Below are 72,089 nucleotides of genomic sequence, written 5' to 3' on the forward strand. Positions count from 1 at the left end.
TCAGCATTTTCAAACTTATCTTTTGTGAATTTTCACCCAGTCTTTCGCGTATTTTCACACTATTCTTTAGTGAATTTTTATGTTACTCTTTTTGAAAATTTGCACTCTATTTTTTCAAAGAAATTTTCCTAGAGTTCTTCTTGTTTTGATTAAATGATTCATTCTTTTTTCTAAGTTAGTGAAGAAACAACCAATATGGACGTTATCCGCAAAGCAAAATGTCCCCCGCAAAATTTTTTTGTGAATTTTCACTCTACTTTTCTGAAAGAATTTTTACATTAACCTTCTCATTTTCAATTGAGGACTAATTTTTATTCATAAGACGTGATGTCACAAGTAAAATATTTTTTTTTATACTTTGCATTTAAGGTTAGTTATAACCTACCCTGCATAAAATAAATATTGTTAGGATATATATGTTGAGCATAAAATTAAAAATAATGTTTCATTAAAAGAGAAATTTTTTGAATGTTGCTTATTTAACGAATGCATTTTCAAAATTATACCTTTTGTGATTATTGAATGTAGAGCCATTTTAAATTAAATAAATTCTTAATTATTCTTTTAATTAAAAATAATTCATGTATAAAGATTTAATGATTAAAAACAGTATCTGTTTATTAATTTGGTTGCTAGTATGGCTATTTTTTTAGACGATGGATAAAAAAAAAATATTTGTGTGCAATCGATCTTAAAAATAAAGCATTTTCAGTATTCAGATAACGATTAATTCAGTATTCAGAACGATTCTTAGCTCAGCAGAGAGAGATTCTTTAGCTATTTAAAATATTTTAATTATCTTAATAAAAATAAACAAAGTTCATTAAGTACATAAATTCTTTCTAGAAAAATAATTTTGCTTGAAATTAGTGTTCTTCGTTTAAAACATTGATCATAATTAAATTTTATTTATTGCTTTTGCTTTGTACGGAAAGCTAAGAATCGTTCTCGAATTTTAGGATAGTTGTTAGATAAAATACGAAATACAAATTAACTTTTTTTGACTTAGAAATGATTTTATAGCAATATTTTGCATTTTTTACGAAATGTGAAAGCTATACTCTGTTGCAAGTTAAGAAAAAACCATTCTCCCTATGTAAAGAGCCTGTATGTAGCCTGCACGCCAAATGGATGTCAAGCTCCCAGTGCGAAAGATAATAATAACAGTTATTAACAGTAATAATCTATTAACAAGTAATATCAATTAATAAAAATAATAGCTGAAAACTGCAACAAATATACGACTTTCTATTTTGCAACTGAAGAAACTGATGCACGAATAATAAATATTGTTTTTCGATAATGAATACTGTCTTAACTTCTACAGTTGAACAAAAGTAAATATTCTTCATGTCGTATTTGATTTTAAAGCATCTCAGCATAAGACGCGCAATCTTTAGTGGTCCAATCAAATCCAATTCTCTTGCAACGTCATATAGTTGTTTCTTTTTCATAAATGAATGTTTTCCTTATTTATCGAAATATGTCGCCAAGTCTAGGATTACAGTAAATCTACGAAACTACAACCTTTTTTTAAATAATTCTATGATATCTATCGTAAAAAGATAGCATGAATAAAATTTTTGTCTGACGAGTTTAACTTTTAAAAGCTCTTATATTGTTTTTAAAGCATATTTGCATAATTTGTAAACGTAATAAGCGGATGACTACTTAAACCTTTTACCGCGATGGTCTTTTTTTAACTTTCAACGGAGTATAATTATATGCTTACTTTGGAAAATGCGGAGTTTTCTTCTACATTAACATAGAGATGAAACGGTGACAGTACATTGTAAAAAAATTTGGTTCATAGTTGCCTTCATTTTTGGCGTTGATGTAAACTAAATGCATTTTCAAGTATAGAACTGTAGTTATCGTACAAAAAAAAAAGAAAAAAAAACACACACACACACAAAATTGACAAGATAACAATTGTTTGAAGGAATTAGTGCAAAGATATTGCTGGAAATATACTTGCTTTTTTTTTTTTTTTTAATGAAATGTTATTTGCAATGAAGCCATAAATTGATTCTAACGTGCAGGAAAATCTGCGTAGTCAGCAAGAAAATAAACAATAAATAAATAAATAAATAAATAAATAAATAAATAAATAAATAAATAAATAAATAAATAAATAAATAAATAAATAAATAAATAAATAAATAAATAAATAAATAAAACTGTAACAGTGAAAATGTAAATAAGAAATATCACTACATGCACTGTAAAAAATATCAGTTAACCTCAGCACTAAAAATAGTGGTACCTACACTGAGAAAAATTCTGGTAAAATTACCTTATTGCATGAAAATGACATTTGTAGTATAAAAAAGCTTATAATTCTGGTAATAGAAACCAAAATATATGGTATTGAAACTATTCATTCGCTAATTTTTCCTTTCACGTGGTAACAGCTTAGCGGAATTTCTGGTTTTCAAAACTATAGTTCTTATTACCAGATACTTAGTAAGAAATGCAAAACTGAAAAGTAAATTTAACCCAACAAATGGTTTTCATGCAATGCTCTAAGGAATGACGATAAAAATATCAAATTTTACCACATTTACCAAATTTTATCATATAATACAAAACCATATTTTATGGTGAATTTTACCAAAATCATTACCGAAGGGTTTCGGTAAAAATTACCCAGCTTTTTGGTGTCAGAAACACGGTGAATTTTACCATATTTTGATAGTTTTGATCATCCTTTTTTCTCAGTCCACGCACCTAAATATTTAACTGTATAACGAAAAGTTTAAAGTTTACTTTTTATTATTACTATTTAAAGTAAACACTATTATAAATTGTAATACTTTTCAAAATTTTCAAACACATAAAAATGACAAAAATAGAGATTTCCCATCATTTCTACATCACGTTCTGGTCAATATGCTAATTTAATCACGAAAAATGCGAAACGGTATTAAACTACTGCAAAATTCTCATAAACTTTTCACCGCACAGAACGCGATGATTTTTGCAACAGCAAAAAACTCAGCGAAACACGCTTTTTTCTAATTGAGATTCTTACAATTTGTTATTTCCCTCCACTCTTCCCCTCACAGCCCATTCCTCTCGCTCTAATTGCCTCTCCCGAAATCGTGTCCGAGATTCACTGGGAAGATAACTTCGAAGGATGAGCTCCGATCTCGAATTCTGGAGTCCCCTTTTATACGAAATGAGAGGTTTTTATTCGAGAAAACACAATAAAATTTGGACATCTATAGCTACTCTTTCTCTCGAATAGAACTCTTTTTTAGAATGGCGGAAGGCGTATTTCTCGTTTGCTCTTTTATTTAACCGTTTCGGTTATAGTGACGGAAAATGGAGTTCAAAGTGCGCTTAACTTTGGAATTAGGTGTTGTAAATACTTTGTCTCGTAAAAACGTTTTGTTATTATGGAGATTTAGTTATTCTTTTATAGCTTTTTATTTGAATTTTTTCGTTTTTTGAGAAAGAAATGTTTTGCTTTGATATTTATCTTTGTACCGTCTTGATTCGTGAGTGAAGTGTGTTTTTTTTTATTTCGTCTGAAAATAGTAATTTTTGACAATACGTTTATTTTAGCTTATTTGACCTTTTTTTTTGTTTATGGCGCTTATAAAATGAGTTTGAATGATACTGTACAAGAGATTGTTGTTTGGAATTAGTATGGATGTGAAAGCTTCTCAAGTGAAAATGTGAAGTTTTTAATTATTTTGTTGCTTTTGCCATTTTTAAATTGAATTTAAATGTACAAGTTTCTGAAGTGCGTGTGTTTTTAATGATTTTTTTTTCCTTCAAAAAAATTTTAATCAAATTTATCTTTACTAATTAATAATTCTAAATTTTTTTTCTAGATTTTCACTAATAAAATAAAAAAAAAGTATATTGTAATTTTTTTTTTGCAGAAGATATTGTTTTAAATATTCCACAAAATGTTTAAAGCGGGAGAAAGAAGGAGGTAGAGAAGGGAGGAGGGAGTGAAATAATAAAAAAGAAAGGAAGAGATGAACACCGAATCAGAAATGACTGAAGCTATTTTCAACCCGTTACAGAATTTTTAGTAACAACAATAATTTTGATATATATATATATATAATCAGAATGTCTCCAAATAGTTTTACTATGACTGAAGCTGTTTACTCACAATCCTAGCTTTTATACTCAGATTATTGACAAACGTACCACGTACTTATGAGTAAAACCACGATAATGGGTTTCTATTACTCCTTTCGTTTGAATGTAAATATCTATATAGATATATATACTTTTATTATAGTTTGAAATTTTTAAGACATTCCCAAGTTGATATTCTTTATTAAGGAATGATTAAATAATTTTTAAATCAAAATTGAAGCAATTTCTTATTTTTCTACAATAGTGTGCAGTTTTTTTTAACAGGTACAAATTATTTAATTATTTTTCTTTATCTACTATAGGCGATAAAAGGAGGAAGAATGTGTATATTCTATTTTTAATTGAAATACAGAAATCTAACCAATAATTTTTAATATGTTAAAATTATAAATTATTCAATCTCCAAAAAGAGGTCTAGTATTATTAGGATTTATTCAAGAAAAACAATTTAAATCTATAACGACTCAATACGTTTTTTAAAAGGGATTTGTGATACGAAAACATTTGCTTATAATAATGTTTTGTTTATTCACTTCAAGAACTAGTTCCCAATGAAAATAATTCTTGCTTTGGATCAAACACATTAAGTCCATTTTTAAATTGTAATTATTTTCTCTTTACCAAATTGATTGTCTAATTTAGGTTTTTTATATAACTGCAATGATTATCCTATTTAGGTTTTTATTTAGATTTTTCCTTTTGGTTTCTATTTTCTCCGTAATTTCTTCCGATTTTTTTTTAAAAATAATAATCGTACTCTTGTCCAATTTTTTTTCGTTTGTTCCGTAATGATTGTGTTTATTTATACCGAGTTGATCGAGTAATTTGGAAAAGTCTTATAAATTATAATGCTTCTTTCTTTTTTAAATCTCAAACAAAATAATCCCTTTTTATATTAACAATACCCTTTCTCTTCATAGTAATATGCAGGGGTGTAATAGATAAATTGGATTACTATTAGTTATTATAAATTTTAAGCATTAATCGATAACTAAAACATTATTTAAAAATATAGTCGCAAAGTTTGTTGTATTTTATTTCTGCATTTAATACTCTTGGCTTAACCTACCTCGACAGATAAATACCAAGGGGGAAGAACGGTATGTATTTATTTTTCACAAAAAGGAAGATTGGATTTTCCATTTTTTTTCATTTCAGGATTGCTATAATTTGACAAAACAATAACATGAAAATTTGGTTCTCCCTGAGAGTTATTACACAGTAAAGAGGGGTCGTGCTGTGAAAAAGACGGTGCCTGTCCCCACGTAGGTAAGGAAAACAAGGAACCGTATAATGAAGAAGTTGATTGGAAATTTAGTGTGGAAGTTTTGATTGGGAACGAATTTGGAGAAAAAATGGTTCTTGTTTAACCCGATTCTCAAATTTTATTTTTGACAGCATTTGCAAATTTTGCGCTAAAATTTTAAGGGAAGGTAAACAATTATTTGTGGCATTTATGTATCCTTTTATTTTCATGATTTTAATCGAACACTTGCTCCTGAAAATTCTCAAACCTTAAAATTTGTTTTTTTCTTCTTCAAAATCAGCTTTTACGGACAAACAAGATACCCCCCGCTGGATTTCCGATGAAATGTTTAATTATGAGAGCTTATTTAGTTACTGTTTAAATGAGAAGTTCAGCACCAATGGATAATCTTTAGCATAAATTGGCATATTGGCGCCTTATAACTGTTTGCTAGAATGCGAAAAGGCGAAATCACAAATATAATCCATACATCGGCTTTAAGATTGTGATTATTCTTTCGGAATTTCTTCTCATTAATTTACATGTAATTTAATTCTAAGCAAAATTTTATTTCTGCAAGGAAAAAAACTTCTGTTAAAATTACCGTATTACATGGTATTGACATTTTTGGTAAAAGGAACCATAATTCTAGTTAAAGAAAAAAAGCAAAATAAACGGTATTTAAACTATTAATTTGATAATTTTTCTGCTCATATGGTAAAGATTTAAATTCTGATTTTCAAAATTATAATTCTTATTGCAACACATTTAATAGAAACTTACCAAACTTTATAGCATAATATAAAATTATAATTTCTTGTTAATCTTACCAAAATCATTACCAAACCTCTTTGGTAAAAATGTATAATCTTTTTGGTGCTCCCAGAAAACCAGAAGCACGGTAAATTTTACCATATTCCGATATTTTTGACCATTTTTTTCGGTGTATTACTTAAAAACGAGTTTAAAATTGAACAATTATTATAGTGCACGGAAAGTAATTTTGTACTAGAAATTTCATGCGATTATCTGGATTTTTTCCCACTGGCCTTGTTTTCGAAGTTTTAAGAAAAATAATTAAGTATTTTGAAAAGGACAATATGTAATTTTTCGTAAATTATTATTATTTTTTAAAATAGTAAGCTTTTGTTTCTATGAGCTTTGTTTTCTACAATTATATTTGAAATTTGATTTTTATATTGCTTATTTTTGGTTGCTAGAAAAAATTATATAATTCCTCTGGGAATTTTTTGGTTAATTTTTGCTCTTTCGTCAATAAGTCACAAAAACGTGAAAATTTTCCTCTGACGGAAAATTATTCTGCAGGTTGTAAAAATGGAAGCAAAATGGTGTTAGAATGCAATGGTGTCAGATTGCAATAATAGAAAAACGGTTTCTGTTTAACGAAAATTTTCGATGTTTAAAAAATTGTAAAAGGCTTTCTGAAATAGCAATTTCATGGATTTTTTTAAAAGGTTGGCATGTTGTGGAAGGTTTTCAAACACGGATAATTCTATTCTTGACTGCCACTTGAATTTGGCAAAGCAATAACACTAATCAAAATTCACGTTTTTAAAACCTTTTTCTTTAGAGAAAGTGCGAACATAATTTCTTTTTCTGTTTTATTATAAGAGGCAAACAACCTTAAGAAATAAAGTCATACTCTTGATCAACAATCAAAAACATCACTTTGTGATTGAGGTCTAAGATAATTCCACTCCAAATAAATATCTAGCTTCAAAAAGCATTTTAATTGTTTATTGTAGTCAGAAGAAAAAAAAACCAACTCTCATACACTACATTGAAAGTGTTAATAATCAAATCAACAGAACTACTTTTTTAAAAATCGTGGCCAAAACATAATGAAGTTGCAATTGCTTCCATCAACAACTGACAATACTATTGATGTAAACAGCAGGTTTTGCAAAATGGATACAACGGAGGAACTCACGCTCATGTCAACCTTTTTACTCCAACTAGGCAATGAAACCATATTCAAGCCCTAAGTACAGCCCTTTCGCGGTGACACCCATTGTTGTTAAAATGCCACGGGATTCGTGTATGAAGTGGACATCGTAATTGAGGGGGATAGCCGTAAATGTAGCCTTTCAGTTCGGAATTAATGAGAGATAGAAACACAAATTTCCGTGATTTTCAACCTATCTTATCGTCGATCCCCATCGGTTAAGAGTCATCCTTTTCGGCTCGTTTTTTTCCCTTCTCTCAACCGAAGATGAATGAACGCGGAGAAGGAAATCGGTAAGTATGAATTCTCTGGAATGAGAAAGGGTATATCCGTGATTTTTCTTGGGAATATTGTAAGCAATAAAGGTTGTTGGCAAGGGAAGGTTTAGCAAAAGGGTTTTTAACCTGTGGGTCGCAACCTTAGCTTTGGTTGCATGAGCTACCAAAATATGTCTTCAAAAGCATAAATTCTTATTGTCAAATGGGGTGACTTTGCTCCAAGTGGGGGTGTCTTTGTGCCATTAAAGCTTTTAAGAATTAAATGGCAAGTAGCTATTCCTAAAATAAAGATAATGGCAACTAAGGTTACCTAGATTAACTGTTCTCAAAAGGTGTTCCGTAGACTAGGCTCCGTGGAAGGGCTACAGATGTTCCGAGAATTAATTAGTCAATAAGCTATGATTTTTGAAATCTTCAATTGTATCTAATCAATAATCCGTAATATATTCAACACTTTTCCCATTTTCAATAAACTATTAATGCCAGTGAAAACAAAGCAAAAGTTAAAAATATTCGTATTAATTCTAATAACAACACATTATGAAAAACATACCACCCATTTAATAAGAAATAATAAGAAATTGCGTTAATATTTTCAATCGAACTTCTCAAAGAACTATTTAAGAAATAATTAGTTAAATCAAAATAGTTTGTGCATAGAACGTTTGGTAAATGCATTCACTATTGTAAAATGAAATTTATATTTGAAATTGGAGCTTCGTAAAAGGAAGGATGAACAATTAGGATTCTATAGCCGAAAAATAGGGTACCCCTGACTTAGATGACAGTTTGAGAATGTTTTAAGTCTCAGGAGCAGCACTTGGTTAGGAAATGGTTGTCAATTATGATTACTGATTCGTGTTGATCTACAAAAATATAATTTTCTTATTTATCTTTTCCCATCTGCACTGAACTCAAATCACATACGGGGAACAAACTTACAATATTGTGAAGTATAAAGTAAACTGATATCCAGATTCTTAATATAATGCACGCAACATATTTACAAATAGAAATCTCTATATCATTCGGTCTACTTTGTATCCCATGATAATGAAGACTATTCCATGTTGAATGGAGATCTTTCGTAAAATTTCTGTTACGTGTTAATCAATGATGACAGCAATAATCATGACTGTGAAATAAACTTATGTTGATTACCTTTGTAACGAAGTTTCATTACCAGTGAAAAAGGTTAAAAGAAATGAGATGGCTGAGCCGGGGATGAAACATCAGGAACTAGCAATGTGTACTGTGTTGTACTTAATGCGTATTATGCTGTTGTCCAGTATTTCCGCAAACTGTACCTCAGGAGGGGATGTTTAATTAGCACAGGGGCTTTTAAAATTGCGTGTCGTAACACTAACGTTTGGTTCCGGGGGCTTCCAAAATGAGCTGCGAAATACAATTGAAAAATAAATATTAAAGCATTCATTTTTACTGTTCTGGCGAGTGCAGATGGTGCAATCTGCAAAAAATGTCATAAAATCAGGTACAGAAATGTTATTTTTAAAAAATAGTGAGTATAAGGGCTTAAAATAAAAGTAAAAAAAAAAATTGTTTCAAAATAGTAAAAAAGTTAAAAATTTCGAAAGTGTGTTGTTTTAATAAGTTATGAGTAACAATTTCAATAACTTAAGGGTAAAATGATGATTAAAAAACTAAAAGTAATTATCGGAGAAAGTGAAGAAGGAAAAACAAACACACAGAAAAAGTGAAAAAAAAGCAAAAAACATATTTAAAAAAGTACACTTAACAGAAAATTGAAAATGTTCATTAAAATTTTAAAAAATAAAATAAAATTTTTTTTAAATTTATGGGATTATTTTAATTCGTTTATGGGATTATGGGATTGTAAGAAATTTTCTTTTTGATAAAACTTACATTACATAAAAAGAAAAGAAAAATCTTTGAGGACAAAAAAATAATAATATTTCGAAATAAGTAATGGTTATTTTTATGAAGTAATAACTATCAAATTAATGAAGGACAAGAAAAAGTACTAATTTTAAGCCTGAACCTTTTTTTTTTGTCACCATTGCATTGTAAAAGAAATCTGCTACATTTACGAAAAAAGTCTGTCAGCTGGTGTGCCAGCATAAAATCGTTTATTTCACAGAAAAATATTGTCATTTAAAAACATGAGACCGTTTTTTTTTCCTTCTTTTTTTTAGCAGATAAGTACTTTTATCCTACAAACGAACTCCATTATTTTATAACCATCTTTGAACTGCCAACCCAATTTTGATGGCTACACATGGTCAACTCCGTAGCCTTGTAATTTTGAACCAAATCCAAAAGACAAGGGAACTCCTGGATCAAGTATTGGGAGAAATTCGCCTTCGTGCTGGACTTTTTGACGGAACTGACCTCCCCTTTGCTTTACATGGATAGGAAAACCACGAAAATGTCCTGCAGATAGTCTGACGGCAAGTGGATTCTAATCCATGATCCCTTTACTACTAAGGATATTTTTTACGTTATCAGTACTGGGGTTTGTGTGACTGGGTTCTGGAATTCGTATCGACTAGCTATCACTAAGGATCGATCCAGGGTCAATTCATTGGGAGACGAGTGCTTTATCCACTGAGTCATCACGACTCAAACTCAATTATTAAAAAAGAAAAAAACTCTGTTATTTTAAAAATTTATATAAAATAACATTGTAGTCGGTGGGAACCGAGAGCAGAATTTTTACTGCCAGTTGATGCTGGGATTCGAACCTTGGTTATTTCATTCGAACGCTGCGTTTTTTCTGAGTTACTGCAGCTCTATTGTCTCCGTAAGAAAAAATCTTAAATTGTTTTTATTTTAAAAGTTTTACTTATAAGAATAATATTTAAGTGTTAAAACGTTTAAAACTATAGTTACCCACCCATACAAAGATGTTTGGTAACTTAATTTACCTTACCTACCTACTTAATTTAAATTAAATTAATATTTAAGAAACATAATAATCAGAGCATCAATTCGAAAAAAAACTCAATCTCAGTTTTGTTTATACGATGTTCAAAACCATGAAAAATTACTTAAAAACAGGCTCCTACAGGTCAGGGAAAACTTGGAATTCTCAGGGAATATTTTTTTAACTTAAAAAAAAAATAGGGAATAGTAAAGGAAAGTTGCTATTTCTGACAAAAACCTGGAAAATTCTTATAACATACTTGGAAAATAACCACTCTTAAAATTGTCAGTATGAGTAATCAGTTACTGAGATTCGAGTTAAGTAATTACAACATCTATTAGAATGTATTTAACAAAATTCCACTTTTCAGAATTTTTTTTCCATGTTTCCATTCTCATTCTATTATATGCTTTTGTTCACCAAATCTAATATTTGACATTACAAATATAGCCGACCGGACTGTATAGGGGTCAGGGAACTGACCTTGCATCAGAAAGGTTCTGGGTTCTTATTTAGTCTCTTACTTTAAAACTCTCTAAATATTTTTTTCTAAATACTATTTTCTTCAGATTAATGCTACTTCAGAGTTTCAAAAGTTATTTTGTTTATATTATTTAAATTACATTCGTCGATTCAACACAATTTGACCCATACTTTATTATCAAAGTAAATATAACTTATTAAAACGTAAATATAATTTACTTACCGTTTATTAATTGTGAAATAGTGACTTAATTTCTTAATCCTAAAAATGTGACATAATAAGGTAATATCACGCGACTACTTCATAATATAATAAAAGAACAAGATGTTTATTTTTGTGCTTATAATTTTGAATTAAAATTTAAAAAAAACATTTTAGCAACTGTGAATAATATTAAGAAGGGATGACAAATAAGGATTATTGGTAAATGAATTTCAATTAGTGATAAATAAAAAATTTACAAGAAAATGCTATCATAACATTTATTAATCTTATGATGATGACAGCCAAAGATATTTTAATCTTCCTTGTTCATTTTCCTATTCAATGTGATTTAATCATAAGATTCATCAATTAAAGTGTTGTAATTTTTCTTTTAAGTACGAAAAGAAAAAACAAGAGTTATTTTTTATGATAAATAATAAAAATCATTCTTTTTTTAAATCTCAAAACAATCTCATAAAAATTGCTTAATTGATTATCTAATAGTAATATGACAAATCGTGATATGCCTCTTCATATAAAAATGAAAGTTTCTTTTAAATTAATAATTATGAAACCTATCAGAAGAAAAATCAAGTTTTAGAATTATTCTGTGTGATGAAAGATCTAATTTTACGTCTTTTAATTCATTGTATCTCAATATAATAAGAAATCACAATCATTATTTCTTCATAGTTATGGAGATTTTCATCAATTCGATTTTTTGTACGTAAAAATTAATGACTATAAACATTGTTAAGTATTTTTTGCGAGGCAATTTTTGGTAAACTAAAGATGATTTTTATATATGATCCGTGTTATAAAATAATTTAACGATATTAATAGTTTATCATTGAATAGTTTGATGATATATAATTAAAATAGTCTAAGAATATATTAATAAATAAAAACTTATGATTTGAATTCTTCAATAATTTTAATTATAATTGTCTAAACATAGAAATAAAAATGTATTTTAAAATTTTGTAACAAAATTCATTTAAATTGTGACAATTATTATAAATTATCTATATTATAAAGCATGAATTCTTACATTTTCATTGAGAATATTTGTATCGTAGACAATTTATTCAGAAATGTTAAATTTCGACATCTTAATTTTTTTTACCACGAAAATATTTGCATTATAGTTAATATTTGCAACATAGTCAGTAGAATTATTTTTTTCTCATTGTTTGATTATTGATTTATGCTTGTGACTCTTAAATAAAAATTAAATTTATTTTCAATTTGACCATTCAAGATATACATACCACAGATAATGTAAATTTATTGCACAATCTGTGATAATATTTAAATAATGCAATTCATTGCATTAATACAATGAGCAAATTCACATATTAGTTCATTTTGTAAAGATATGCAAAACCTAGTCTTTTTTGAAAAAAATAATTCTTTGACATGAAATGACATCCTTTAATTTTTCAAAATCAAGTTTTATTTTAAGTTTTAGGACATACCTGCTAATTAAATTTTTTAGTGCAAGAGAATACACATGAATAAAAAATAATTAAATTTATCATTATCTTACAATTCTGATACTATAGAATCTCTCTATGGCATTTCTACTAATAAAACTTCCTAATGGTAATGGCATTCCTGGTAAAAAAACACCCACAATTCTGGTTATTGAAACCAAAATATAAACAGAATTACCATAATGAATGGTATTTTAGCCATTCATTTGGTAATTTTACCGTTCATATGATAAAGGCACACTGGAAATTCTGGTTATCAAAATTATAGTTCTCATTACCACACATTTAGTATTGAATGCAGAACTGAAAAGTAAATTTAACCTAAAAATGATTTTCATGCCAGGCTCTAAAGTATCATGATAAAATTACCAAATTTTACCACATATACCGAATTTTATCGAATATTTTAAAACTATATTTTATTATTAATTTTATCAAAGTAATAACCAAAGCGAATTAGTAAAACCAAGCGTGCTTTTTAGTGCTCTTTTAGCACCAGAAGAACGATAAATTTTACCATATTCTGGTAGTTTCGACCAAACTTTTTTTCTCCTCATGCAAAAGTTTCAAAGGATATAATTATAATAGGGGAAATACTGATTTATCGTGAATCAATGAAATTAACTTCGAAATAAAAAAAAATATTTAACTCGAAAATCATAAATAAAACATTGAAATTGGTTATTTTCGTCAATTTTTTAGTTGTCACCTACCCTCCCCCTACTTCATCACCTATTCTTACCCCCGGGACTTAAACATTAACTTAAAAGGATATCAGTATTTCCCCTATTCATTTCATCTATCTTCAAANAAAAAAAAAAAAAAAAAAAAAAAAAAAAAAAAAAAAAAAAAAAAAAAATCATCCCCACAACAGCTCGTTGTGAGCCAGGGTGTGATAGAGCTTGAGGCTCTACAATTTCGTCACCATTGCCATGATTCTGGCAATATAGTAAACAGTGTGCACACGCTGCGTTTGCTTACCAAGCAAGCTGGTATCTATTGCTCTGAAGCTGAAAGAGCCCAAGCCGCCACTGGGAATCGAACCCAAGTTCTTCACAATAATAATTTAGTATCTAAACCACAAAGCAACTACGGCTCAACAACCTCTGTAACTATGAATCTTTTAAAAAAAATCGAAAGTAATTTATTACATAACTTCAAGAAGCTTTTAATATTTTTTTCAATATATCATGAAACTTTAAATTCTGTGCTAATTTATTAAATAAATTTGTGCTAATTTATCAAATTTTATACAACATGTAATTTTGAAAAAAGTAATAAGTATTGTCTGCATGAATTTGCTAAATTTATAAAATCCCTTATCCTTCACAAACTAATCTAAAGTAGATATAAACACATTTCTTTTATTTATTTTATACTTACATATTAAAAATAAATAAATAAACAAATGCAACTGTTTGTTAAAAAAATTTCGTCTGTTACTAGGTTCTAGAATTTAAGACAATATTGAAGTACTAAAGGTAACTGAACTGTGCTGCTATTTATACAAATAAAATATTAAAATAATTCATATAGTAGGATATAAGTTATAAATTAATCGATACAAAAACTAAAAAAAAGCACCAACAAAAAAGCGAAATCAAAAAAGAACTTCCACATTTCCATTTCTTATGTCCGAAGAAAAATAAAAGGGATTGAAAAAAAAAAACAAAGAAAAAAAAGGACCATAAAAAAGTATCATAAATTGCAAAGTCGTTTTCCTCTTACACGTCGTTTTGTTACAGGTTGTATAAGAAGGTGTCATAACACTGTAAGAAGCTGTAATACAAAAAAGAAGAAAGAAAAAAAAAAGAAAAGAAAAAACTGTTCAGGCTTCATTGAGCAGACAGGAGGAGCAAACGATTGCTCACGAACTCGACGAGCATTGGAAGGGGGGCTGTCATGAGGTTTCGAACAAGAAACAAGAGCGTACCTACCAGTCTAGAACAAGATTTCATTCTCCGTTGATTCCACAGCATTTGGCACAAAACTATTTTTGCGAGAGCGATCGAATGTCGCCAATAAGCTCGATAATCATTGCAACCTAGAGTCAGGTCTAAGATAAGTGAAGGAGGCGGGGATTTAAAGGAACTAAAGAGCATCTTCAGTATCATATTTGAGTATGTTCTGAATATCCCCAGGTGTTAAAAAAAGTGCTCTTGGAGTTCCTCTTTTTCTCTGGTCATCTTACAAGTGGTCATTGGGTATAATTGTTAGGTAAGTATTATTTTTTCGACTGCTGACGGCTTTTTAAATTGCTTTTTTTTAAAAATTATTTTGTGTAATTTTTTGAAATTTAATTAATTTTTTTGTAGGGAGCCAATTTCAAGTTCTCTTTAATATTCTCGCAAAATAAATGTTGACTTGAATTGATGAATTAGCTTAAGACTTAAATCAATTAAATTTCATTTTATAAAACCCTACTTTGAATTATTTATAGACTTTCTTTTGAAATACATAATTGATCGTCGTTTCAAGCATTTAATTGATTTTAAAAATCAATCAGTTTGCAAAAACTATTTAAAAATATCTTTTCGTAAATCTAAAGAAAATATTAAAATAAATATAAAGAGATTATTTTGAAACTACATTTTGACGATTTTCAAATAAGCATTGTAATCCTCTTAAATTGTTATGAAACCGTTAGATTGCCATTTAAATTTATATTGTATTGAAAATTAAATAATTAAAGAAGTTGTTCTTAATATATTATTAGAGCTATAGTTTTTTTAACTTAAATTAATTTTACTAAAATAATTTTTTAAATCATTATAATTACAGTTCTTGTGAAATTTTTGTGCAATTTAATGGATAAGAAAGTTATTTCCTATTTATATTATTTTTGTGGTAACATAAGACATGTTGATGCTTTTTCTTTTCAAATTTTTTACTTGTAAATTATACATAGCTTTAAAATATTATTTAATGTAACTTTTGTTTTCCTCTGATTATTTTTTTTGAATTGCAGGAAATATTAACATGGTAAAATTATTTTTAATATGCAATTAAGAAATATTTGTTAAAATAAAATAAATAATTCCCACAAAATTCCAGTTGATTAAAAAAAGGATTTTCCTAGAAGAATAGCCACTTTTATGAAACAAAGAAAACTAGTGACTTCATTTCTGGCCAAAAAAATTTATTTTTAAATTTTCTACTTGCACTTCGTCTTTTTAATTATACCGTAAAAAAGTTTCAATACTTATTTAAGACTTTATTTAGTTTTACTACATTTATTTTAAAATCGATTTATAAAATTGTATTGTTTAAAGATTAATTTTCTGCAAAATAATCGTAATTAATCAAATTAATAAAAAATTAAGGAAAAAGAATCCATAAATTCAATAAGTTAAAAAGATTAAAAAAAGAATCTATAAATTCAATGAAATTCAAAATTATCATGCGAATAAAATTAAAAATTAAAAATGCTATAATTATAATACATTCATTTAATTGCTTTTTTGTTGCTGAATATTTTAACTCTACTTTATTCAACCTATAATATTAGATAAAAACTTTTAAAATTCATAACTTTAAGAGATAATTTTTAAATAAAACTTTAAATATCTTTACAAAAGAAATACTGTAAGCTAATTAATGTAAAAAAAGTAGTGTAATCGAAATTGTAAGCAGTATTGTGAGCTACCGTGAATGTACTTAGCGTAAGAATTCCAAAAAAATTTGAAGAAATTAAATTGAAAAATTCAAAAAAGCTAAGACTGCTGAGTTTATAACAAACCTTGACCACTGAATCAACTAGTGAAACTATAGTCAGAAATTTTTACAGAAACAAAATACAGTTTAAGAAAAACATAGTAAAAAGTATATGCTTATTCATTTAGCCTTATATTAAAGTAAGACTTTCCTAATGTAGCTACAAACTTTACAACACAGAATTACCAACAGAAAACTGTACATTAAACATCCCCCGAAAATTCTCTCTTCCTCTAATGCCCCTGTAAAAACAGTTTAACTGTAAACATTCTCTTTTCTATCTACTAACCATGCCGTGAAGCACCGTATCTAGGAAACTCCTCAGCCGATTCGTCGACAGAGGTCTACGGCATTCGATTTCTCCCGTCTGTTACGAAGATGTTTTGGCGACCTCTCGTCAGTATCTCGCAACCCTTAAAACTGACAAACGAGTTCTTTTAGGTGTCCCGTAGGAAGCGACAGGAACGTTTAGCATTTACTTTTTTACTACGTGTTTTTTTTATTATTATATTCATTTTTTTGTTCCTTTCTGCATAAATTTCTAACGAGTTTCACTAATTGATTCAGTAGTCAGAGCTTGTTATCGACTTTGCGGTCGTAGCTTTCTCATTTTTCGCTTCAAGTTAGTTTTACTCAAGATTTTATTGGAATTCTTTAAATAAATATATTCGTTTTAGCTTATGGGACTGTACCGATCGAACATAAAAGTTAAATAATAAAAAAAAGTTATTAAATTTGTGACGAGTTTCTTTAATTGATGCAGTAGTCGAAGCTTGTTATAGACTTTGTGGTCGGAGTTCTCTAATTCTTCTTTTCAAGTTAATTTTACTCAAGGTTTTGTTGGATTCTTTAAATAAATATATTTATATTAACTTATGGGGCTGTAAGGATCGAATATAAAATATAAATTATGAAAAAAGCTCTTAAATTTATGACCAGTTTCTTTAATTGATTAGCGGTGAAAATGAGAAGGCTTTAACTTAGCGGTCGTAACTTTCTAATTTTTCGTTTCAAGTTTATTTTCCTCAAGATCTTATAAGAATTTTTCTAATCAGTATATTTGAATTAACTTACGTAACGGTAAGTATCGAACCTAAAGCTTAAATAGTAAAAAAAGGTTTTTAAATTTCTGTCGAGTAACAATTGATACAGTAGTCGGAGCTTGTTATCAACTTAGTGGTCGTAGCTATCGAATTCTTGTTAAATAAATTTATTCGTGTTAACTTATCAGACTGTAAGAATCTAAAATAAATATTATATAATAAATAAAAGTTATCAAAATTCTGACGAGTTTCTTTACTTGTTGCAGTAGTTGGATTTTGTTATCAAATTAGTGGTCGTAGTTTTCTAATTTTTAATACCAAGTTTGTTTTATATAACATTTTATCAGAATTCTTCAAATAAGTATACTTTTGCCAACTTTTTGTACAGAATGTATGAAAAATAAAAGTTAGATAATAAAAAGTTATTACTAAATTAATTGCGCGTTACATTGCTTGATATGATAGTCGAAGCTTGTCATCAACTTTGCTTTCAAAGATATTTCTTTGCCAGTTTGTTTTGCTTGAAATTTATTGGAATTCTTATGGATTAGAATTCTTTTTTTTTTTAAAGTATTGTAGCAATATATAACATTTACAAACCCATAAATTTTGAAAATTTTAGAAAATATGTCCAAACGACTAACATACTAATAAATATTATTCATTCCGGAATCCACGGAATAAAGTTTATTTCAATATTTATAAAAATTTTTAATTATTCCCTTATCTTCTTTAAACAACATTCTATTATAATGGAAATAATATTCAGTTTTTATTACTGCACTTAGTTGAAAACTCTTTTTAATTTCCCTTATTGCTTAGTAAATTAACTTTAATAAACTCAGTCAGAAATTTTGAAAATAGGAGCATTCTAGAACACGAACACATGAAATCCATCTTCATTAGATAATTATTCTTTGTTTTTGGATTTATTATTCTTAGTTTTTAGATTTATTATTTAACTTTAATTTTTTATCCGCAAGATACGAAACGGTTGCACTTATAAATTTAAAAGAATTTCAATAAAATCTTGAATTTGAAATGAAAAATTAGAAAATGAACTAAAAGGTAGAAATTTCAAACTTGAAACCAAAAATTAGAAGCTATGATTACAAAGTAGATTTCAGGCTCTGACTATTAAATCAATTAGTAAAAATTATAAATTTATTTGTTTGTTTCTTATGATTTTTGTAATTTTACTTTAACTTTAATCGTTACCATGTAATAAATTTATAAGAATATGCGTTTAAATTTTGTATTTAGTCATTTAAAATTTTCTTTAAAATGATGTAAAAATTTGTATACTGCACAATTTAAAATTTCTTCAACTATTATAAATTAAAATAGTAAATAATTGCAAAAAATTACTTTTTGGGGGAAATTATCTTTAAACAATTTTTATAGTGGGTAAAATTTTTTCAATTCGCTTAAAAAGTTACAGAGTTAAGGTGAAATACGCAAAAAGTAAAATGTGAAAAAATGCGCAAAACTTTCCGCCGCTTATTTGCATAAATTTTGAAAACGAATTTTTTTAAATTTAAACTATTTGGACCATATATATCCCCCTCCACATTTGAATGTCAAGAATTCAAATTTTTCGAATCGTCTTCCGTAGAAAAGGTATGTTTGTTCATATTGTTAGAAATTTCTCAGAAAAAATGGATAAATCACAATTTATTTAATTGTTATTTTATAAAATTTAAATAAAACAGTCAAATAACTATAAATAAGATGGTAATCAAACTGTTAACTATAAATAAGATGGTAATCAAACTGTTAACTGTAAGAAAAACCGTTTATTAACTACTTTTACCTAATATGGTAAAACAATTAGTTTCTTGCAACTCTATATATATTAGAGCCGAAAGGACTAATCTATCGGTCTTATGACTGGGCTTCGAGTCTCCGCGTTAACGCCGCAATATTTCCTCCATTCCCCTCAACGCATGAAGAGTTTCCAGTGTCCAGCACACCTCATTTTGTTTTCTGCACTCACCAATCAATGCCCATTACCTGGCGAAAAGCCTAGATCTAATGTCCAGTTAAATTTCTTTTTTACGGTTTTGAAACCATGCTAGTTGTTAATGGTTAAAAAAAACCGTATAGTTTCGTATTCACGGCTTTATAACCATACTAGTTGTAAACGGTTTTAAAATCATAAAAGCAACAAAAAAAAAATTATTTACCGTTAACTTTACGGTTAATTGGATGGACAGACTGCTGAAAGTTATTTTACCATAATCTTGAAATGAAAATTCTATCAGTGCAGAGAAAGTACGCTTTTTTTTCGTAACTTAAAATATAGTCTACTTTAATTATTTAGCATATTTAATGTTAGGTGCTTAAACCATAAAGATAAAGATCTAGTACGTAAAAGTTTGACCATTAGATTTAAAGTTTCTGCTTTTTTGTTCTCTGTACTGCTTTACACTTCAACTGGTTGATTTTAAGTATTTTAGTACAGATAAACTTTAGATTAGCGATAAAAAAGAAAATTTTTTATAATCAGATTTCCCAACTTGCATCCTATAAACAAGTCAAATTTAATAACTTTTATCTCAATGTGTCGTAAAATAATCATCATAATCAAATAATCAATTAAATAATCAAATCAAATAATCATAATCGTTGTTATATAACACAACGGCAAAAGTTTTAAATTGAAATTTTACAATTCCAAAAACATACTATTTATAAAATCATTTATCCGAGTTTTTCTATTTTATTTTATTTTATTATATCTTCATTTTAAATGCTATTTTTCAAACACAAATAGTATCAACATTTTTTAAATACAATTTTTTTTTACATAAATTGTTTGCTAGACAAATTAAATTGAAAAGTTGTATTTTTTTAAATTCCGAAATTATACATAAAAATTATACTGTGAAAATAGTGAAAGAAAATATTAAAAATATGGATTTATATGTATTGATAACTAGATATTATAAATAATTCAGAATCTTAAGAATTTCCTTGCTAAAAGATAATGTTTTTTTTATTGTAATGAATGTTGATTTTAAAATTATTTTGAGAAATATTGTAAATAAAATACATTTATTATATAAAAATTGATGAAAATAAATTTTTAATTTTAAATAGAAAACATTTAACACTATTCTTAATGTTTTTACACAATATACTTATGATGAGCAAATTATTTTGTACATAATAGTTTTATTCATATATTAAATTTTCCACTGATTTTGATAATTTAAAATCATTTAAAGTAAAAATCTTATTTTGATATCAACTTAAACTTCAAAGCAACCAGACGAAAACACGTTTCCAGTATTGCCCTATCATTAACGCAAAATAATTATTGCAGAAGTTTTTTAAAAAAAACTTTTTTGATATTAGTTATTTTCATTTTAAGCCATAGATATATTTCATTGTATTATCACACGTTTCACAAACTGTTATTGCATTTTTAATACTGTTTTTCATAATCCTTTAATTTCCGTTAGTGAGTTTAATGCTTCGTTTCTAAGAACAATAAATTTATTTGAATTAAAGTATTTCCGTGCACAAATTTTCTACAAAAATAAGAAATATAAATCGTAATAAAGCAGCCACGCTTACTTTACTTTGTCCCAAAAACATTTTGAACTACATTTCAATCATTTGAAAACGTAGAAAAATTACATACAGTTATTGAGAAAACAGGTTTTCTCTCTTAATGTTTTACAGCAGAAAAAAAAAGTCAAATGTTTATCAAAATGTTTCAATAATCAAAATTTTGGAATAAACTTTATCTATTATTCAAATTATAAGCAAAATGTTTCAGCTTCGAAAGCCTTCTGGCTTTTTAACAACTTTCACTATTTGTAAATTTTTTTAGTTAATAAAATAAACAAATTTTGTGAAACATTTTCAATACACTTGCTAAGAAATGTTCATCATTTGAAAAATAATCTTGTTACTGGTTCAGACAATGATTATTTACAGGAACGAAATTTGATTAATTCTCTTAATGTCCTACGTTTTTTTAAAATTTGTTTAATAATCTAAATTGCATTTGAATAATCTCGATTGCCCAAAAAGATGTTCCTTTTCTTAGAAAAACTTATTTAAAAGCTATATTCCGAGGAAAGAAAAGAAAAATGCAAAGTTATTACTATTGTTTTCTTGCATTACATGAACGATTTTCAGTTATTATTATTTTTTTTTTACGGACATAGTTTGTGAACAAAATATTTTCCTTGCCTATATTATTTGAAGTGACTCGAAAATTAGCTTCTTAATCTATGCCATCAAAAGAAGATATAATAGTTTTAAAGTATTTATATTCAATGAATTGTTCCCATTTGATATTAATTTACAAATTCAACTTAATCAATGAATGAAAGAAATTGAATAAAATTATCAAAGAATCGTAAACGTTTGAAGCCTAATTAAAAATTTTATTAATAATCACTACATAGAGTATAGTATCGATATTAGTTATTCAATCGATAGGGATAAAGGGTCTAGTGAGGACATGAAGCTAGAGTGAACATATTGAATACCTTTTTTATTTATAGGACAAAATTACTTTGATTTAGATACCGCATGTTGGCAACACTGAGGTACACCTCCATGAGCAGTTGTATAATATAGTGAATTTGTAAAAGCGTTTCAAGGGGAAAACGAAACTTACAGATTGTTTCTTTATTCTTTTATTAACATACTTATATTTGTTTTATTAACATACTTATATTTGTAAATATTAACAAAAGGTTATAATGTGTTACAAATCATACTGTTTTTTTTAAATATTTGTTTTGATGTTAATTTTTGTTTTGTAAAGATTTAATATTCCAGCATTAAGAATAATGCTTGTAATTTTGAATCGATTGAATAATGAATCTTTTGAATCGTGAGGTTAGTGTGGGCACGACCACACTGACCCCATTCAATTTCAAATGGGAAAAATATGAATTGATTACAAATGTAACATATTAGATCTTATTGATTTTCTAGATTGGAATGATTTTGTAGAATGTCATACTTTTACAAATAGTGGTTATATTTACAAGTAAACAAATTAGCACGTAACCTTTATATTAATCGACATTTTAAAAGTTTTAAAGATATTTTATCAAGTTTTTAAAAGAATATAATTCAATATAGAGGAATTAAAGGTAAAACCAAAGTTTTTAACAAGTATTTATTTTTTTCGCAACAAATTAAACTAAAAAAGTATGTCAGCCAAACGGTCCGGTCTTATAATTTGAGAGTTGTTTAACATTGTTCCACTGAGAGAAATATTGAGGGAAATCCCTCGCGTTCAGACCATTTCAACATTAAGTTAAAACTGGATATTAAAATTGACTCTATGTTCTTAAAATTGGCCCTATGTTTGTCAGCGCAGCAGAAAGTAGTTACATAAAACGTATCTCAATAAAAAAAAGTAGTTAAGCCACGTGTCTTGTTTTTAAGGAATGTGAAAGAAAAAATAAAAATGAAATCTTCCTGACAAGCTGACTCAATGAAAGTTAAGGAGTCATGTTTTTTACCAAAACATTGTTGTGCATTATATTAGTAGAAAAGGAAGTTATTTATAAATTTGGAGGTTATAATATTCAACTAGATAAAAATGTTTAATTATTAAAAAAAATGTGCATACAATTTTTCTAATCATGAATCTTCCTGCTTCAAAAAAAAAAAATAAATAAATACCAAATCTCAAGAGAAGAAATAGTTACGAAACTTTCATTATCAGAAACTGATCGAACTGCCAAGACTGAATTTCAGTAAATATTTAAAGTTTATATGTAAAAATTTTTGCTGAAATAAAAAAGAAATTTCGAAATATTTTTTAAAATAAATCAAATTGAATAATGGTCTTCAAAGGTAATGAGTTGTGGTCCAAGTATCTTTCTTAGTAAAGTGAGTACTAATTTGAAATGCTCCACAAATTAGTATTTTTAAATAAAATATGATGTTATTTGAATTATAGAAATTGATCATAATGTAAGCTTTCTTGCAGATAATAAGTGTTCAAGTTATTGTTAAAAATACTTCACGAGTTAAAAATTATGTTAAATATGTTTTTTTGATAAATTTGTAAAAAAATATAAACACTAGCTCCCCTCTCCCTTATTTGCCACTTTAAGTAAACCTGCTTAATTGAGTAAAAATATGAGAAACTTAAAAAGTTTTGTTGAAATAAATTTATTTTAAATCATATATAAATTAAGTTTACAAAAACTTCAGGTAAGAAAATAATTATGTTAAGATAAAATTATATAAATAGTAAGGAATTAGACTGCTCTAGATTTATCTACTTGAAAAAAAATCAGCCTATAGCCTCTGTGAGCAACTTTTTTTCCGGCCTTTTTTGACCTTCCATGTTATGTTATTTTTTTTCCAAATGAATAAATAAACTAACAGACTGATTATTAAAATCTGGATTATTGCTAAGATTATATTCCAACAAAATTATTAACATTAAAAAATTATTTGAAAAAGAAAACAGCATTTTATTCGATCATGACTTCGAAAATATTTGCAAGATAATCCACAATTAGTAATCTAACTCTTTAGCACTTTAGTGAATGAGCAAGTTACGTTTCTCGAACCAAACACCGCTTCTCTATAACTCAATGAAAAAAGAGAACATGATTTGCTAAGTTTGAAAGCTGAAAGGTAATAAAACGGTTTCTTTATGATCAGGACTACGTCTAATTATTCGAAAAAACATCTAATTTAAGATTAAATAATTTAGTTTTGATCTTCCTTTCATAAGAATGAAAAAATACTTAATAAACCTGAATGAAGTTATTCGTAAAATTGTAATAGTTAATATTATTGCTAATGTTGTAAATAATATAATAATGTTGTAAAATAAATTGTTGTAATTATGTAAAATAAATTAAAATTCTTGCTAATGTCGTTTTTTATTTCAGAGAGAATGATAAAACTAGCATGACGGAAATAAATTTTCCCATGATAACTGTAATATTTTCGAATGGAAAAAATTGGGATAGAAAATTGAAAGTAAGTATGAATAAATTTTATGATTAGTACTTTTTTATATGAAAGTTGCATGTTAAAAACTATCCCTAACAGCTTAGATAAAACATTGTGTAGTTTAGTTTATTTGTTTAGAAAATTATTTATTCTTCGATGCTTTTTCTTTTCATTTTTTCATTCTAAAATTGTATTTAAAGAATGAACAAAGAATATGCATATCCAGCATCAAAATGTTTTTAAAAACGCACTTGGTACAAAATTTCACTAGAAATATAAAGGTTTTTTAAACTAATCATTCTTTCTGAAATTAAATTGTCAGTTAGGATAAGCAAGTAAAAATTAGTACCGCGGTACAGAGTTTACCAAACTAACTGCAATCTACCAAGCTAATGCTAACACACGTTCTGAAAATCAGGGCAAACAAACTATATTACTCTTGTAAACAAACAATAAGGGAACCAAGATCCTCTGTTCAGTTGAAAATATTTTAAGTATGATAATAAGAATGATATGCACGATGGAAAAGAAATTTTCCCTTTGTATCTGGTAGTGAACAACAGAGTTTCACAGAATTTGCAGAATATTTTTCATCTCAGATTTAAAAAAGCAAATTGGAGAAAAAAATTGAGTATCCTTCTTAAAATATTTCTTAACTTGTTCCTTATCAGAATTATGAAGCTGAGTTGAAAGAACACATCAAATGGATAAAAGTAAACCTTAACTGTTTAAGGATTTTTAATTTTATTTTAAATATCATCGCTTGAAATTAAAATTGTTTTTAGATGTATGATTTTCAGACATCTTATAATTGCAAAATTTGTTCAAGAATTCATTTTTATTTCAAGTTTCATCGCTTGAAGTTAAAATTATGTTTAAATGTATAATTTTTAAATGTATTACGTTTGCGAATTTTGAAAAAGATTTATAGATTTGCAGTTTTAATCACAGCGTTGAATCGCAAATAAACTTGGGTTTATGAATATAGGGCTTCAGATTTGATCTATAAGTTTTAGCATCAGACCAATGTGATAAAATAAAATTAAAAAAAAAAACTATAAATAGGGTAGCAAAATGAACCAAACTACCCAGAAATTAAATTTTTTTGAACTGATATTTCATCTTGTGGGGAAACACCGTGATTCAATTTAATACCTTATTATGTTTGTATCGTATTATGGTTCAATGTTGAACCATCTTTTTTTTCCTGAAAATGTATAGTAAACTACCAAATGGCTTTGGAATTGGGTGTTAGGGAAGCTTCCCCCCCTAAAAGTATGGTTTAAAGAGTTTTGCGGATAAGCAGAAAATATTATGTTAAGTTACCCATCTTTTTGTGTCAAAATTTTTTTTTTTTTTAAATTTGAAAAAGTATAATGTTTTTATTGGTAGATCATGCAATTTAAAATAATCACTCAAATATCATGAAACTTTTATCGTTATGACGCAATGCTCCAAGCAAAAATTTCGTCAAAGTGACGAAATAACTATCGTCTCTTTTTCTAGAAAATGAATTTCTTCAGAATTAAAATAAATATTTCGTCATTTTATTTTTTCAAAAAAAAAATAAATAAATAAAAACACGCATTGATTAATCTACTTTTCTAATAACCACTTTAACATGGGCACCATATCGGTGGTACAACACAACAAGGATAGATAGGCCGGAGAAAAGAATTTCACCCATGTCCGAAACAAGATTCGAACCACGGATGATTTTGCAATTTTTTTTAAATTTCAGAAATCGATCATCAAAATGGCCTGCAGGATCCTCAGTCACCATTGAAACAGAACTTTAAAATAAACAACTATCATATACTTCTACTTTCTGATTCTATTTGTAAAATTAAAATATAGAATCTATAATTGTATGTATTTTTTCAAGCATTTCACTTTCTTGATTCCAGGTGAATTTATAAGAGGATCTCTTCATAGGACATGAGCATGTGCAAATCGTCGGGAACTGTATCTCCTGAATGGGATATTAATGACAATAATATTCCAAAGGTATTTATTCAATTTTAAATTAATTTATATATTAGTTACGAAATTTCAAATTCAATTCAAAAATAAAATTATCGCCTCATAGTTGCGAGGAAATGGAACTAGCTCTGAAGTTTGGTTTAAATCCAAGATAGATTATTTTTTAACTTTAAGAAGATAAATACACAAATGATGTAATTTTTCTCCTTGAGGGAAATAGAAAAATGTGGGCAAAAAATTACCTATGGAGTTGGTCATAAAAATCTAAGATAGATGAACTAAAATGCACACATCATTTAACACTGTTTTTCGAAGCTGTGAATCCAAGGAAAGTCATAGTTTAAGTGCTTTTATACTTGAAGCAATGTGATGATTTTAAGCTATGTATAGAATCTTGCTGTGAGGAGTTGTCTGGGCTTTAGAATGGACAAATAGCTTAAATATTTTGAAACTTATTAAAACTTTTTAAAAATCGTCAATTTGACGACATTTTTCAGCCTAGACGAAAATTATCAAAATCACTGCGTTATTCACAGTTTTCGCAAATTTTTATGAACCCAGGTAGTGAAGTATTGGAGTAAGTTCTTAAATATGAAGAAATTAGACCACAAACGCTTTTCATTTTCACAAAACTGTGGTTTTCCCCCAGACTGACGCTCTGCGCCATTTTCAATATCAGCGAAGGCAACGCTGGCTTTAGATAGGCTAAATTTGACCAAACAGTTATTAGTAGTAGTTGCAAAGTCACAGAAGTTATAAAAATAGCAAAAAAGCATCATCAATCAAAGCATCGTCGGAGCCTAAGAAAAAAAACAGCCTTAACTAAGTTTAATTTCTCAAGATTATCGTTAATCTATTATTTTTTTTGAAGAGTTATTTGAAAGAAAAAAAATTATCGGGCCACAGATAGAAATTTTGAATTTAGCCACATTATCTCACGTAGAACGCAGTTAATCACAATGTCTCAGTTATTCAAAATTTGCAAATAATTTGTTTAGTGTACGACCAGGTTTATTTTCTGAAAATCGTTTATCTACTAGCTACAGAGGAAAATGATATGAAGAGCTATTATTATACAATTTCTCTACTCGTTAAAAAATTAGTGTATTCTAAAAAATAGCCGAAAAATAAATCAAATATATTATCAAGATTTTTAATTAATTCAAAAATTAATTCAAAAAGAGTTTCCAGGCAAATTGGTATTTCTTTATTTAAACCTGGGTGTAGTTTAAACTCCCACTGTAGATAATCCCCCATTTCTTCACAAAGATATATTAGGGTCTTATTCCGCGCTATTAAAATAGTTCAGCTAAATTATGATAGAAGAATTTTTGTAAAGTGAAACATCTAATACAAAAATATTATAAAAGGGAGAACAATACTATTCATTCGTTTTATATTTTTATAATTTTGGATGGCCATTAGATTGCTAAAATAATGCGATTCACTTAAAAAAGATTATAAATTAAAAAATTAAACCTATTTCTTGCGGTTGTAAACCGTTTAGTGTCTAGTGCAAGACTTGGAATATTCTAAAAAAAGAACTTTCACACCTAACAAGATGAAAATCTTCACACTGCCAAACTCATTAAAAAACTTCACTTCCTTTCCCATTCTAAGCCGTATTAGGATAAATAAATAATAAATATAAAAATAAAAATCGTTGTCTAAATGATGATCTTTAATGTCCATTCTCCTAAAAGTACTGAACAAAAAAGTAAAGAACNGAACTTTCACACCTAACAAGATGAAAATCTTCACACTGCCAAACTCATTAAAAAACTTCACTTCCTTTCCCATTCTAAGCCGTATTAGGATAAATAAATAATAAATATAAAAAAAAATCGTTGTCTAAATGATGATCTTTAATGTCCATTCTCCTAAAAGTACTGAACAAAAAAGTAAAGAACGCCTATTGTAAGGAAGAAAAATTCCTTCTTGAAGAAAAAGCCTCCTTTTACCGTTTAACTGAACTCTTAGATAACCCTTCATGATTTGCATTGAATAGAAGAAAAAAACAGAACAGGATAAACCATGTAAAAAGAAATAATACGTAAGAGACAGGCAAATGCGCATCGTTTCATAACTGGCATTTTTTTAAAGTATATATACCTTTTCAAGCTCCTGTCCTTGTCGTACGAGATAGTTGTCACATCCGTTGCCCCCCTTTTGTGGTCGGCAATCACAAAAGGTACGTGCCTCTCTCGTTTTTTTTAATGCTCATATAAAAGGAGGGGGAGGCTCCAGAACTTCCCTTTCGATTAGGGGGCAGATTGTGGGTGGGCATAGCCGCCGCATCGGCACCGACCTGTAAGCAAAGAGAAAAAAAAAGCTTCATTGTCCCCTCTTCTTGAAATATTTAGAAGTTTGACAATTAGCTTAAAATTTTTATTTTTACCCAAAGATATTCAATATCATAAAATGTTTAAGTTTTGATTAAGTTCTCTTTTTTGAAAATCAAATTTGTAGTTTACACATAAATCTACTGTAAAAAATTCAAATGAACTATTTAAAAGTTTGACAATTAGTTAAAATTTTTATTTTTTCACAGAGATATTTAATATCACAACATCTTTAAGTTTCGATTAAGTTTTTTTTTTTTAAATTAAATTTGTAGTTTACAAATAAGTATACTGTAAAAAATTCCGAATAACGGCAAATAATGGTAAAAAGTTTCGGCACCCGAAGTACCAGTATGTGCACCGTAAAATCCATCTTTACTGTAAAATTTTACAGAACAAAGAATCTGATGTACCGTATTTTTCACGTTGGTATTTACTATAAAATCACTAAATCATTGTAATTAAATAAGTATTACTGTAAAAATTACGGAAAAAAGGGATTTTACGGATAATGCACCCAAAGTGCAGTAATACTTTTCACCATAAATTGATACAGAATGTTTTAAAGTGTAGGATATGACATATAATAATAATACTGTTTATTTGCTTCTCCATTATAAAGTTTTTAAATAAGTATGAAGGCTAAAATAATAATTTTGCATTTCTTAAAATGTTTGGCTAGTTTTACGTAAAAGTTTATCCGTAAATGTTTATGTTTGTTTGGGTGAATATTTAAACATAACGTTTATTTACTAATGTTACTAATGTAATGTTATTTACTAATGTTAAATTTACTAACGTATTTATTTACTAATATTTACAACAAAGTAGAACGGTATTATGGTGTTTACTCACTTCACACGCAGAAAATATATTCTGGTAAAACTAACGTACTGTAGTGTAATGACATTTCTAATAAAAAAAAACAACATAATTCTGATATTTAAAAACAAAATATGCATTAATTTTATTATTCATTCATTATTTTTTCTGTTTATATGGTTACCGTTTACCAAAAATTCCAATTTTCAATGTTACAGTTCTTATTACCCCACATTAAGTAAAAAAATACAAAACTGAAAAATAACTTTTACTGAATGAACAATTTTTATGACATATCGTGATAAAACTACCAAATGTTCCCACATTTACCAAATTTAATCACGCATTACAAAACCATATTTTGTCGTTAATTTTACCAAAATCATTACCAAAACGCTTCGGTAAAAGTTGCCTAACTTTTTGATGTTCTCATAGATCCAGAAACACTGTAAATATTATCATATTTTGATAGTTTTGGCCATATTTTTTTCTTAGTTCAAAATTTCTCACAATGAAAGTACTAAAAATAATAAAAACTCCTTTCCTATTTTATCGTTCGCGAATTTTTAAAGTAGTTTTAGCCAGTTGCTCTGCACTCAAGGTGTTTCTGAAACTTTCATAATTTTTTCTAATGTTCACATTTTTCACCAAATATTAAGTTTCTGCAAAATTGTTTTGATAGGTTTTTCGGCGCATTAATTAAGTAAAAGAATAATAAAACTAACCAAACCTAGTTTTTAGAAGTTGTTGTTTAGAATCAAATCTTTCCAAACTTGATATCTCACAAAACATCATTTTACGCATGTCTTTTTATTCAAAACTCTTTGGTATATGACGCAAATTGACTTTCCGAGAATTTCCTCTGGAAGAATTCATTAACATTTTCGAGTTCCAACAACTATCTCCCCAGATATTTGTCAAGTTCTTAGAAATGGCAAAGATATTCTTTAGCAAAAAGGCGAAATCAAATTAAGGATTCTGGTCTATGGCTTCTGGTTTTCAATTCTCGCATAATGAAACCATTTGGATGGCATATTTTGAAGAATCAGCTATTGCCCCTAGGTGCGTTTCCCCCACTTAAAGTTAATGTTTGAAACATATTTCTAGCGAGGCTAAAGTTGAATCGTAATTTACCAGTAGTAATAGATTCCGTTTCACCCATTTGATTTTCAGATAAAAAGAGAAAGAAATGGGATATAAAGCTATTGATTTAAGTGGTATGTTTGATGCTGCTTAACATTTTGAAAAGTATTTATTGCTTTTTCAGAGTAACAGGTAATTAAAACATTTAACATTTATGACCAAAGGAGGTTATTTTCTGAAATCTTTTGCTGACGATATGAGAATAATATGTAAATTATTGGAACTTTGTTGGCTTAAGTATTAATCTAACACCTAATGCATATTCCAAATTGTATTTATTAATATCAAAACGTTTTCAATTTTTAATGATTTACAGTTTTTCAATGTATTTTAATAAAGTAATTGCAATAAGTTTATAAAGAATTTAAGTTATCGCGAATAAAATGTGTCAAGATTTGTTTTTGAATCATGCATAAGCAGTTGCTTTAAAATAATTTAATACCTGAAAAGCCTGATATTTTTTTAAAAAGAAAATATTAAAGTTAGAACAATGATATTTTAAAACTATCATTTTATTGATTTAAATTGCTTAGATGAATTCTTCGGTATTTTCTTCCAAAAATAAAACTGAAAAGGAGAAAACGTCGTACTAAACCCAGTATTTTACAGGCAAGAATACTTTGGAACGTATTTTCTTCTTCGTCGAGAAATAAAATTGGTAATTATAAAACGATATTCGAGATCCACTATATTTTAGACTAGAATCGTTTCAACGAATTATTCACTATTTTCTTTGAGGACAAAAATTGAAAATTAAATAGAATGTAATATTTGAGATCTATTATTTTATAATGTTGCTCGAATCGCTTGCACGAAAAAGCAAATGCGTTCTTTCTCGCACTTCATAATTACATTTCCGAAAAACGCTATTTTTAGTTTCTTTTATTTTTTCTTTTAAGCTTAAAATGCTTAGAAAATTTGTGTTAATCATTAGGAAAATATATTTTATCAAATTAATTTGCAATGATTCAACAATTGGATACCTTAAAGTGACGTCACCGTAGATAAATCTTGGCATTCGTTTATTCCACTATTCAGAGACAATCAGGTTCGACACACACACGTGGCGTCGCTTACAGATATTCATTTAAATCTAAACCGAAAATTGATTTAATGTGGTAATAAATCAAGTCCATAGCTGTAACGTTGGCCAACAAGCACAACCACGTGATTAGACTGAGCCACGTGGTTTAAATCAAATGGTGGATCCCAATCACGTATTCTTTTTCTAGAGTTTGCAAGTACCCAATTATGCTAGTAATTAGTAATTTTGTGCTTATTTAAAAAAAAATTATAACTCTTTCCCATAATACGTGTGAATAATATGTAAATGACCGTAATTCATTTTGCTCAAAAGTTAATGTAATACTTAATGCAAAGTCTAAACAGTATTTACTGAAACAAAATGGATTCAGGTTTTTAGGAGGCTTTGGGAGTATTTAATTTAATTTCTACTCAATAATGAATATTTGAAAAGTCTTCAAATGTTAGAATATATAAAGTTATATAGAGATTATTTTTCAGAACTCGCGCAATTAACATATAGTTGCTTTAGATTAATTTGTATTCCAAAGAGCATGATATGGTTCTTCGTCTTCAGGAGCAAAGATTGAAACCTAGAAAACAATCATTTGAATTGAAACTTAGAAAACTATATTTTATTAATTTTAATCATTTAAACTAAGCGAAAAGTGCTAAATTTTCGTTTAGGTTTTTCGTTTAAAATAAAGTTTTAGGATTTAAATTCTCAAATTTTTAAAAAATTTCCCCTTTTTCTTAAATAATAATTAAGTGCATAAATAAAATATGAATAAAATTTATTTGATCCATTCGGCATCAGAATTTTTAATAATAATTCTTAAAAGATATTACATTTTTTTATTAATTTGTTTTAAAGTTCGTGTATAACTTTTAGTAAGGGCTAAATATATTTCTAAGCATTGATTTGTTACTAAATGCTTGATTGACTACTATATTTATTTGAGTTTGATATTTTGATCTTTTATTTCTCGCTGTAGTCATTACATACTTTTAACAAAAATGTTGATAACATTATATATGTTATATACAACAAATATGTCAAATTGTTAGGAAAAAAAGAATGAGTTATTGACGAATTTGATTAAAACATCTTAAAACATATTTGCGGTATAGACAATATTATTACTTCACACGTCACTATTAAACACTTCTTGTCACAACATGTTAGTCTCTGTACTTTAGTAAGCACATTATTATTGATAAGTTTACCAACACTTGGAGGGATCGTTCTTTGTAGTAAGGTTCTGTTCCTTGAGGTACTTAGAGAAAACTTGCAAACTTATTAACTCATTATGTAACAGATGGATTGCTTTGAAATCCTTCTTAAACAGAAATTTCGCTGTGTTATTTCATTTTCAACTGAAGTAAAGTGATGGCCGGCGTCACCATTGGCTTACATTGCCTGCGCCACAAAATAACTGCTGAGGCGCGCCAAATACCCGCTGGGACTATTTATGGTTAAGTCATTAGATAATGATCGGTTCTTTCGAAGGCTCCTTCCCTAAATTTTACTCTACTTAAATAAGAGAATTGCCTATAAGTGACCATTTAAATGCTCCGTAATAATGCTTCAAAAAAAAAGTTTTTTTTTTCTTTCTTTTTTTTTCTTTTCAGAAAAGAAAATTGGAAAACTAATGTTATTTGTTCATACTTTTGCTTATTCAAACGTAAAATTAGTCGTAAAAGGATATACTTTATGAGTGGTAAATTTAAAGATTTATATAGATAAGCATTAACTTGCAATAACTTAAAAACCAGTAGTATTATATAATGATATTTTATTACGATTAGAAATGATAATGATTTATAAAGCAGAAAATTAATATTAATTAGCAGTAAAATAAAGTAAAAGAATGTATATTTATGAGAAGAAAAGCGAATATAACGATTAATTTAGCACAAACACTAGCATTAAGCAGTCGTAACGCAAAGGCTAGTGGTAAAAGGAAATATTTTTGTGAGTAGAAAAGATAGCGATTTATAAAGTAGAAAATTAATATTAACTAGTAGTAGCAAAGAACAAAAGAATGCATATTTATGAGTCAAAAATCTGATATAACGATTAATATAGCACAAAAACTAGCATTAATCAGTCGTAACGCAAAGGCTAGTGGTAAAAGAATATATTTTTATGAGTAGAAAAGATAAAAATTCTTATAGCAGAAAGACTAGCATTAACTAGAAGTAAAACGTAAAAAAAATACAGCACTAAAACGGGTACTATTTTCACAGAGAAAAAAAATTCTGGTAAAGCTACAGTACTGTATGGTAATGACATTTTTGGTAAAAAAAAAAATTCAAGTTAATAAAACCAAGGATATGGTAGTTGAACCATTTATTTGGCAATTTCGCCATTTGTAACGGTTTAATGGAAATTCTGGTTTTTAAAATTATAGTTCTTATTACCACACATTTAATAAAAAATACAAAGTGAAAAATAAATTGAGCAGAATAAATGGTTTTTAATCCGTCCTCTAAGGTGTCATGATAAAATTACTAAACTTTATTACATTCACCAAATTTTATGATGCATTATAAAATCATATTTTACTGCTAATTTTAGCAAAAAACATACCAAATCACTTTGGTAAAAATTACGAAGATTTTTAGCTTTCACAACGAGAAAGAAACACGATATATCGACCATATTATGCTAATTTTGACCATACTTTTTTTTCTCACTCTAGGAAGTATAACGTAGTAGTATAACGTAAAAAAATAGCCCTGAAACGGATACTATTATTGATACTAATTAGAAAAGATAATTACTTATTTAATATTAATATTGAAATGGTAGTTATTTTCATTAATTAGTAAAGTAGAAATTTTTGATCATGTAAATTTGAGGGCCATATACTTTGGAAGAGACTAGTGTATAAATGAACTTTTTGACTATTAAAGTTTATTAATAAGACAATAAGAAAATCTAGCTTTTGTGATAGATAAGTAAAACCAATCACAGCTATGGCTATATGGAGAGAAACGCAATAAAAAATTTCCGCGATATCAAACAATGGTGAGAATTCGCTTCAACTTCAAAAACGTGTTAATTTGAATCAAGTTTCCATTTAAAACCTCCGAATTATGCTTTCGTTTGATCGCTCAGATTTAAGAAGGATTCAGTAGCTTGCTATGTTTTTCCTTAGTTTCGTCAAAGCGTTGTAGTAAATTTTTACTTTTTTTATTACTCAACACGTTCCAAAACTAATTAACATTTGGTTTGAAAAGGAAATTGAAGTTACTTAAAATTAATTTTATTTTAATGAAAGTAAAATTTATGAATTTTTTTCAGGTGACAAGTTATGATTCTTTTCAAGAATGGTCTGATGGTCATTGCCGATATGTATATAGGCCTGATTGTGAGGAAGCGAGAAGGCACGGTTNATAACTTAAAAACCAGTAGTATTATATAGTGATATTTTATTACGATTAGAAACGATAACGATTTATAAAGCAGAAAATTAATATTAACTAGCAGTAGAATAAAGTAAAAGAATGTATATTTATGGGAAGAAAAGCGAATATAACGATTAATAAAACGCAGAAACTAGCATTAATCTATCGTAACGCAAAGGCTATATTTTAATGAGTAGAAAAGATAACGATTTATAAAGTAGAAAATTAATATTAACTAGTAGTAGCCAAAAATAAAAGATTGCATATTTATCAGTTGAAAATCTGATATAACGATTAATTTATCACAAAACTAGCATCAATCAGTTGTAACGTAAAGGCTAGTGGTTAAAGGATATATTTTTATGCGTAGAAAAGATAACAATTTTTATAGCAGAAAGACTAGCATTAACTAGTAGTAAAATGTAAAAAAAAGCACTGAAACGTATACTATTTTCACGGAGAAAAAAATTCTGGTAAAATTACAGTGCTGTTTGGTAATGACATTTCTGGTAAAAAAAAAAATAATAATAATTCGAGTTGATAAAACCAAATTATATGGTAGTTGGACCACTTATTTGGCAATTTTTCCATTTGTAACGATTTATTGGAAATTCTGGTTTTCAAAATTATAGTTCTTATTACCATACATTTAATAAAAAATACAAAGTAAAAAATAAATTGAGCCGATTAAACGGTTTTTAATCCGTTCTCTAAGGTGTCATGATAAAATTACTAAACTTTATCACATTCACCAAATTTTATCACGTATCATAAAATCATATTTTATTGTTAATTTTAGCAAAACAATTACCAAATCATTTCGGAAAAAGATTGTTACCCAGATTTTTAGTTTTCACAAAGAGCCAGAAACACGGTAAATCGACCATATTATACTAGTTTTGACCATGCTTTTTTTTCTCACTCTAGGAACTAGTAATAACGTAAAAATAGTATTGAAAGACATATTTTTATGAGTGGAAAAGATAAACATTTTCATAGCGGAAAAGCAAGTATAGTATAACGTAAAAAAATATAACGTAGTAGTAATATAACGTAAAAAAATAGCACTGAAACGGATACTATTATCGATACTAATTAGAAAAGATAATTACTTATTTGACATTAATATTGAAATGGTAGATATATTTTTGTAGCTTTTTTAATAGAAAGTTTTTTTTTATTAATTAGTAAGGTAGAAGTTTTTGATCATGCAGATTTGATGGTCACATACTTTGGAAGAGACTAGCGTATAAATGAACTCTTTGACTTTTAAAGTCTATTAATAAGAGAATCTAAGAAAATCTCGCTTTCATGATAGATAAGTAAAGCCAATAGCAGTTATGGTTATATGGAGAGAAACGCCATGAAAATTTTCCTCGGTATCAAACAACGGTGAGAATTCGCTTCAAATTTAAAAACGTGCAAATTTGAATCAAGTTTCCATTTGAAACTCCGAATCATGCTTTCGTTTTATTTATCATATTTAAGAAGGATTCAATTACTTGCTTATGGTTCTCCTTGGTTTCGTCAAAGCGTTGCAGTAAATTTCCACTTTCTTATTACTCAACACGCTCCAAATCTAATTAAGATTTGGTTTGAAAAGCCATTTGAAGTTGCTTAAAATTAATTTTATTTTAAAGTAAAGTTTATGAATTATTTTCAGGTGACAAGTTATGATTCTTTTCAAGAATGGTCTGATGGTCATTGCCGATATGTATATAGGCCTGATTGTGAGGAAGCGAGAAGGCACGGTTCTGGGTGGGCCATGCGCAATACCAACAACCATAATGTACACATTTTAAAAAAGTCATGTCTCGGTGTGCTGGTGTGCAGTGCACGATGTACTCTTGATTCCGGCGAAAAAGTACATTTGAGACCAGCTATATGTGATAAAGCACGGAAAAAGCAACAAGGTAAAATATTTTTTTCTCTTTAAAATCAAATTTTTCTATTCATATAAATAAAGCAAATATTTAAATAAACTATTATAATTCAACATAGTCTTAACTAGAGTCCCTGCATCTAAATTTGTTATGACAATCAGCTCTGAAATTGGTCAGATTGGAATTTCCAAAGAGAAATATAGCGGAGTCTGCTACATTTAAAAAAGTTTCCCTCAAGCTATGATTCGTGCTTCCATTTTTTTTATTTTTCGTTTATAGTAATTAGTTGATTCAGCTCTTTAAGTATAAAAATATAAGTTTCACTTTAATTTGTTTTCAGAATTTAATTATTTAATTAATTTGTGAAATTAGTTAATTTATTTTCAAAATTAAAATAAATTTTATGACCAGAAAACTAACATTTTATCGAAAAATTTATCTGACATATAATAGCATAAATTGATATAAGCACCAAGTACACTGTAAAAAAATAACACCCTTAAATGTACAAAATGTACACGGTAAGAAGTACAAATATTCAGGGTGTCAGTACTTTTTACCATAAAACCGTATTTTTAGCAGAACATATTAAGGAACAAAAAATCTGATATACCGTGATTTTTGCAATAATAATTACCGCAAAATCACTGAATCACTCTAATTAAATAAATATTACTGTAAAAATAAAAGTGTAATATTTTACGGTAAAAATGTATTTTATGGCTGATTTACCCACAGTGTCAGTGCTTTATACCGTAATTTGATCCTGAAATATTTGCAGTGTATTATTACCATAATTTTCAAAAGTAAATTGTTTCACAACAAACATTATGATTAAAAATTATTTTTACGTATAATAGAAACTTTTAATAGTTAAAATCAATTTTAGCACGTAAAAATCAGTGAAAAGAATACATAGTAGATTCAGCCAAATAAAACTTGTCGATCATTCCTTGTTAAACCTAAATATTTGTTACTTTTCTTCTTAGAAAATTTTGGCGTCAATTTTGATTCTGTTTTGCTGAGAAATTAATAAAAAAAGTGTTCATTAAAGTATTTGCTTATATTTGAAATCTCTACTCCTTAAAAATACTTAGACATTACTCATTTTTCATGGGAAACTTAATTTTGGAGTTTAAAATTAAAATTCAAATAGTTTTGTCTTGTCAAAAATTGTGTTTACGCTTAAATAAGTAATTAACAAAAAGTGTCAAAATGCGCATCATAACAAGTAGTCAAATCTTGAATAATATTTTTTTTTTCCTTTTTGAAAATTGCTGGCTGTGTTTTTGAACAAATTAAGTTAGAATAATTTTTTAAAACCAGATTTGAATGCAATTCAAAATTAAAATATTAAAAATTACAAAATATCTTTATGTTAAAATGCGTACGAACTAAATAAAGAAAATTTAAGAAAATTGTTACGTTTTAGAAAACAGTTCAGTATTTTTCGAAAATCTGCATTCGTGCGGATTACCAATTTTCTCGTGGTTGAATATTTTGTTCCCCACAGAGAAAAAAGTGCGGTTAAAATTACTAGAATATGGTAAAATTTACCGTGTTCCTGGCACTATGGCAACCCTAAAAAACTCAGTAACTTTTTCCTAAGCGCTTTAGTAATAATTTTGGTAAAATGAACTTTTATAATATGTGATAAATGAGGTAAAATTTGGTAATTTTATCACTATAACTTATAACAAGGCGTAAAAAACATTTATTCGGTTAAATTTATTTTATTTTTCAGTTTTTTATTTTTTACTTAAATGTGTGGTTATTAACAATTATAATTTGGAAAACCAGAATTTCCTATAAATCATTACCATATGAATGAAAAATTTTTTAAAATAAATGGTTTAAATACCGTATATTTTAGTTTTATAAGCCGAAATTAAATTTTATTACCAGAAATGTCAATACCAGACAGGACGGTAAATTTTCTAAGCTCTTAACGCAATTACTTTGCCATCACTTTCTCTCTCTCTCTCTTCTTTTCTTTTTTGAAAAATTTTTTTTTAAAAGAAATGCAATAGATATTGATTATTTATTGTTCCTTATCAAAGTTAATGCCTTGTTATACAATTCTTAAAACGCTAAAAAAAATTTCAATCTGAGCTAGTTTCTTTACTATAAAGAAATAGCAAGGTATGATTTTATTTAGCTACAAATTACTATTCACAATATAATAATTTTATAATAAAAATATAATAATTAAAATAATAGTAATATAATAATAAAAAGAAGTTCTTTAACAACGAAAAATTTTTAAATGGATTATTTTTAACTTTTGATATATAGTAAAGAGATTCTTTCACAATTTATAATAAATTAATTAAGAATTTAAAAATAATTAAGATCTAATATAAACTATTAATAAATAAATATTTTACAGGAAAACCTTGTCCGAATCGTAAATGCTCCGGCAGATTAGAAGTTCTTGCATGCAGAGGACACTGTGGTTACCCGGTTACTCACTTTTGGCGACATACGGAACATGCGATCTTTTTCCAAGCCAAAGGCAGCCACGATCATCCTAAACCAGAGCCTAAGGCCACGGCAGAGGCTCGCCGCACCTTACATTCACCCCTCCAAATGCATAGGAGGACAAAAAATATTCAAGATGCTATTAGTTTAGAATTACATGTGAGTATTTTGAAGCGAACTATTAATTATTCGGTAAATTTCTCATTCATTATTTATACGACTACTATAAGTTACTGCAAACATGGTCAATTTAAAATGAGCTTTTTATGGACAAGTTGCAAATTATTTCAAATTTAGTTTTTCTCCCTTATTCATTTGGCGTTCCTTATTTATTTTTCCCTAATTTATTTTAGGAGCATTTTCAAATCACGGGTTCAGTTATTTACTCTCATAAAATGAGAATAAAGATGAGGGGATGGCTTTTAAAACGTGATTTTTATTTATTTGTTTATAAATTTTAAAAAATTATAAGATGTCATAACATCAAGTAAGTATACTTATGGATAATCACTAATCATTCTACAACAATGTGCCTGGAACTCAAGTATAGTGTTCCATATGCTACGCTCAAAATTAATTAGCTATAGTGAAGTCGAATGTTTTCATAATTCAAATTTAATTGGTTCTAAGAAATTCTGTATCTTGATGTGCAGAAACTTTATTAAGCGTCTACAGATAAATTTTTATGGTAAATCTAGTTATCATTATTTTTAGAATTGTAGCGCGAAACTATTATTAGCTGAAACTTAATCTTAACCAAAATTGTGATAACAGGATAAAAAAACTAATTGACTCAGCATTTCGGACCAAATTGTTTTAAAGCGAAATACGCATAAATTGATCATTTATCGGTCTTCTGCAATCTGCAGAGTTACGACATCTGCAGCATTTATATATTAACATGCAGAAATTATATTAAATTTCTTAAGATGATTAATTAGATAAATGTTTAGAGTTAAATTAAATATCGTATTTCTAATATTGCAATGCCTAAAATCTGATGGCGAAGCAAATTATGCATTATAGAGCTTGAAATTCTGTGCAGTTGACTAAGTTACGACATCTACAACCAGCAATTTTATAAAATCTAGTCCTCAGCAATCAAAATTGCATTAGTCACAATTTTTTAAAATTAAGTTTCATAAGGAGCTTCAAAAATAGCTTATATTTTAAAACTATATATTAACAAGCACAAAAATATACTAAGTTTCATAAGGTTAATTAATTAGGAACTATTTTACAGAGAATCAAGTCATCATTATTTCAAGTTTTCTTAAAAAAAAAATTCTATTTGATTAAACATTAATTCTAACCTAAAATAGGATCCGTTGAAAAAATACCCCATAAATTTGTAGACACAACATCCCGGATCAAATGGCTTTTACACGCAAAGCGAATTGTAGAACCATTGTAAGTTCATAATGTTTCAGCAGTCTACAAACTTAAAAGGAAAAGAAAAGAATATGATCATTTGTTGAACATGCACTGTATTCTATGTGCTGTACTCAACTGGCTATAATTTTAAATTTGTAGACAGTTTATCATTTTGTTGTTTATCAGTTTTGCGTGTTGTGAACTTGTCATTATGATGACTTAGATAAGAAAAAAGATATTAACTCCTATCTTCAAATCGTGAAAGTTAATATTGGAGAGTAAAGGATATGTGTATGTTTAAAATATAGTGTTTAAATTAGAGAGCTCTGTGCGTTTAGCTTCTTAAAACGGGATTAGTTTGATGCAGTTGATTTAGGAAATTTTCAGTTTTTTTAGTTTGATTTAGAAAATTTGAAGTTTGAGAAACCGAAAGTTCTTAAATGGCTTGAACAATTATCTAGAAAATTAAAACATAATTTTCTCGTAGAAACTTCTTAGACTTTTTTTAATATACTTTGGAAACTATTTCTGAAGAAACGGGACACGTTATTTAATGTTAAAGAATTACATTTGTGTCTTTGCTATTTTGAATCCTGCTTCAAAGATTCGTATATCCTCGATTCCTAAAAAGCTAAGGTGCATATGACTGTTCATGTTTATTTCACGAAATAATTTTAAGTTTGATAAGTTGAAATATAGAAATGACTTAATGATGTAACAATGGATTAATGATATAAGAATAATGGCTTGATGATGTAGAAGAACAAACTTAAAGAAAGTTTTCGAAATACTCTTGAAATATTTTCGCAAGCTAAAAACTGGATACAGATCTAACTAACCACTATCAATAAATAGCTTATCCATGTAAATAAAGAATTTCAGGCAATCTCTTTAGTAATTATTTCCGTCAATTTTTGTATCCTTGTAGTCTTTCTCTTAAGAAAGAATTGTTAATACTCATGCAGTGCATTTATATAATGCAATTCATTTATGGGAATACCTTTGCTTAAATTTCTTGTGATTCCGATTAATAGATTGATATAACAGCATTTTTTTGAAAGAAATAATCGTAAAAATACGTAAAATATTTATCGCATTATTTAATCAAATTTTAAAGGAAAGAAAAAGTGTTTAATTAAACAAATTTAGACGCTTTCAAAAATAATAACAGACCAGAATTAATTTTTGTAATTGTTGCACATTAGAAGTTTAAAAGACAGAAGTTTAAATGAAAACAAAAAGATGAGTGTTTTTCAAAGTAATTTATCTTTTACTTTTGATTTAATAAAAGATACCGCTTCCTTCCCTTTTTAATGTTTTAGCGAATACCGGTAACTTAAATAAAAAAACTGAAATATAGATAAAAATGCAATTTTTCTAAAAAATTTATTTCAATTTTCGGTGTTTTATAACGCGAACTCATTCACCTAAAAGTGACAAATACAGCAATTACTTCATAGTTCTCTTAACTGGTGATGATGCAGCACTTACTGTGTATTATTGTTCATTCCGTCGTCTCCAACTTGAAATCGAAATAAATAAATTATGCATGCTTTCAGTAGAGAGAAAAAAAAAGAGCGATGTTTTGAACGAAGGAATGGCTGCCCTTTGACACCTTTAATAAGGGACCTACACCCGAAGCACCATACCGCAATAGAGCAAGTTAACGATAGAACACTTATTACCTGTACCGTAGGTCGATCATTTGGCGGAAAAGCACCTAAATGGAGCCACTTTGGCAATAATTGTCCTTGTTAACAATTGCCGAATATAGACGATATTCCTCCAGGCTTAAAGAAAGACACATATCTTCAATGTGCATTGTTAAAAAAAAATGAAAATGGCGCTGACTGTTATTATTCATGAGTTTTGAAGAAACTTGGGTGGAACGTTTTAAGTGATCTCGAAAAATTGGTATTTTACTAATTCACCTTGGGGGAATTTTTTTCTTCTTATCTTTGTTTTTGTTGCACCTAAAACATTTAGCTGAATTGGGAGAAGCTTTTATGATAATTATGTAGATGTTTATTACATAGTTTTGTTCTTTTTTTTAATATGGTTTCATAGCTGAGAGGTATAGAATGCTTAAAGAGAGAAAAAAACATGTTATAACAAGCAATTGTAAGGAAGGAAAAAATGAAAATGTACAAGCTTCCGGTTTTAAGAACAAAAATTCTGGGAGGGTTTTTTATTTGTTAAATATGCTACGTTTTTAGTCACTCGTATTTCTAGCACGATTATCTAAAACTAGAAACGAAACCTCTAATTCTATGATTTCGGTTCATTTGATAACATGTTATTTAAAGTGATATTTTACATTTAGAGCAGTTATTTGCTTTCTTTTTTTCTAAAAGTTTATGCTTATTAAAATTTTTCAAAGTGGTTTGTAACAGAAGCTTCAATAAGTATGTTTCGGTAATATGAGTAGTTTTGTAAAAAACAACTATAGGTGACAAAGTTAATTATTATTATTATTATTTCAATTTATTTTTGGTTTTAGTAAAATAAATTTCTAGTGCATATATTTTAATATAAAATCATGTACTTAAATCCCGTTATTATGCTTAGAACAGCATATATATCCAAATATTTTTAAATAATCTTGATGAAATAATTACTTTATTTAAAGCATTGTTGTTTATGAATTACATAGGATAATATTTGAGGGGGGGGGGAATTTAACACCAAAATTGAATTGGCTCTTACTGGCCTAATAGGGGGTATGAATGTCTTTAAATGTCTTTGGAAATGTCTTTAAACGTTATGCAAATATATTGCTGAACAATTTTGCTTTTAAATCGATAAGTGTTGCCGGAAAAATTTCTAGTAAATAATATTTTTTATAGATAAATGGGAGGGAATATTGAAAGATTTTTAGAAATCAATTCATTGGCACGTTTAGAAAGAATAAATGAAGAAACAGGTAGTCTTGTCGGAAATCAGCTAACGTAAATATTTCGAATTCCTTCCGCACAAACGTAACATGCGAAAAATAGACAGAACAAATGTAATGAGAAAACTAACCATTTCGCTTCGTTACTCAGTCGAAAGAGGGCGCACCGTTTCGCCAGTGATGCAAGATCGTCGAGCGAGTGGGAAAGATAACAGCTGGAACCTTGACAAACAAACCGTTTTCACTCTCCGCTGCATCTTTCTGTGATTGAATTTAGCGATATTCTACCGCAATCCGGTGAAAACAGGGAAATTTCCAGTCCACAACGTTCTCCCGAAAGTTTTGAAGCTGCTATTTCGTTCAAGCATATCTCTTCTTTTAAGTTCCAAATGCTTCTTTTTTTTCAAACAATTTTTCTTAAGATTCTTTCTCATAAAAAAGAGCGGAAAAATTGGGCAGAAATACAGCGCATGCGAATGGTTATTTCGTTTAAATCCAATTCTTAAATAAATAAAATCGTTTTCTTTTATGAAATAGGAATTATAAATTGTTTGTTTGGGACTCTGAAATTCATACAAAGGATTCAAAAGATTAGTTTTTCCCCTTTTGAATTTCAAAGAGAATGATACTATAAAAATTACAAATGAATTTTTACAAGAGAATTACTTTTCGAAATGCTACTTTATTTTTTTGACGGAAGTATAATGCGTTTCTTCGAAGAAAATTGCATACGGGATGTCATGAAACAAGTTTTTGTCAAAACATAGAAACACTAAAAGAACTAACTTCACATTAATTAAGAAATGTTCTATTCAATATAAAAATTTTAGCTGTTTCAAAGCAAGAAATTGTATTAACGAACGAAGCGTATTGAATAAAGCAAACTTACTTGTTTTATCCTACAATATTTAAGTTCTTTTATCGGACGTAAAATAATTTATTTTATCGCTAAAAGGTGTATGTTAGAGTTTTTAGTTTTTATTAAAATAAAGAAAAAGAAGTGTTAAAAAGATCCAATTTGATTGAACTGTTGTTTCTTCATCCTTCATAACTGAACTCTTTTGAAGTATAAATTATTTTGTATATTGTTAGCTTTTTAAAACTGGTGGAAAAAAGGATTTGCGTTAACTATCAATTGATTATCAATTTGAGTTTCTTCTATATTTAGACGGTCAATAATTTGATTCCATCAAAAAAATGCCTGTTTATTTCGAGAGAGAACGTTTCTGAGTTTGATTTCGTAACTTAGAATAATGTCTGCACTAATTAATTGGCATATTTAAAGTTATTCACTAAAACCATTTAAGATTGAGTCTCAGTACGTAAAAATCTAATGCTTAGATCAAAAGTTATTTGAAACTATCGCTCCTTTTCTATTAATTTTTTTTTTGAATTTTTACTTTACATAACTAATGCAGCTTCAATTACACATTTTCTTTTCAATGTTTAAAATCGTATTATTTAAAGGATTAACTTAAATTCTAAGTTCAACATTCAATCAATCAAAAAATATCGTACATAAGCAATAAGAAAAGTCCATGTGCATTGAAAACTACATTAGTTGTATAAACGCTATTAAGTTCTTATTCAGTTTGATTTAAAAAGGGTTGAGAATGTAAAAGAGGTTTTTGGGAAACATCAACTCAAAGTTAGTAAAACATTATAATTAACCATATGAGTTTCAGCCATATTATGTATAAGTTAAACTATTTGAGTTTCAATTTACTTTTTTTGATAATATTTTTAAAATGTTTACAGTCATAATGCAAAGATATGAAAGGCAGAAAAAAATTAAGTATTATTGTACCTGTGAAGACTATACACAATGTAAAAGTGTTTTATTTATTAATTAAAATTTAAAGTTTAATATTTCTATATTATATGTAAGAAAAATATCCATAAAATTAAATTTTTCCAATAGTACGGATGACACATTTAAATATTAGATTTAACTTTTACTTACCACTGTTGAGAAATTCGGTAACAAACTAAATACAGGTCTTAAGAACAAAAGATCATTTAAGATATAACAAATAACCACTATAAAAAATTATTCTGTTCCTTCTCACGATCACCAAATGATATAGTTTCTCAGTCGTGCTTGGAACAATACAGAATAAATATTTTCCAAATCAGTATCAAAAATGATTTTATCACACAAAGAATTGATGGAAACGCCGCCCATTTTCGCCACCAAGTCTTTTAAACTGGCGTGACGAAACCTGAACTCAACATGATCATCAGAAACACATTTAATGCTAAGTCACAGGATCTTGTAAAATTGGCTTTAGTCTCTAAAGATACACTTTAGTCCATTTATATAATAATAGTTATCAGTGAAATTCGCAAACGACCCTTTCATGAGTTCATAGAATAATCGATTTGATTTAGAAGTGAGCATAAAAATGATTAAAATATTTTCTTTTTTTGACTTTTTTAAGATTTATAGTTCTTAAATGTATTAAAAAAGGCTAAAAAATAATTACAAATACTTACATGGAATCTTTTAAGCAATAAAATTCTTTCATTTTTCAAAATGCATTTATTTATGCGTCTTTCTTAGCTAAAAGAATATGAATTTTGTGTGAGCACTTTAGATAAATGTTGCGTGCTTTAATAAAAGCAACCATGTGAGCAATTTATGTGCCAATCATCTCAGAGAATTTCCACAGATGACAATTCAGCTTGTATTAAAATGTTTAGATAAAATCATCGATGAAAAAAAAAATCGATGAATAAATTAACCTACCGTTAATTTATGAAACAACTAAAATTTCTAAATGCAAAATTTACAATCTTTTTAAATAAAAAAAAATCTTGATGAGATCTAATACTCGATTGATAATAATAATAATAATGATGATAATAATAACAAATACTTTAATAAATTTTAAAATAGAACAATTCTTCAAAATTAAAACTGTACTTGAAACACTTTAAAAATGATAATAAAACGAGATCTTGCAAGAATTATTTCACCATAAATACGGATCAGTTTTTCCTAGTAAACTGCAAAAGTTAAATAGTTAATATTTTTTTTCTAGATACCAATGAAAGAGAATAAAAGACCAGATATGCATCCAGCTTGGAGGCGAAATAGTTCTTCTTATGAAAGTAACAAACTAGCTAGACTTGATCATCAACTTCAAATTTCTAAGAAGAATGGTACGTAGGCAATCTTGTACTTACAAATTCTTACTTTCTTTTTTTTCTAAGTAAAGGGTTTAGTTCTAAAACTATCTTAATTCATGATTTATTTTAATGAGGACTATAAGAAATATATATCTATTCGATATTTGATTTTTGGTAAATGTTTCTGAAGTCTGATCACCTATTCCATCTACACTAAAAGTTAACTGGTTATCACCTTGAAGGTGACCGATGATTGTATTTACCGAATAATGTATAATCTGCAATTTTTAATGACATTTCGTACATTAATGTTCCCAAGTTAACAGAAAAATTATAAAATATAAAAATGACTAAAACCTTTCTGTTTCAATTTTTAGAACGCGAAATCTGAACTTTAAAATCAAATTCTTAAATAATGTAAAATTTTATAAAAAAAACGCGTTCTTAAACAGTATTTACTTAAATACTTGATGAATGCAAATTAAATGATAATCAATAATTTAAAAAAAACCTGTACGTTCTCCTTGACACAACGAAAAACAACTATTGAATCAAGCTTAAAATGAAAATAAAGCTAAACACATTTTATCCAACGTCCGATACGTGTGCTATTCTGAAACTTTAAGAGCAAAAAATACTTTATAATTTAAGCCAAATTTATGTCGAAAAAATAGCTAATGTTAGCCTAGGATGCTTTTGCGAATTTATGTTTATGATGTGTAATTCTAGAAAGTAGTAATTTCGGGCACTTAGGGTTAATATATTTTTTTGTCAAAAACAAATTAATATTTCGATTAAATTTTTCAGCTAATCTAAATTAAACGTATAATATTTTATAGCTTGTCATAGTTAAGCACAATAGCACAATTATTTTTGTTAACAGGATTTTTTTAAAAACCAGGCGTTAAAAACTTCAAAAAGGAATTTCGTTTTATCTAACGCAGCAGAATTTTTTTTTTTTTTTTAAGTTTAGACATGTGACGCCATTTTGACGGAACTTATAATTGAATTTTTTTTATAACCTGCGTAGAAAAAACGCCATTCAGTGAGTTTTTTTACAATCGTGGTGGTTGGTTTTTAAAAAGTGTGTTTAACGCATTCCATTCAAAAGCATTTCCCGCATGCTTTCCCGAAATAATCATATATAATTGAAGATAAATAAATCCTTTTCAGGTGATACCCAATGTTCCTGTCCTCCCTTCGAATGTCTGTGTTCCAAAAACTACACTGTGGGCTGTCGCTCTTTTGCAGCTGTAAGCAAAGACGAACCATCTTCTTATAGTGATTTGATGGTAACTAATTTAGAGAGTATGCCAACCGAATGCTCTGTGTTTCAAGCCATTGACAAGGTGCTAGAGGACGTGGCCTGCTCTTACGGCCATTCGACATCCTACAGACTCGCTGCTAAAGTTGCATCTGATTTTGATCAAGCTTATTATAGTTCCTTCGGTGATGGTAAGTTTTAAGTGTGAACTTTTTTTTCTTCAGTTTTTGCTTGTTTATCTTAAGCGAATTTTTATAATTCAAGATATGCGAAAACGAATTTCCTTAATAAGGAACAGACATAAATTTTCAAAAATTATCTATTATAACATTCGTTATGAAGAAAAAAAAATCGGTTCAAAGCAAATCACAATATCATTATTTTGACTATTATTTAATGATTTGTTGTAGTTTTAATGATTTTAAGCTGACTCCTTTCGGTGTAGTTGAAAAGATCCGATATTCTGGGCATTTGAAGTACTTATTAAGAAAAAGTAAAATTCGAGTATCTTGTAATAAAAAATAAGCCTTGCACTTTTTTTATAGTTCAATCTTTAGTCAAAATAAACTGACACAGCTGTTTAAAAAATAAAAATTGCAAAAACCAAAGCACGATTGTTACTTTGTACATAACACTGTTGTATTTCATTAGCTGATGGTGAAGATAAGGTCTTGAATTTAATCGGATTTTCGAGTAGTTGAACGTATTTTCACTAGTGCAAAGCAACTAATGCAGGCATGTAAGAAGCAGCACTCACTTAGCAGATCTTGCACTTGGTTACGGTTCAGCTTACAATGCTTCCTAACGTCTTAGATTCTCTTTATCAAAATAACCATTATCTATACACTAATTTTATATCATGTTTAAAATATGAAAAATAATTGCTTATGTTATCACTTAGAAAATTAATAATTACATACAATATAGTTGTTTTTACACTTTTTGTGGAAGAAAACTTTTGGTTATTTTTAAATACTGTTTATGTATATTTCAAAAGCTTGCATTAAAAACATAACCTGTTGTGGAAAATGGTACATTTTAAGCATCTTTATTAAATTCATCCACTATTATGAATCCACTATGGATTTTGATTAAATTGCCTTTTGTGTTTCTAACTTTATTAATATCTCAATTACAGGTTATGATACAGAAATGGACAGAATTAACCAAAGTTTTTACTCTTCTTGTGATCCCTATCGAGGTCATCCTACAACTAAACACAATAGTCACACTATGGACACTCACGTGCTTCTACCGCCACCTCCCCTGCTTCACCATTCCGTTGCCAGTGATGACTTATCAACCAGCTTTTCAGACGAATGCCCCTTAACGCCTATTCACCATTCGTCACCCAGAAGTACAGACGCGTTCTCAACATTTCCAGAAATAGAAGATGTCATACATCCTTCTGATATTCTAGTCTTAGACCAGCCCTTGAGAAAACCAGGGACGTGGTCAGAGAGTGAACAGGATCATCACATACAGACTTATCAGGATAATTATAGCCATTCAAATCATGCAAGTGAAGCGATGAAAGATGATTATGTGGTCACCTCTTTAGACGACCCAGATGTGTCTCAGAGATTCTTCGCTGCCATTGACAATCTGTTATTGCAAGATTATGGAAATGGCGATAATTTTGCTAGTCCGCCGGATGAAATCAGGGATTCAGAAAAAGAAGGTAAGTTTAGAATGATTCTGAGAAATTACTTCACTCAGTTGAATTATTTAATCGATAGCTTAGAATATCTAAGAAAGATTAAAATTATGAAAAATATGGAAAAATTAAATTCGGAAGCGTATTTTTCTGAAAGTGTATTTAGAAAAAATTTCTTTAGCAACACGTAATGTTTTTCTTCTTCTTTTTTTTTTTACCTTTGTCCCAAAATTTAAAAAATAAGGAAAAGAGAAATACTGATTTATAATACTGACCGAAATAAGCATTTGAAGTTTTATTCTTGAAAAGTTAACTAACACTATGCTGAAAAAATTTATCTGATAATATTTTTGTTAAACCAAATATATTAGGAGAAAAATTTAGACAGTTTTTTTTAGTTTATACAGTTTGAATATTGGGTCCATACATTGCACGAAAAAAATAACACTTATAATGTAAAACAAAATATTTTAGATCTGTAAAAATCTTAGACACATGAGGGTTTCTGCGTCATGTAATTCTTGTTCTTAAAATACAAATCGAAAAAACTGACTTCTGATGTTTGTCTAATTTCATTTTAGTATCGTTTATAGTAGCTTCAATAGAAACGCAATTGCTTAATTATTTATATGAAATAGTTAATTCTAAGCATTTAAAACCAAGAAAAATTATGATAAACATTATGCGAACTTACACATTTTATTTTTTGCAGGTCATTTGAATACAAACTGGGAGACAGCCAATGCGATTTCCTCTTTCTTTAGTCACACTCAACAGCATGGTATCAATGATCTCACTTATCCCACAAATGTGATTGTGCCTAACTCAAAAGAAGACCACTATCTTGATCAAAGTCAGCACCAAGATATCAAGATAGTGCCCAACAATTACACCTCCGTTTTTCCGATGCAAATTTCTGCCAGTCTCTGTGAGAGGCCAATGGACATGGATATTGCAGAATCAGAGCTTATTATTCCCCACAGGACTACAGCCCAACATGTGCCTTACTGACGCTTCGGACAGAAAGGTTGAAGCTATTAGTTGAATTTTCGTTTGAGCTCTGCACGTTTGTGTTTTATATAGTAAGCACTATAATTTGTCGCATGGTGTAATTGTGGAAGTACTTAAATTTGGTGCTCGGATCGGATGTAATGTACTGAGGAAAAAAAAATCATGTTTTAAAAAGTGTGGTTTTGAAAGTTCTAACGGCATTGTTTTTACAATTTGTGTTCAAAATCTTTCACGAATGAATTTTCATTTGCACAAAACTTCTCGAATACAAAATATGGACATTAAATTCCTGGTAGTGTTCTGTTTACTCGAAAATTTTGACCATATTCTTCAAGAAAGGATATATCGTTGTTTACGAAAGATTTTATGCGCAATAAATTTTATATCAACGATTTTTTTTAAGTTGCCAGATTAGGATTTTGCCAATTTGCCTTCAAATTTTCTTTTGGAATAGTCTAGTCTCGAAATCATGCTTTTAGGTGGTTTTATGAGATATTTTGTATTGAAATAGAGAGCTGACGATACATAAAGTAAAGAGAAAAACAGTAACTAAAAGTTATTGAATCTTAAAATAATGGTACTGATTATGAAAATAAACCTTTCAAGTTTCATAGGAATTAAAGTTTCATCAAGTTTCATAAGATTTTATTTATGATAGTCACCAAACATGGTATTAAACATAATGTAAGTTTCATGGTGTTGCATATTTTTTAATGTTCCTTAATTTAGAAAGCACCACTCAACTGGGATTTATCAAAATTTGAAACAGAATGGTAAATTAAAACTGATCGATTTTTGATTTTACAAAGCAATTCTTTAAGAGGGAGGGGAAAATTTTAACAATCTACGTCTAATATCAATAATTTATTCAATTTAATTTTTGCATTTTTTTATGAACTTAATGTATGTGATGATGAAAGAGACATTATTTTATATGAATGTCTTATATGTTAATTACCTTAACATTATTTTACATGTTAATTACCTTAAGTACTACACGGGCAGCAAAATCCATAATCCACAATTTTGGATATTTCACTAAAAGCTCTGTAGATAAAAAAATTACCTACATAAAGAAAATTTTTGATCAATAAAAGTACGTTGATCTCTTCAAAAACTAAACTGAAAATCAATTCGACCATGACGCTTGCCACCAATAATATTGTCGGTAAAAAATATTTAATTCAATATTAGTGATGTAACTTTCAATGACAAAACAACAATTTCAAATACCTTTTCTTGGTCTTACAAAACAGTAATAAATATTTTGTCGCTAAATTTTTTGAAGTAGACCAGAAAAAACCCAAGACTCTAAAAAAGGTTACATTTTATGGTAGTATTTGCTTTCATAAAATAAATTATAAATCTCTACCTAAGTAATCACGAAAGAGATTTTTTTTCTTCTATTTAATCATTCTTTTATATCAAAATGGTGCTATGTATGTTTTTAAAATACACCGTAAAAATCCATAACGGTTGCCTTTTTTATTGCTGAGTTTTTCATCTACACGGGAAAACTTTAAGATTATTCTAAATATTTACGTGGATTTAAACTTTTATTAAAGAAAACTTTTCCCTGCTGTTAGTTCTGTTGCATATTGTTTTAATTCTTTTCAGTACAAATTAATATTTTAAAAAGATTAATAACTTTTATTAAATTTTTTTCAATTTCAATAATTTAAACATAATTTTAAATTTTCTTTTTTATCCCTTTTATTATCTTAAATTATAGCAAATAAAGTGTAATTTAACTTTTTTTTAATTACAACTTAAATAAAGGTTATTATTAAATGATATTTCTTGATACGTATAATCGTTTATGGATTTTTTATGTTCCTAAAGATTTTTTAAAATGGCTTTTTAAAACATACAAAACCCACATTTTTTAAAAATGATTATAAATAAAGTGTTAAATTAATGAATTCATTTTCTATTTATAAATATTAAGAATTCTGAGCAGTAATTTACTTTTTGGAAGTTGCAAATGTGTCATTTTTTTCCAAAGTTATAAATGTATATAAAAATGTTATGTAAAAAACTACAATTGTTCTCAATAAATTTCACTAGTCAATGAATTATGTTTTGTTTCATTAATGGGTTGTTTTTGTTTTGAGTTATATGTATTCATACGTGGCTATTAAATTTTCTTGATATTGTAAACACGTTATTTAAACAAGTTATTATTGCTGTTAAATTCAGAAGTAAAAATATTGCAATGTGCTTGTTTTTCAGGTTAAGTTCGCGGATTTTTAAAATCTGAAATATGCAATTTTTTTTCCATACCTTTTCTATTTTTTTTACTAAAAGTTCTAATATTTTTCTAAGTAAAATTGTCTTATTACAAGAAGTTTCCTTTAATATATCAGCTCAACGTTTTTTTTTTACACACAGAAAATGTGTTAAGAAATGTAAACATATGCAGACCAAATAATGCAGACACTTTGTTAAGTATGAAATTTTAATATTTTTTGTGAATTCATTAAACAATGACTTGGTGAATGAATGATGGAGTAAATCAAAAATATGCTGTTTTAGGTTTCATGGTATTTTTACCTGAAAATTTCTTTCTTTTAATCTAGTTTCTTCCATAATTTTTAAGCTAGGAAGTAGGATTGTGACACAATTACTAAAAACAAATGTGCTGAAAATTAATTTCATAACTTTATACAACTTGAAAATTATTTTTATAAAAAATTTAAAACTTAAAATATAGTTTCAAAATGTTTTGTGTAAATAAGAAATAATTTTTACAAGGGAAAAAATAGCTGTCTTTTCTAATTTCTGCAAAAGATTCATTTTCTTTTTTCAAATTATCAACTTAAAACCTTTTATTTTGGAAAAAAAATATGATATACCAGAACACAATGCTAATGAACTAAGTTATAAATTTTTGTATTGCAATATTTAAAAAAGTTTGTAAAATATGGAAGTCAATCTGGATACATTTCTTGTATAAAATGTTAATGTTTAGAACGTGCTTATATTAACGGTTAAAAACAAGATTCGCTATCGCAACGCTTGAATACGCCCTCTAGCGGAGCCTGAAAATATCAGGCATTAATTTATTAAGTTTTCATTTAGTTCTATCATAATCATTGGCAGAGTCGAACGCCATTTTCTTAGTAGCAAATAAGAAGCAAAATTTCCCTAAGGAAAAGGGAATGAACATGAAAAAACTAACCAAAACATTGCTAAATCTTTTTAAAACAGAACACAACAAACATTTGAAGAACAATTTCTCAATAATTTTCACCTTTCTGCTATTAACAAGCTTGCAACCGATAACTTCCGATTTCGTGATCGCATACTGTTACAGATGTGATGATTTTTCTTATTTGATGATAATTTTCTATGGAATGGTTTTCTACGTACGATTATAAATGAAAAACGGCATGAAAGTTTTTTATTTCAATTTGAAGAATTTTTAGAATCGTTTTTTTTCGTACAGCGTTTTTTACGTTTTTTAGTTTCCAAATAATGATTTTTATTGAAACTTTAAATTTTTTTGTTAAAAATTGGTGTCAAAAAGCTTTTTTTGCAAAATTAAATTACACAGAATTGTAATCTTACGTATACTTTTTGCTTATTTCAATGTTTGAAGTAATATGATTCTTAAAACTATGGAATGTAAAGTTTAAATAGATCTTTCATGTTACATCATCAAATTTAGTTATACGATTTCACAGGTTTTAACTCTAATAAGAAAATACGTATTTTTCTCCTGCTTACTTATAAATAATTTTCGATGAGTTATGGATGTTCCTTCTCTAAAAAAAAGGAGATACCATTTTGTTTTCGCTTGCATAAGAATATCAAACATTTTTCTTTTTTAAATTTAATAAGTAACAATAAAGAAGGAACATTGCAATGCTACACACTACATTAAAGACGTCTCCAGAGCAACTGAATGACTTTTCAAATGGAAATTGCAGGAATTCGTCTCTTACAACAACGCCCCCTATAGTTCGTTGCGATCGCGAATTATAAAATGTATATTATCTAATTTAAAAATCGTTTTAATTGTTAATTAATAAATCGTTTGCTCAGAACTTATAAAATTTTGTTTTCGTTGTTACAATTTGGTTTGCTCGTGTGCGAAGATTAAAATAATATCGGTAAGTTTGCATTTGTTTTGTGTTCTCTAGCAAATAGTTATAATAAAGTTAAGTTTACATTATTACATTTTAGATGTTTTTTTAGAGATAAAAGAAGAATTGGCTGTATGAAAATAATTAAAATGTTTAAAGAGAAAAATAAAACGCTTTGATACTGATACCGGTTTCGAACATTTTGAAATATTTACGCTCAATAACTTTTACACTAATAATGCATATTCTTTCCATACTAATTGAAATTTTGTGTTATTGCAGACGTGCAAAAAATTATTATATATTATTATTACATAGATTTTCTAAACAATCGTATGAAATGCTTGGAGGATTTCGAAAGAATATGAATTATTCTAATTATTTTAATAATTGGTATAAACTTTTCATAGTTATTGCAATAACTGGGCATTTCATAAAATGAACAGATATTTAGTAGATGCTTTATTCTATTTTCTTAATTTCCATTTAAAGAACACATTAAACCACACTGATTTCTTTAAACAATAAAAAAAATATACATTATTGAATATTTATTTTTTACTTAATTTTACATAATTAAGCAAAAAATAAATATTCAGTAGTGACTTTGATTTTACATAACAGCATTAAGGGCAAATCTTTCATAAAGTAAATTATTTAAGTTTTGGTCAGTTCCAGATCTTTGTAGTTTTAGGCATCATACATGATTTAATACACGTTTTTCTAAAGCTGTAGCCAGTATTCTATTTTTCTATAGATGAATTCTTATATTCCATGTATCATGATCTAGATTGAGCTGCAAGAACAATATATTACAAGTAAATGAATTCGTGCTTTTATGGGTTTTTTGACTATATATTATTTCTTTGTCCATATGTACTGCTACATTCACTCGAATATCGTATATACGGATGTCCATATACAAAATAGCTAAAAGAAAAGGTCCGGCCAAAATGGTAATTTTGAGAGGAAGATAATGTTATTGTTTTGGCCCTTTAAATTGCTATTTTAAAATGTGGTGTGAATTCGTGATTATATATTGATCGATTGATTATATATTGATAGATTGATTATGGGTTGATATACCTTATAAGAAATAAAATGTTAATTTTTTTCAGTTAGGGAAGTAAATGCACATGTCTGCAATTTAGCATGTCTGTGCAATGTTTTAAATATTGTAAACCATTACAATAGTTATCAATAGTTTTTTATTACACGTTTGTTGATGATATCATAGATTATGAGATGATGTCGCTACCAAATTTTATATTTTTATTTTTAATAATTTTATATGTTTTTAAATGTCATAATTTTTTCCCCTGATAGCCTAAAATTTTTTTCTACGTGTCAGTAAATAACCAATCTGTGAATTGATTCCTATCCACAGTTAAAAGGGAGCATGATCCCTAGTTTTCTTAAAGCTTTTTGTGAGTTACATTATTAATTTCAAAAACTCAGACTTTGGAAAAAGTTACCAATACAAATAGAGACTAACAGAGTGTTGCGTAACATTAAGGAATCAACCTTTTCACATTCGTCCCATCGATGAAGTCAAACTATTTATGCAATTTTCATTTTTACTGCGTCTTTACCAACTCTGTCTCTAAAGATTTCCCCATCAAAATTTTGTTCACTTTTCGACGAGCAAGATTCCTTAAATGTTAACTGCAACTATATGCTGGATAACAATACAAGTTTCAATTACTGCCTAAACGCTGCAAAAAGTTGTTCTTGACAAAAAAAAAGAAAAAAAAAAAGAGTTAACGTCCATCAGCTTTCCGACTATAGTTACAGCACTCAAAATTTTAACTGAAGCTATCTGCTAAATGACAATGTAAGTTTCAAAGGTTTGTTAAATTTTTCTGCCCTTATCACCATTTGTCACCTAATGTAGTTTATTGTGAATCAAAACTTTGACCATATTTCGACTCGCTTAAAAGTGTTTAAATTTTAAGTGGAACTCTGAGCTGAATGGAAATACATATTTTCACTCCTTCCAAGCCATTATAAACAAAATGTATGGTCATTTAATAACCACATAAAATTATTTGCAAGCGGAATTCCGATTAGCTAGAGTACTTAAATTTGAGACTATACTCTGTTTCTTCACCGTTAAAATAAAATTTTGCGATACTAGCTGAATACCCGCTTTTCGTATAGAAGGAAAATAAAAAGTAAATCATAAGTAAATCAGTACTGAGAAACACTACAAAACGATGCTCTTAACTGAACGACATAAACAAAAACAACAAAAAATGCATAAAATAACTTTATTTTCCTAATTTACTATTATTTTTAACATTTCCCGGTGGCTTTACGTTATTAGATTAAGCAAAACACATCTTTAATAGTTTATCTCATCTAAATAAAGCTTAAGTGTAATTAACACTTGAAAGACGGAAACTTAGCATATACCAACATTGCTCAAAAGCAGTCAAAATGACTGGATTGTTAAAAAATAAATAATGTGTAAAGAAATTTGTTTAAAATTAATTTTTTATGCTTTTTATATTATTGACAGTTATGTAACAAGTTATTAGTAAATATTAACAATAAAAAAGCTATATGTTGTACAAAATTCTAAGAAATTGTGTCATTATATACATAATTGTTTTTCTAATTGAAATTAAAAGCAGTCAAAATGACTTTCTTAGGCAATCTAGTGTTAAATTTCAAAAGACGTAAAAATAAACCGCCTTTTTTTATCAATAAAAAATATAAACTAGCAGACGTCAATGATTATTATCTTTAAGAAGAGAAAAACACAGTAAATTTTTCAAAAAATAAAGGAAAAAAAAAATTACAATTTGAATTCTTCAATAGTTTACTATTTTAAGATTATTGTACCTAAATATTGTATTTATTTTCGTAAAAACGTAAAAGCTACAGCATAATATGGTGTTACTTTTACTCGAAGCGCGAAGCAGGACGTGCTGTAACATGCATGGACAACTGAGTTTGTACGCTCAATTGATTAATGGATTTGCTCACTCTTATTAGGACATTTTAGTAAAATACTATCATTTTAGCTATTTTATTGAAATAATTTGTTTAAATTACGCAAGAAAAAGAATTAATGAGAATTCAATAAAGAATTCAATATTAAAAGTTGAAATTGCAACTTATTTAGCTGTATTAATTTTTAATGAAGGACTGCAAAAGGTCATTGGCACTTTTTGTGCAATTAGAAAGAAATATATTCCAAACTGTCAAAGAATATGCTCAAAATAAAGATGAATGCTAAATATTATTTCGAATTCTAAAAACATATGAGGAGTCACAAGATTGTTTATCGACAAGAAAAAGGCCTGGACTAAGACTTAAATTTGATGAAAATTATGGAGAAAAAGCATTTTATGAACTTGGTATTAAATCAATATAATCAGTATCCTCGCTAAGGATTTCAAATTATTAGCCAGTAAATTAGCCAAATATCAAAAGCATTCGCCAATTTTCAAAAGCATTCGCCAAAAGCATTCGCCAAGTCTTCTCCAAATGCAAATTTTAAAAAAATTTTATGATTAATGTTTTCCTCATAGAAAACAGTTTTACGGTAGTTTGTTTCAGGCTAATATTATTTGGACTCAATTCTAGTTGGTTATGCTGCGCATCGACAGGAAATTACTCTATTGGAATAAAAAATACTGATTTGCTTAGAAAAATTCATTTTGACGTAATTTTAATTTCTTTTCAGCGGAAAAAAATTATTCACCAATACTTTCGCCGAAATACAATTGTACTCGCCAAATTTACGATTTTATCGCATTTGGCGAGGTGGCGAATGCTTCGCGTGGATCCTGCTTGTATATTTCATAACAACAAATTGAAAGCATCGGGTATGGCATTGGTGGCATTATTGGAATGCTGGTGAGAAGAAAGAAAATGCAATTGAGGGTTGAAAATTAGTATAACGACATCTTAAATAACTCTATATTATTACTCTCCACTTAAAAATATATTATACAGCACAATTATACACAGTATAAATTTTAAGCATAGGAGGACAAAAATGCTTTTGAATGCGTTTCTTTTTCTTTTAGTAATTAAACTTGTTTTGCATTTTTGATTTCCCCTTCCTTGTTAATGATTCGTCAAATTTTGTCAGGTTTTTCTCTGTTTTCCTCACTTAAGCATTATTTTAAAAGCTTTGCTATGTTTTTACTTTTTTTAAAAAGGTGGTCAGCAGTCTGGAGTACTCAGTATACATACTTTTAAATTGATCCCAACTGCTAAAAAAAGCTATTTTCCCCATTTTCTGTGACTATTAATTATTTTTCTACGACGATCTTGACACCTCACTCATTGTTGTATTTCAGAAAGTATTTATATGTAGACATCGATGTGATGGGTATGTCACGCGTTGAAATAATTTTGGTAATACAATTTCATTGTTTCATAAAAGCATTAAGCTTACATATTCACTATCTAAAACTGTTGCTAATAATAAAAAGGCATTTGAATTATTTTGTATGTATGCTAAAAAGTCTAGAAAAGCATTAAATGTTTAACTCTTTTTAGAAACAAGATTGAAGAAGTATTAAAATACAGAAAAAAAAGACATGGCAGGTCAAATAAGCAATATTTCTAACAACATCTCCAATGTTATTAAAGATTGCCCAATATGCCTAGATACTGAGGTTCTAACAGAGATGCATGCATTACCATGCGAACATGTCTTTCATACAAAATGCATATTTAAATGGTTTATGAAAAAATCTACATGCCCCGTTTGCCGTTATAATTGTCTAGGGTTCAAACCATGAGGAAATGGTATTGCAAAAATCGATCATGAATACGTTATTTGGAATGACCAAAATTGTAGGTTATTGTCTTCCACCGCTGAATGTTTGACAATCATTTAGTCCCTTTGGTAAATGTCCGAAATATATACTAGGTCCAGTTAAGAGCCACTGCTCGGTATGCCCTACACCAATTTTTTTAAGGTCCAGTGCCACCGCCCGGTATACATTTGCCTGATATGCCGAACATCAGTGTTCTTTTAAGCTCAAGTGCTACTGCCCAGTATGCATTTAACCGGAACTCCAAACACTGATGTTTCTCCTAATCTAATCTCACCAGATATTAAAATATCGAATAAATATAATAATATCAACGAATAAATTAATATCAAATTGGATATAACTAATATTTCGAACATTCGCCAAAGTGACTATGTGGTTGCTGTCATTCACCGGTGAAAGTAATTTTGGAAATTCTCTTGATTTCGGTCATTCACAGTAACAAACGGAACGGAAGGAATAGAAAAAGAAGAACGAGTATGAGAATTATAACATGAAGAAGAAGAAGCTCAAAATCAACTACGTGTCAATAACGAAGAAAGAACACTCTGAAAGGACAGAAATCAGGAATTGATAAGGGAACATGATGCAGAAGCATTGATATCCGAAGCAACTGTTAATGCTAATAACATTTCCATCAACCGAGGAAATATTTCGGAGAACGCCAGAATTAGCATTAATACTCGTGACGTAAATAACATCTTCGGAATAAATGACAATAACGGAGAATTTGTTATCATTAACCAGTGCTAATATCATAACTTTGAATTTTTAACACATTACTAAAAAAAAAAATATATTCTCTTTCGTGAAAATTCGTGATTATTTCATGATTGAACTGAAAATAATTGGACATTCAATACGCATCTTTAAGAGATGCCAATCATATAACTAAAAACGTAGATCGTAGTTCAAAGTTAACAAAACATTTGTATAATATTTTAATGAAAAATATTAATAAATAACATATATTTCATTTGCATGAATTTTTTTCTGCGGCATGTTTTCGTAATTTTATTATGCATAAACTTGTAATAAAATTATGCATCTCATTGTTTAATTTCATTTATAGAATTAAGGAATTAAATAAATACAATATAGAATTAATAAATTAAATTAATACAATATGGAATTAGTAAATTAAATTAATACAATGTAGAATTAATAAATTGATTTAATGTGAAATTGCATTAATAGTAGAGCCGTATGAACCAAAATTTTCAGATTTTTACTTTTTTTTGCTTCCTGAATAATTTTTAAACATAATTTTGTTCAAGAATTTAACATTGAACTTATCCCTAAGAAGTTGGCTCAGATTTCAGAGTTTATTTAGCTATTTAACAAGTACTTCTTTCAACGTTATAATTTTCTTTTATTGTAAATAAGCAAACGCATAAAAACACTTTTGAACAAAGCAATATTTAAAACTTTTTTTTAAAGAAATCTTCAGATTGATTCTAGATTATTTCCTAAAATTAATAATTAATAAAATAAACAGGAAAATTTAAAAAAAAATTTAGCGAATGCAGAAAAAAAATATAAAGAAATTATAGTAAATAAATACAATACTATCGTTTTTAGCAATTGTAATAAAAATTAAACGAAAATCAATTAAAAGCTGACTAGCAAACAATTTTTAAATAAATAGTGATAAATAAGTAGCATTTTTTACTTTGAAGATTTTTCTAAATCGAAATGTAAGTTTCAAAATAAAAGGGCTTTACTTAATCTTGAAAGGGCTTCTTCGATTGAAGTTATATAATATCGATTTGTGGTAATAAATATAGAAATATAATATATAATTATATATAACAACCAATACATTTTACGTCATTTTAATTTATTCTAGCACCGTTAAAATTACCGACTTTTTTGTTAAAATTAGTAAATATCATCGCCTTCATTACTAAAAACCAAACAAAATGGTTACGAAACCATATTTTATTGTTAACTTTAACCAAAATCATCACCAGAGCGCAACGGTAAAAATTACCAGGGATTTTGGTGTTTTCATCGAGCCCAAAACACGGTAAATTTTACCAAATTTTAGTAGTTTTTGACCATATTTTGTTTTTCAGTGTAGGTTTTAGGTATAAGTAATTATTAATTCAGTTTTAATTTTTTATCTGTCACGGAGTTTCAGGAATATTGTGCTTTGCGAAAATGAGAGGGGGTAAAAGGCTGGTACTCATTTTTAATATTAGCAAAGTTCAAGCCTCATTTTTTTAAAAAACATATCTTTACTTTTATTAGTTTTTTTCCCTTCTTTTTTCGACAAAGCATCCTAAAAAAACAACGTATCTAAGGAGCTCTATAAGCCTTATCAATACGACGATTTCAACGCAATCAACATGCCTGTGAATAACCGTGTCTAATCTGTCTCAATCTCAAACACTGTCAGCATTGGATTGTCACCGAATACTGACGTTTATGTTTGCGGTCCAAAAAGCTCCCCGTTTCTTTCATTCTCTTCCTCTTTAGTTGAAATTTTAGGCGCGTTCGTACTATTAGTCATCGGAATCACGTACTCGACCCTGGGCACCTTCCTATTTTACTCCAAATTTTTTTTCTAATATTCAATATATTTACAGGTTTTTCTTTTTTTTTCATTTTTTTTAAGAGTGGCGACAACTTTGTTCATCGTAGGTAAAACAAGATTATCATCTCTTTAAGAAGAAAAAAAGAAAAGGAAGAAAATGCATCCCACTGAACAAACATACATTGTGTTTCAAATTGAATGTTCTTATTTATTATTACAAATACATTTTTAAATTGCAAACGCAATTATTTTCAATAGATTTGTTCAATACATAACACTGCGGAACAAATTATGTGTTGCACTTACATAAATTCTTGATCTTGCTCAATTCGGGTGTGCGGATTTAAAATCTGAAATTATTTTTGCTCCTTAGGCATCAGATTTTTTCACAACATTTTTAGTACATTTTTGCTGAAATGTACAAGTTTGAAAATGTTACATACAGCAGGAGGTCGTATAAATAGTGCGACAAACATCTAGGGTAGTTATGGCACATCATCAGGATTAAAATTGCACAGGAACCCATGTCTGGAAATGTCGTCGTATGTTGCTGGGGCTCATCCCTATTATGACCTGTTCAGAAGCACAAGAAGAAACAGGTCATAATAGAGAAGAGTCTCTAGCGGCTTATCATGATACTTTCGGCCACGGGTTCCTATGCAATTTTAACCCTGATGATAGCCCTAACTCCCATGTGCCCTTCATCACAGTATTTAGGCAACCTACTCCTGTTGTATATGCCATTTCTAAACTTGTACATTTTCACAAAATATGGATTAAAAATGCAAAATATGGATTAGCATTTTTTTTTAAAGAAAATTAAGAAAAAAAAAACTGAGGAGACAGAGACCGATTACAGATTTGAAAATAGCGATACGAAAGTACATAAGATCTGTTAAAAATTTTCAGCAACAAAAATTCTCCTGTGTAATCTATACACCTAAAAAGAAAATAATAAAATTTTTGCTAGCTAATATACACAACGATTTTTGTCTCATGTTTAAAAAATATCGATATGACAAAAATCCTTACAGAAATAGCATCGAGAACGCTTGCTTACGTGTAAATGCAGGGCTAAAGCCTTGGTGTAAATGAATAGTATATGAATAGTATGAATAGCTGAATAGTATGAATAGTATATGAATAGCTATGAATAGTATAAAAACTTTAAATGAAGGAGACTTAGAAAATACCTTATGTCTAGAAGAAAATAAAATATTAAAAATGCTGAATATTCAGTCAAAAACTCCATTTCGATAACTTTCTAAAGAGTAATAATTTACAGTGTATGCCACATCGTAGACTTTATACTGCTCATAAAGCATATAATAATTTAGTTGAAAGTTTCTTTATTTAAACCCTTTCCCGATACAGCAAAAAATACTTTTTAAAAGGTAAAATTAAACTAATATTATACATTATACATTACATTATAATTAATACTTAGGCGATTTTTAACAGTAAATTTAGTTTTATGCTTTATTTCATAAAAATAGAAATTATATTTGAATTAAAATAAACTTTTAGAAATATTTAAATTCTCATTACATATTTTTATGTCTATGCATGATTGTCTTAACTAATATTATGAAACGTGTTCATGATGATTTTTTAAATGCACTGTTTGAGTTTAGTTGCCCTAAACCATTAATAGACAATTTTTATCGGTGTATTATATAATTCTGATTCGTAAAATAATTTAACGTTCATGACTTAGCAGTTGAAGACTGGAAGTAAGAATTTAAATTTGAGAAAGCACACCAATAAATTATTTTTTTTATTCTGCATTTTTTTAAAAAAAAGTAAATGAAAACAAAAAATACAGTTAGATGTACTTTCAGAGAGGAAATTTACTTTGCATGAAGTGGTCAATGTGGATAGTTAACCGGTTATTCGAATAAAGGCAATTAGAAAAAAGCATTTGTTTCTTCGTCTCTAAAATATTAATTTAATATAATCCCTAATTTGTATAGCTTTTTTCTTTACTTCAATTTTAAAAGGATATAAAAATATGCGTTAAGGGCGGTCTTCATGGAACACACCCTATCTATAATATTTTATTGGAAAAATTAAATTCTTTATATTTATATAATTCTATGCATTTGAGCCGTCCTTGAATTGATCTAAGCAATACCAATTTTCATTAAGTTTTACAAAATTAATTAGGATTTTGTTACTTTATTTTTTGCGCATTTCATTAACTTTATTTTTTGTGTATTTCACTATACCTTTATTTGTGTATTTCACTGTACCTATACTTTACCTATATTTTGTGTATTTCACTATGCCTATGCCTTTATTTTTTGGGTATTTCACTATAACCCGCGAACTGTTTAAGCGAATGGAATTTTTTTTACACGGTTATAAAATTTGCTTATCCAAAGATTATTCCATGCCAGAGAAAAATTTTAGTAAGTATTTATTATTTACACTATTTATTTAATGCTAGTCGAAAAAGTTTTGAAATGTGAGGCATAGAATCTTTTACATCATTTTAAAAAAAGGTAATTTCCAATCGCAAACAAAGCACAAAATTTGAGCAAAATTGGTCTATCAGTTACAGAGAAATTGAATTTTAAGAATATGATTTTGTTAAAATTCGATTTCTCATAAATTATTCAACCAATTTCGCTCAAATTTTGCATTTTGCAATGTAAAATTAAATTTTTTGAAGTGACGTAAAAAATTTTATAACTTACAATTCAAAATTTTTCAACTATTATTAAATAAAATAATAAATATTGACTAAAATTATTTTTCGCATAAAATTATCTTTGGATAAACGAATTTTATAATTCTGTGAAAATTTTTCTTTAAAAATTTGCTTAAAAAGTTCTCGAGATACGGCAAAATAAGTAAAAAGTCAAATTACCATTAAGGGGTTCAAACTTTGGACAGCCCTCATGACCCAAATGCTGGAACTATATTTACCAGATTGCGGCTATTCCCGATATTTTGGGGATCAGAAGTCCGAATCAGTCGTAAAAAAAAGATATTTTTTTAATATGATTTTGTGCTTGATTTCGAAACTTTAAATATTGTCTCCATTAATTAGTTAGCATATTCGAAGTATCCCAATCGAACCATTAAAATTGAATCCCAGAACGTGTAGATCCGATAATTAGATCAAAAGTTATTCTGATCAGTGCGTTCTTTCTTTTGCGCACTATGCGTTGGTTCGAAAAGGATTTATGATTTAACCCTTTTATGTAAGAATAAAAATATTTTTTTTTTCTGAAAAAAATGAGATTTCTAACTTTTGTTTATTATGTGGTATAGTGCAATAGAGAATAAATAATGGATGTTTTGAATACCTAATTTGAACTCACTTTCAGGGTAATGAAAAACGGATTGATATTATGTTATAGCATTTCATTTCGCATTAAATCAATCTTGTGTTCTGAAGTAAGCAGATGTTCAATATAACGCTTTTAGATTAAAAGAAACGAATTTAAATGCGGCGATTTTGTTTAAAATAAATTTTGTTCTTTTTCAGAATCAATTTTCATTTCTCATATAAAGTAATTAATTTATATGAAAATACTAAACATAAAGTAAGTCCCAACACCTGTCAGGCCTTGAAAATAGGTGAATAACATTTCATTTTTTATTTGCGACTGTCCCTGACATTCAAGAAGGACCATGAAAAATTCTTGAAAATAGATTTCTCAAAGCTATCCCACCTGTTCTTGAAACTTTAATTTTACGCCGCCTGAATTAGAATCAAATGAATCGAACAAGAATCTGCATTTTCAGAAATATCGAACAATAATATACTTTGATGTGCAATATCAAACAAAATTGATACAACCTATTGATACAACTACAATTGATACAATAAAGTATTAAATTAAAAATTATTTTAAAGCAAGTTAAAGTGTAATACAGTTGTGATAGGTGCAGTGTGAAAAAAAACTGACTACTTTGTATAACTTTTGATCTAGTGATCGGATCTTCAGGTTCTAGGACTCATTCTAAATTAATTTGAGGTGGTGACCTCAAATATGTAACTAATTAGTGCAGACTATATTTTGAGTCACGAAATCAGACACAGAAACATAGTTTTTTCTGAATAAACATACCTTTTATTCAACGGATTCGGATTTCTGAAACCCAAATTTTGGAGCGTAATTTTACCTTTTGCTTATTTCGTTACATCTCGAGAACTTTTTAAGCAAATAGAAAATCTTTTGAAGCACACACAAAAAAAAATTCATTTATCCAAAGAGAATTCCACTACATGGCAAGATACAAAATTTGAGCAAAATCGGTCGAATCAAAGTAATCGAATTTAAAAAAAGTGTAAATTTAAAATTCGGTTTTTCAGGAACTATTCGACCAATTTTTCACAAATTTTGCATTTTACCATTTAAAATTATGTACTTTAAATTGATGTAAAAGATTCTATACTTTAAATTTCAAATTCTTTCGACATTGAGAAATAAAATAATAAAAAATACTTACTATAAAATTTGTTTTTAGCATAGAACTAGCTTAAACTTGGATAAACGAATTTCATAATTGTGTGCAAACATTTTTCAATTCGTTTAAACATTTCTTGAGATACGGTGATGCAAGCAAAAAGTAAAATTGACATTAAGGGATCCAAACCTTGAACCGCTCTCTTGATCAAACTATTGCGACTATATTCCCTAGATTGCTACTACTTCTTGTATTTTAGTGACCAGAAAACTGAATCCGTTGAAAAAAAAAAGTGTATTTATTCAGAGAAAATACGTTTTTGTGTCTAATTTCGTAACTTAAATTAGTGTCCGCACTAACTAATTAGCATATTGGAAATCACCCTTTCGAACTTTTAAGATTGAGTTCTATAACGTGATGATCCGATCATGAGGTCAAAAGTTATTTAAGGTGGTCTGTTTGTTTATTTTTTTCCGTACTGTACATTGCAGTAAAGATTAGCTTTGCAAGTCACTATATTAAACAGCCGCCAATTGTTGTCCAACTAAGTCATAGTAGTTGGAGCTATTGTGAGCAACACGGTATGTTGGCAACACCGTAGGCACTGCCCAGAGGCCTCCTTTACTTTCTAGGCAAGCTGGTACCTATCAGACGAACAAACTGAAGCTGAGTGAGCTTCATGCAGCTGTCTAGAATAAAATCCATGTGATACAATGACTGGATGCTTAGCGACTAGATGCCAACCTGACGTTGCAGCAAATTTCTTTCAAACTGTGAAACAAGGTTAGTTAATGTCAAATGTTAGTAAACCCTGACCCCAAAATTGTTTTACTGGTTTTTACTCAGTAAAAAAACAACCTTAAATTACCACTCGGCTTACAACACGTCGTCCTCTCTAGATTAAAATTACAGGATTAGGAAATTAACTTGAAATTTAACTTAAACGATTCAATTGTCCTGTTGTGTCAGCCAACGGTTTACAACCTACCACAGTGTAGCAATTTCATGCAAAATTCATAAAACCACTATTTTTTTCAAATGCATGGACATACTATGGACAAGTTGTCATGGATATTTGAAGAATTAATTTCAGTCCCCTCTAAAATTGTCAAACAGTAGCAGCTGTTAATACGTCCTTGACTCTGAAAAGGAGCTTCTAATTCTCCTTATCTATTTAAAGACAACTTAATCGACGACAAGTCGTAGGTGGCACAGAATACTAAACATCGAAAAAGACAACATTTTGATACCTGTTCAACCAAAGCCACGCGTCTCGTTGAATCTGAATTACATATTTTTTTCGAAGCCATTACTTTAAAGATGCAACTCAATAAATTGGGTGATATCGGCTTCTACATATAATATCGTATTTGTCACCCGTATAATTAAAGTTGAAAAGGATTGAAAGCAGGTAATGGGATGTTTGAGAAACATATAATTAACGATAACATCTTATTCTGTTTTAATCAGTGTCGCAGTTTTTGGAGAGAATCCATCTTGTTTTTAATTAATATTGATTTGTTTTTCTCTGAATGTTATAAAAGAAGAGCGTTGCAATGATCGAAGCTCAGGGTTTTTCTTTTGATATTTGACCATAATTAATATAATTTTAGCTGCACTATTTTGTAAAAAATGAAGAGATATTTTGAAAAAATAAATAATCTAACTGAGGAATAATGCAATGTTTCGAATTTCTATAAGTGTGTTTATGTTATTATAATCATGAAATGTTATTCAACCTCGAAGAGTTGGTGAGTGGCGAGAAAGCTTAGCGGAAGAGTTCACTTTCTATTGGTTAAAGCGCGCGTTATTCTTTTGACGAAAATTCACAACTGGGACATTTAAGATTCATAGGTTGACTGCGATAAAAAGCTTTTTAAATAAATTAGAATTTTAACTCTTTTTTTTTTATGCAATACTCCAAATAAATTGCCTATATTCACTTTCCCTCGATTCTTCGCTTCTCCTTCGCTTCCATTTTCAATGCCTTTTTACTCCTGAATTGCTGGAATAAACTCTATCTGTTCGATTTACTCTCCAAGTTAATATTTTACTTTTTTATTTTATGTTTGAAATCAAAAAGTGCACTTTTGTTATAAGTTTCTTATGCAAGGAACATTCCGATTACAGATAAAATTTTTAAAAGTAGTAAATTGAATACTTCATTTTTTTAAGAAAATTTTTTCTAAATGTCTCTTTTTTTTCAAATGACCCAATTGCATACCTGCAAAGGACGTCATCGTAGTCGATTCTGAAGCCGATCAGGTTCGACACGCGCGCCTGACGTCACTTACAGGTATCCAATTAAATCTTATTTAAATCAATTGCTCTTAACAGACAGTAAAAATATACGGTTCGTAACTTGAGATGCATTTTGCAGTTTAGTTTCTCGTTAAAATTTCAAATAGGCAAGTCAATATCTTTTATATGAAAAAAATGCGTAATATAACAGAGAGAAATACGTTTTATAATACTGAAGAATCTCTCAGCCATTCATTATTTATCACGATAAAAAAAAAATCAAAAAAAAAAAAATCATGATTTAAAGAAACGCACGCGCTGAGTTGCAAAAAAAAAAAAAAAAAAAAAAAAACAAGTTGATGTTAATTGACAAAACGTCTTTTGTATACGTTGGGATGGACTGCTTTTTTTTAAAAAGAATTATTGAATTATATCTTACTGATACAATCATTCTTCTTGCTTAGAAGGTAGGGGAGAAAGTACGGGGCGTAGCTTTAAAAAAAAGTAGATGTCTAACAGATGAAACAGGCAGGAAAGCCCAGGGTGGATCTAATTATGACATTTTGAGTAATTTTCCAATTTTAACGACGTTTGATAAAGCTGATGAGAGAAGATTGTAGTTTTTTCTTATTGACGATTTAGTAAGTGATTTTCGGTAGAACAGATATAAATCTTTCCTCATTATATCAAGAGAACGTATCAAAATCAACAAATTCTCTTTAAGAAAAATAGTTAGGGATATTTGTTATCGCTTGTACCATTTTCTTTTCGTGTTGTTCTAAAGCCAGTTTGCACTTCTACGATTCCTTTTTTTTTAAATACACTATGTGTCTGTTACTTGTAAATATTTTCTCTTTCCATATATATGTTAACGTTAAAGTTTTAAAATAATTCATTCTTCAAATTCAATGAGAAAATTAAATAAGAAGATTCGTTAAAATGCTTGAATTTTTTTTTTCATTTCCCACATCATCTAGGTAATTTGCAAACTACCTAGATAATCTCAACATCTAGGCATTCGTTAAAGTGAAAACAAGATATTTGATTTTCTGTTCGTTTAGCTTAACATGACGTTATTTATTTATTTTTCGCTATCTAATAAATAATGTAACTACAACCAAACAATCAAAAAACTATTTTAAAATTATCATACAAAAAATCGAATGACTTAAAATATTATTACAATTAAGGAATTAACAAATTTGTTTCTTGTCATTCATTATTTTTCAAATAAGTAAATAAAATTTAACAATCTCAAATTAGTTGATTAAGTGATAGAAGGAAATTTTCGACTTGAGCGATGCAGAAACCGTAAATGCGTATACTATCTACTAGGTAAATTGAGGTAAATTTAACACTTTAACGGATTATCCTAGTTCATCTGCAGATTAGCTACGTAATGTGCATATTAACTACTTCTGAGCTTTAACGATAACAGATATTTATTTATTCTCAGCAGTAACAGTGGCTTCAGTAGTTCCCCTTGAGCCCTGGCTTTCCCCCTTTTTCCAGAAACTGATCTCCGGAGCCGTGATGACTCAAGGGATAGAGCATTCGCCTTCCACTGTTGTGAACCGGGTTCGAATTACAGAGATGGCTGGTCGATACGTATTCCGCATACGGTTCACACCAACCATAGTGCTGACGTGAAATATCCTCAGTAGTAGACGGATCATGAGTTAGAGTCCCCTTCCCTGTTAGGCTAACCGTGGGAGGTTGTCATGGTCCTCCTCTCTATATAACGCAAATTAGGGTTAGCTCCATCAAAAAGTCCGCCACAAAGGCAAATGCCTCCCAATACTTGATCCATTCGTTCCCTTGTCTTTTGGATTGGATTTAAAATTACAAGGCAACGGAGTTGAACATGATTAGTCGTAAATCAGAAATATTAGGTCGGTTGTTCAACGACGGTTATAAAATATAAAAAAACTGATCTTCAGTATTTAGTTATGAGCATGGCTAAATCTTCACTTAGATTCTAGAAAGTCTTTGCACAGATCTATTTGTTCTTTCTCTGTTGGTTGATGGCCTGCTTCCATTTAGAATGAAAAATGCAAGGTTTCGCTGGCTCCAAGAATCTTTTTTTGAGTGCAAAATCCCAAAAATGAAAGTTTTGGGTTGCTGAAAATAAGTACATCATTTTCTTGAACATTTAATGTGCAAACACAAGAAAAATAGCTCTCACAAACCGGAGTTTCAAACCAATCAAGAACCAACGTAAATAGGAATGCCTAAAAAATCGTTCAAGGTTTAAAATTTCTTATGAGACTGTTAGTAAAACAATTTGTATAAATTATTGTTATAGTTACTTTATTTAAGACAAAGGAAAACTTTTTTTTATTAAAAATTCATAATTGGGTACTTGCAACTCGAAAAGAAGTGAAGTTAGTGCATATTCAGTGCTGAAAGGAAGTGAAATCAGTGTATACAGTTTGTGTATATTTAGTGTTGAAAGTAATTAACTACTTCTTCCAATTAATATTATTTCGCAATTGTTTTCGTATTTTTAAATGATTAAGAATTTATTGAAACTTTTAAATTTTAAGTATATTTTATTCATTTTAGTTCCTTTAAACTGAACGAGTTCCAATGCTTACTTTTTAAAAAAAAATTAAACTTTTTTTCTCGCTGAAATATACCATAATTTTCTTTCAAATTGTTTTTGAAATTTGCAACTGAAGTTTCCGACAACTTTCCAACTAGCTAGAGTGTTTAACTGGAGTTCCATGCCTGATGGCAATGCAAGTTATAATCGGTTGCTAAATGGTGCAAGAAAATTTAACAACATTTTATCGCCAATCAAGATTTCGCCATTTTCTGACAAAAGCAAGCAAACACTAAATTAAAAAAAAGAAAGAAAATATACAAAAGACAAAAACTTTACATTTTTAAATAGATTAAGGAAGAGAAATTATTTCAATTTTCGTTTAACCATAATGCATCCGACTAGTTTTTTTTTATAAATATTAAAGTAAAATTTTGACACAACTAATTTATTTGTCATATTATGTGTAAAAACTTGTTATGTGCCATATTATGTGTCATATTATGTGTAAAAACCAGCAAAAAATTTTATCATTATATTTTTTTTCAGTGTGGCCATATTTAAGTAAAATTACGGCATTTGTTTGCCTGAACGCTAAACAATGTGAAAAAAATTCTATCG

General features: G+C 28.1%; 1 protein-coding gene across 1 annotated transcript; it reads left to right on the top strand.

The window, feature by feature from the left end:
- Positions 1–14,585: 14,585 nt before the first annotated feature.
- On the top strand, positions 14,586–51,878 carry LOC107448008 (uncharacterized). The gene is made up of 9 exons (XM_016063103.3): positions 14,586–14,918; positions 24,349–24,439; positions 26,320–26,419; positions 36,803–37,052; positions 39,412–39,662; positions 46,815–46,935; positions 48,076–48,357; positions 49,305–49,847; positions 50,536–51,878. The coding sequence occupies exons 3-9, from the start codon at positions 26,351–26,353 to the stop codon at positions 50,832–50,834; spliced, it is 1,815 nt and encodes a 604-aa protein (XP_015918589.1). The 5' UTR covers positions 14,586–14,918; positions 24,349–24,439; positions 26,320–26,350; the 3' UTR covers positions 50,835–51,878.
- Positions 51,879–72,089: the final 20,211 nt, after the last annotated feature.

The sequence above is a fragment of the Parasteatoda tepidariorum genome, chromosome 3, assembly GCF_043381705.1.
Source record: "Parasteatoda tepidariorum isolate YZ-2023 chromosome 3, CAS_Ptep_4.0, whole genome shotgun sequence".
In the NCBI taxonomy this organism is placed as follows: domain Eukaryota; kingdom Metazoa; phylum Arthropoda; class Arachnida; order Araneae; family Theridiidae; genus Parasteatoda; species Parasteatoda tepidariorum.

Excerpts from the sequence above, each read along its gene's own strand:
- LOC107448008 (XM_016063103.3), top strand. The coding sequence starts at position 26,351 with ATGAGCATGTGCAAATCGTCGGGAACTGTATCTCCTGAATGGGATATT. Across the intron at positions 48,358-49,304 it reads TTATAGTTCCTTCGGTGATG|GTTATGATACAGAAATGGAC; the intron begins GTAAGTTTTAAG and ends TCTCAATTACAG. Across the intron at positions 49,848-50,535 it reads CAGGGATTCAGAAAAAGAAG|GTCATTTGAATACAAACTGG; the intron begins GTAAGTTTAGAA and ends TATTTTTTGCAG.